The sequence below is a fragment of the Ornithodoros turicata genome, chromosome 2 (genome assembly GCF_037126465.1).
Source record: "Ornithodoros turicata isolate Travis chromosome 2, ASM3712646v1, whole genome shotgun sequence".
Taxonomy (NCBI): Eukaryota; Metazoa; Arthropoda; class Arachnida; order Ixodida; family Argasidae; genus Ornithodoros; species Ornithodoros turicata.
In genome coordinates this window covers 25,868,198-25,940,286 of record NC_088202.1, presented here as the reverse complement: position 1 = coordinate 25,940,286, position 72,089 = coordinate 25,868,198, and the positions used below count along the sequence as shown (strand labels likewise).

General features: G+C 45.0%; 1 long non-coding RNA gene across 1 annotated transcript; it reads right to left on the bottom strand.

Annotated features, from left to right (window-relative positions):
* Positions 1–39,137: 39,137 nt before the first annotated feature.
* Positions 39,138–60,176, bottom strand: LOC135383243 (uncharacterized). The gene is made up of 3 exons (XR_010419769.1): positions 60,085–60,176; positions 41,182–41,288; positions 39,138–39,326 (listed from the first exon to the last, which is right to left on the bottom strand). It is a non-coding gene; the product is annotated as an uncharacterized LOC135383243 (long non-coding RNA).
* Between the last annotated feature and the right edge of the window lie 11,913 nt (positions 60,177–72,089).

The following is a 72,089-nucleotide window of genomic DNA, read 5'->3' as shown; positions in this document are numbered from 1 at the left end:
TGAGTGCACGGTAGTCCCCACATGGGCGCCAGTCACCAGGTGTTGCTTTGGGCACCATGTGGAGAGCGGAAGACCACGGGCTGGAGGAAGGCCGAATGATCCCCAGTTCGAGCATGTGCTCGAATTCCCTCTTGGCAATGACGAGGCGCTCCGGAGCCAGCCGTCTGGGGCGAGCGAAGACAGGGGGGCCCCGTGTCACGATGTGGTGAGTGACGCTGTGGCGAGGTGGGCAAGAGGCGTGAGATTGGCGCAGGACAGCGGGGAACTCCGTGACAATGTCGGCGAAAGCAGTGGGCAACGGTAGCCGTATGGTGGGACTAATGGCGGCTATATGCGCTGGGGCTCCATAAACGTGCAAAGAAGTAGTGTTGTCGACGAGGCGCTGGCGTCTAATATCCACAAGAAGGTCGAAATGGTGGAGGAAGTCGGCGCCAAGGATTGCGAAGGGGAGGTCGGCGATGGTAAAAACCCAACGAAATACTCTGCGCAGGCCGAGGTCGAGGGTGACGGAGCGTTGACCGTAAGTTGAGATGGTGGACTTGTTGACGGCCTGCAAAGCCAAGTCTGGTTGTCGGTGTCGTTTTTCTGCGGGGGTTGGTGGAACGACGCTCACGTCAGCCCCGGTGTCCACCAGGAAGCGACAGCCGGACACGCGGTCCGTGATCCGGAAGAGCCGGCTGTTGTCGCCCCCAGCCACGCCAGCCGTTAATGGTTGGGGGGAGCGTTTCCCGGCCACGAGCAAGGGGCCTGGCAGTTCCTTGCGGCATCGCCGAATTTTCGATGATACCAGCAGAAGTGGTGCTGAGAGGGCGAAGGAGACCGTTGACGGGATGGCGAGCAGCGACGGCAAAACGGGCGGCGAGGGGAACGTGGTCGCTGCGGGGGAATGGCGTCCACCCGGTTCACAAGGGCCGCCACCGTAGTCTGGAGTTGCTGGAGCGACGTGCTGATGGCATTGATTGCAACGTCCACCGGTGGAGGGGAGGTGCGGGGGGCCAGGGCGGCAACGGTTTCTGGTGATGGAAGGCCAGCAAAATCCAGAATACGGTCCGCCATCTTCGCCAAGTCATCCAGGCGGGAATTTTCGCCGGCGGCCAGGATCATGCGGACATTGTGGGGCAAACGTTGTAGGAAGAGTTCGCGTAGTAGTGAGTCGTCCGTGGTAGGGTTGCCGGCGAGGTCGCGCATGCGGCGTAGGAGCTGGGTGGGCCGTCGATCGCCGAGCTCTTCCCTGTTCAGAAGCTGCTGCAATCGCCGCTCCTCCGAAGCAGATGTACGGCGAATTAACTCGTCCCGTAAGGTGTCGTAGGGCAACTCGGGGGGAGGGTGGATTATTAGGTCACGGTCTTCCGCCGCAGCTTCGGGAGGAAGGTTTGCGATGGCATAGCCAAACCTTGAGGCTTGAGAAGTGACGCGGCGTCCGTCGAAGAGAACCTCCGCCTGCGCAAACCACAGCTGAGGGTCGGAGATGGAGAAAGGCGGCAGGCGGAGCGGTGCCACAGAAGCCTCAAGCGGTGGAAGTGGCGGTGGCCGGCTGGGAGGCGAAGAGCTGGTGGAGTGCTGGTCGCCGTTCATGATGGTGGAACGTTGGATCACGTCCGGGTCACCAGTTGTAGAGCGAGAAATGAGGCGACCAGGCTGTACTGAGGTTGATGGGTTTAATGACGGTTAATGGCGATGAACCGAAAACGAAAGCTCGGGTCACGCGCAGTGCTGCGCGTAACCGATGGCGGTGCTGGTGATGATTATGACGCTGCTGCTACAGCAGTATACGATATTTTGTGCGTTGGCTGTTGGTGGGATATTTAGTATCCCGTTACATGGTTCTTTTCTTTTTCTTTTTTTTTGCACTCATCAGTGCACCAGTTAATAACTTATAGTGCACCACTTTATCCCCGGAGTGGGAATGGGAATGTCCGCTTCTTGGGTGGAGTGAGAAGGAGCCTCGCGTCTTCATTCCGAGGAATTAAAAGGAGTGGAATTTCAACTCGCGGCCACTCCTCGGAATGGAATTGGATTGAATGGATCGACCCATTCTGCAACACTGGTGCCCACCATGTGCACCGAATACTGCTAAAAGTCGATCTGTGTATGATAGTGAGGGATCATGACAACTTTTTCCGACAGAGCACTCGAAATCCGCGAAAATAATTTCGTGGTCATGGTTAAAACTGAATCGAAAAGCGTGTTTTACAATCGACCACGTGTCATACATAGTGTAACGTTGCAGTAGATGAGGCAATTAAACATACGAGGACAAGCACAACACAATCCTCACAACGCACAGTTGCATATTTCAATTGAGTGACGGCAGTTTAAGAAAAGGCACCAGCAATGGGATTCGAACCCACACTTTCCAATTGCTAGTGATCATTCAGCACATAGTGAGACTGGATGTCTTTACTATACGCGTTACTCTCGCGCTGTTGACTGTCATGCCCGCCGACACCCACTTACGCACGCACACCCTCGCTCCTATATAAAAAGCGCCAGCCGAATTCCCCCAACTCCACAACTATGCGTGGAAGCCACCATTCAGCACTACCTCTTGTCCTGCGACCGATACCTCACCGAACGACTCGTCCTCCACCGCCACTTACGTCAACTCTGTTATCCCAGCTTCTCTTTGGCCACTTTGTCCGACTCAGTCCTGTACAACCAGGGGGCGGTCAAGACCACCTCTTGCTCTTCCTTTATGCCTCCGGCCTCTCGATCATCCTCTGAGGCCACGTTTTTTTTTTTTTTTCAGCCTTTTGTTTTTTCAAAGGAAAGGAAATCGACCTATGCCTGGGTAATCTTTCCTCTCTTTCTTTTTTCAATAAACATATCCGCCCCCCCCCCACACACACACACCATCTCTCGGCTTCCTCGGACCAGTTGCTTTTGTTGCGCTCGATGTTCTCATTAAATATACTAGTGGCCATTGTTCTGAGAGAAGTACGAAAAATTCACATTAAATTTACGATGTCTTTTCTTGCAGCGTCATTCAAGGAAGCCGTCGTTTACCCGCAGTTCTTGGAAGGAAGGTCGGATAATGGTGCTAGGATGCTTAAAATACACGACGAGCTCACGTTGAATCTGGTACACAAACCAGCGTACAGTGGACCACTCTTACTCAGGACAGCCGAAGCAGATGGCACATACCTTCACCAGCAGGTAGATGAAATCACTTTTAGTACGATCAATGTGAATTTTAGAAAGGGCATGTCTGCTTTGTGAACAGGAGTTTATGTTCGATATAAAGTCCAGTCTTGGTTGAATTCATCAAGTTGTAATCGTAATAGAGTAGCCGTTCGCAATACACGATACAAGATTATAGATGAAACTACGTGAGCTTGATGAAACTACGTTGGTTTTACAAACGCAGTTTTCAGGTATGTTTTTGCTAGGACGTGGTGGACGTAAATGTGATACGTACTGCTCGACAGACAGGAAGAAAATTGAAGGACGATTGATGTAATTAATGTGGCGGAAATGCAGTTAGCCGATCCACCCCTGCCACTATCCACCCCTGTCCACCTCTATCCACCCCATGCTATCACTAACTGTTACAAACTAAACAATCACAACATCGGCGAAAGCCTTGATTCATTGATTGATTGATTGATTGATTCTCTTTGATTGATTGATTATTTAAAAGAAAACCAGGGATTGATTCTCTTTCTCAACTGGCTGATACCAAACCCTCCATTTTCTGTCTGTGTGGTAGCTGAATATACCTTTCAGGGTGCTTAGACAATTAGGCGATCGGATTATGCACACAGAATGAAAGCGATTGATGATAACACGGAGGCGCAGAAACCGCGATGCCACGTTGAAATTTGAAATGTTCAGCACAGACTGAGAGGTGCTTCAGTCGTGATTGCTTAAATACAGTTGAACTGTTTTATTCCTGGACAGGTTTCTGGATTTGACTACAACAAGAACTTGTACCAGGATAGAGAAAACTTGGCTTCTGTTGTGCTGAATAACAAAGATGGACTCCAAGTGGTAAGAGTCAATTGCACACTCAAATACGTAACAAGGGTCTTTGTTTTGCTTGAGAAGAGGGAAAACTGCGCACACTAGCTAGTGCATCATGAAAATGGGAAACACAAGAAACGCGGAACAGCGTAGACGACCCATCATATGTTGTCCCGCAGCTGCTGTGCTGAAATAAGTATGGAAATGTGGCGAGTACGTCTGCATTTTTCCGAACGGCCACGAAATATCACCTCCATACAGGAATCGTCGCGTGTAGTTGCACAACTGCATGACGCGTGTTGGAAGTCTATCATGAAGCTTAGAAACTGAGAAATTCCTATTAATTGTCAAGTCAAAGTTGAAATTGCTGTTCAGTACGATAGGCATGTCATGATATCTTCCCACGGCTAGGTTTGGATTAAACTGACCCATGTTCAGAGTCTGAACATAGGTCAGTATGTGTCAGAACATGGGTATGTAGTCTGAACTTTCAGACTACCTAGAGGTAGGTAGCAGTAGATAAAGGAGTGTATCTTTCTGAGCAGTATTCCTGTATTTATGGAACGCCGTGAGAAGGCACCTCGTGTCGCTAACGGCAACCTCAGTCGCAACCACATCTAAAAATTTCGGTTCTGGTGTCCGGAATCGTTGTGAATATGTCACAGGTGACCATAGTGTTCTTACATGCATTTCAATAATACCTATTCCGTCAGTTCTCACACCCTCTCCGTGAAACTGAGTTACCCATTTGCGGCGCCGTTATCCACCCTGCATTGATTCTTCAGTCAAGTTCCACTCCTGTCGTATACAGGAGGGTGTTTCACCAAATAGTATTAAAACCTTAATGAAAATTTTAACCTCTATCTCATACGTAATATTCCCGCTGCGGTAGTATGCTGCGGTTGTAGGTAGTAAAGATGGTATAGTGTAAGCGCTCTACTCTGTATGTTGCGTTTTGGGATCACTGCGTGACACGTGCTAGCACGCGACAACTGATAACAACGGCTGCCCCGCTTCAGGTTTGTACCGGGAAGGCGCAACGGTCGGTCATCCGTTTCCTTATGAGTGAGAGAGTGGAACCCATCGATATCAGTCATCGGATGAACGCGCAATATGGTTGTGCCTGCTTACAACAAGTGTATGAATTGACGTGCAAGTGGCCAGACAAACGGGATCCGCTTACAACGACCTGGCCACCCGCCCACTGCTGTAACGGTCAAAACTGTTGTATTGGCTGTGAATGTTGGGTCAGCCAATTTCATCATAAGAGGAACGGCTGCAGTATATGCAAATGTGCCCGCAAGATGGGTTCCTGATAGTCTTACACGTGAAATTAAGGAACACCGTGTCGACGCATATAGCATATCTCAGACGCTTTGATGAGGAAGGAGACAGATTTTTGAGTCGCATAGTCACTGGTTACGAAAGCTTTCCGAAAGTTTACGAAAGTTACGAAAGTTTTACTTTCAACCAGATACGAAACGAGAAAGCATAGAATGACGCCGTTTCGTTAGTCTTGCGAGTGCGGGCAAAGTCCTTTTGACGCTTTTTCTAAGTTACAAAGATGCTACTGTTCAGCATTCCACACCTAGAGGCAATATGATGCAAGTCTGTCGGTGTACCCAAGACCGAAGTCCTAAGCATAATGTTCGTCAAGGAGTTCGGCAAGGAAGCATCCTGAGTTGCATAAAATCGATATTTCATTGGAAAGTGGCGTTTGCTGTGTATATAGATGACGTTGCCCTTTGGACAGTACGGAAATCAGGGCATTCCCTTCAGCTCCGCTGCAGCTGGCTTTAAATAACATCCACACGTACCTCGCACTACTTGGGATCCAAGATATTTTCCACTTCTGCAGAAGTATACACGGATGACGCTTCCAGAAATGTGAAGTCTGCCTCGGCATTCGCCATACCATCCGAAGGCGTATTGCAAGGACGACGCCTTTCGCATCCAAATTCATCAACGGCTGCAGAACTCTCTGCCATTCTATTTATTCTCCAACACATAGTTGATTTTACCTCGCGAGAATGGACAGTGTTTGCTGACTGAAAATGTACACTGTAAGCCATTACAAAGACAGACATGTGAGGCGCGTCTGCACCCCTAGTGACGGATGTGTTCATGGTTTACCAGCTTTGTGTACGAAGCAGGGCATAGGCTGGTTCTCCAGTGGCTTCCTTCCCATTGTGGCGAACAGGCTGACATCGTGGGCATGAACAGGCTGGGCTGACAGTGCCGCAGAAGAGGCTGTCTCATATCGGAGACCTAAGGAGGATGGCACTGCAGAGAGGAGACTGTCGTTCAATTCTTCGACATCTAGTCGCACTCCTGGCTTCCCGCCAATGGACATTCTCCAGCCATCTATGCCTGGAAGAGTTGATCAAACGCTCGCTTTCTGGATGCTACAAAATAACTCTCGTTGAGACCGGATGCTACAAAATAACTCTCGTTGAGACTCTGTTGAGACTGTTACCGCTTGACACAAGATTGGCTTTCCCAGATACCGTCACTGCGGTCATCTGAAAGTTCTAGAGCGCATTCTTCTTTGTTTCCCACATTTCCCATCAAACTTCTCGAGCCACACTTTCCGGGTATCTCAGTCAGCTGGATTCTCGCTCCCTCTCTTTGTCAAAATTGCTTGGTCCATGGCCGTATCCCACCAACGCTCCGCCCTCAAAGCTCCTCTGACACTCTTGAACACCGTAGAACTTCGGTCCTTAGTGAGGCGACGCATTATTGCTGCAGACCACCACTTACAATGGGGTAGGGTATGCCCCTGGCGATAAAGCTCCTCAACCATCATCATCAAATAAAGCTGTTACTGTTGTTGTTATTGGGTTTTAAAGACTCGCAAACTCTCTGCAGCTACCACCATGATGGCGTGACCCAGGCACACAAATGGGAGCGCAGCGCAGGCGATTGTCTCCAATGTCGTCTGCTTGGCGTCCGCACGGCAATATATTAAGTGAAAAGACCTCGGTAAACACGCCGACTTTCGCTTAATACTGTGAGATATCTGACGCGACCATGTTGCGTGGAACACGGAGTGATGCTCCTGGCTGTACGACACGTCCGACGGGGTGTACCCTGTTACCCACTCTTAATAATAAAACTTTTGAAATCCACGCTAAGAAATCCACCCTTCAAATTCCAATCCTTTCAAATTCAAACTGTCAAAATAAATCACAATGGGTCTATGCAGTCCAGTGTTAAGCATGGTTTTACGTGAGAAAATCAGTGTTTAAGAGGGTCACACTCCAGAATAACGAGTCTTTATGCAATTCTGTGTGGTATTCAGCATGTATCTCTCAATTATTCATTAATTTAATTAAGTTAGAGGCGTAAATAACTACGCGTATGAATACTAGGAAAACAACGCTTCAGATGTTCGGCCGTTCGGCTACCATTGGGGACGAGGCTATTAGAGAAAATGGAGTAACGACTGAGCCGTATGGTGTTGCGTGATGTGCTGCATAAAAAGGATAATCACTGCAAGCTCTAATAAAGCATATGTTTCTTCTGCCGATTTCGTCAGGTATTTTTCAGACGTGTAACGACTTGGTGTGCTAACACGCGCGTGTAACTTATGAAGGAATTCATTGATGAAGTGGCATTGATGCAGTCGTAGCTGTTTTGGACAGGCAATATCTGGTAGCGAAAAATGTCCACGATAGGCAACATATAAAACGTACCGCAAAACTGCTGTGTCGACCATTTGTCACGACGGTAATCACGTACATCACGGTGAACATCATGGAAACGTCTCTTGCTTTCCTCGGCCTCGGCCTACGAAGAACCGCTAATGTTACGTTTGATAAGCGCCGCGAAAAGTGGTTTAGCAAGGTAAAACTGTGCCGGGAACGCCGTCACATGAGGGATGTGTTTAATTAAATCACAGTGAAAGATAGCAAAGGAATGTTACTGGTCATATAGAAAGCAGATCTCGTTCACTAACATATCAATGGATTGTTTAAATAGTGTTCCTGTCAATGGACAACTGACGTTTTCGTCCCGTCTATACTGAGCAATGTTGGCCCAGAGCTTGGTTTCTGGATGCCACAAAACACTTCTCGCCAATGTGGTGCACTGTGACTCAATGGGGCATTTACAGCTCAGTGTCACATGAGGCAAGTTGGCTCTCTCAGGTGCTATCACTGGAGTGCTGTAGAAGATCCAGAGTATATTCTTTGTCATTGCGCACACTACTGAGCTTTCCAAACTGCCATTTTGAGATCTCAATAATCTGAACTCCTGCCCATCTCTCTAAAATTTCTTGGCCTATGGCTAAATCGAGCCCACGAATGCCTGCTCTCGAAGCTCTTTTGGCAATTTTGGACTCCATGGGACATTATTTCCTTCTTCACACCACAAGCAGCTATGGGGTAGAGTACCGCCCCAGGCAATGAAACTCTCTGTCCATCTCAAAATAAAGTTGATGAACAGCATCTGCAACTTCTGTGAGGTGGTTTAAACCACTCTTGTAACCACATGATACAGACAAAATACAGAAACCGACGCTTCCTCAGGTAGGACCTAAGGAAGCGTGGACCTCCATGCGAAACCTTGTACAAATTAAACTTGAAGAAAAATCTTCAGTGTCGGTTTCTGTATTTTGTTTATGCGATCTACAGGACTTGACTCCCCTCTTCGTATATCAACCACATGGTATGTGTAACCTAGGAATGCTGGTATGTGGGTGGAGTGACTAGTTTGCCACAGTACCACAAATAGGAACACAAATGGCTGATAAATCTGCTACAGAATCTGGGCCAAGACGATGAGCACTTGGAATCATCACAGTTTTCAATACCATGCAGAGGAAGATCGAGTAGAGTACCCTCAAATTTTGTATTACTTTTTCTGAATTACTTGTAATTATACAGCAGCTACATAGGCAGCAGTTAAAATGCTACTCAGAATTGCCAAAACTTCATGCCAGCACTCAATTCTTTTTACAAACTTTGGTTTGTGATGTGACGAATGTTTCGGTGACTTCCATAGGCCCGGTTTTACCAACTCGGGTTAACTGAACCAATATCAAGGGTAGCCAATCCTCGAACAGACACTTAACAGACACTTCTTTTTTCCATCGGTGATGTGGTGAAGCAGATAGTTTAATGACCGTTCATCTTAGTTCAGATGCTGAAAAGGTTGGTGAAACTGGGTAGCCTTTGTGTTCTGGTGCTGTGCAATGGTTTTTCGAGGGCTTCAAACTACAAAAAAAGGTTAGTAATAAAAAAAATTCTTGGCATACCTACCTACCTACCTACCTACATATATGTCCTGGACAGCATGTAAGAAACTCAACAGAATATAAATGTCATCATGACATTGGTAGACAGACTGATACCGAAACAAATCGGAAGGGGAGGGCTGGGTTCCACGAATGGGCACTTGTTCACTGCCTCCTCTTGAAAGAAAAGTAGGACCGAAAGTCGCATGCTCTGTCAAAGACCACCATAATCCCCTCAAGACTGCCTTTTTGATGCGAACTCGTCCCCCTAGCTTTGAGCGTAGCTCAACTGTACCAAATTGGTGGCACTGTTGAACAGTATGACGTCATTTGTTTTTATGATGGACAGTATGATGTCATTTGTACCGTTTCTAAGGCACTTTGTACAAGGGTTTTGTATGCCAGCAGTGTACTGTCTGCGAAAGGTAGTTTCCGTGTCCACTTCAAGAAGACAATTTTTTTAAGAGGCTTAGAGGATGCGTAACTAATGTGTGATTCCCACTAAATATCAGAAGAGAGGTCCACACTTAAATACCTGAAACCCTCAACTCAATTAATTGTAGGATCAAAATTGCGTGGGAATATATTGAGGTTTGTCTCGTTCACAAAAGACATCATTGCACACTCTGCAAAGTGCATCAGTAGTTGCCATGGCCTACATCAATCATAGATGCTGCAAACCACTCATTGAGCATAGTCAGTCCGCGGTACGCAAAGTGAAAAGCGTCATTGCCCATTGTGAACATGGCCATGCAACAGTGCTTGCGGCTTCGCATTTCTCACTAGTTTCTTTCATCACTTTGTTATGAGATGACTAATACTTTGCCAATTCAACACTTGGAACTTTGGAACAGCTTTGCAAGGCATATGTACTCGTATGCACTTCCTTTAATCGCTTCAGGAGTATTTCTTCCGTAACATATCTCAGCAAAGCAGTATGTCGTGTAGGTAACACAATTTTGGCACAGTAGTTGCTTGATATGTCCAACAAGCAGAGATATCAAATCTTTGTGCCAAAATGGTGTGCCACGTGTCCGTATAAAGACGAGTCGCTTAGATGGAATAGGTACAGCATCTTGATGTTGAATGCAAGAAGTTAATGTTTGACAACATATATGTCATGGGTTAAATAGAGCAGTATATCATACACATCAGAAGAATGTCAACACTTCAGTGCTTTATCTTTACCTGTTATTCCAATGTTTACTCTCCCTTCTATTGGAATTATGTATTTCGGAATCATTTTTGTATTACTGAATTTTAATTTGGCAATCCTTTCACATGTCTTGTGATAGACAGGTTAGCAATGTAAGCAGTGTTTATGTGCCTCTCACAACCTGCATCTTTATGCAAAAGTACTCCAAAAGCCGGGAGACGACATAACTAGACAAAAAAAGTAGAGAACTCCAACTTAACATAACAAAATAACAAGGTTTACTCAGACGTTTCATCCGTCATGCGACGGACATCATCAGTGCCAAACTGAATGAGCGATTGCACAACCGGTCATTATTTAAGGAGATGGGAGTATTGTTCGGGGAAAGGCCACGGTTTTTCTTAAAAACCGAGGGGTCACTGCGTATGTTCCGAGACTCTAGAAGCTTCCTGTGTCCCCATCTTTGTTCTCTCTTGTTATGTTAAGTTGGAGTTCTCTACTTTTTTGTCTGCATTTTTATGTCTGAGGGTGTTTTTGTGACAAGAGGGCAAGGGTGCCGGCAACATGGCTCATGTTCACAAAATTCAGAACCAGACACACACACACAAAAAAAAAAGTATAGCATAACACAGTCCCAATCATTTTGTCGTGTCCTTTTTGATGTGTCGTCTGTTCTACAGCTTTTTTTTTTTTTTTTTTTGGTGTGTAGTTTCTGGATTTTAAGCCCAGGAGCAGTTGCTGTAGAGGATGCTGAGAACATGTGAAGCATACATTTTCTCATTCTCACATTATGCTGTAAGCAGTGTGAAATACAACCCAAAAGGAATTTAATGAGAGACAACTTGTCATCAAGATCAGTGTGGGAACATTGCAAAGGAAAAATAATTCTGAACCATAATGGATTCCTATCCTATTTAATGGTACAGTATCACATGAAAGTAATCCAAATAATATTAAAGAAGTAACCGTGCAAATTATCAGTCAAACATTGAAGCTGGCTGCAGTACACTACAATGTGTCACATGTAACAATATCAGTGTTTCCAAAACTGACACATAAACCTTAGGGAGGCCACAATAGTCAAAGCGGGGGTTACACCAGTTGGCGAAAAGAAAAAGCAGATGAAATGAACGTAATATGCGACAAAACCAAGGGAACTATCACGCTACAACTGCAATATATTCAAGTTGTTTTTAAAAAATAGAAGTTAGTTCAGCGCACAGATATCAGCTGTCGCACACACAGTCATCCCGAAAGCTATGCCCAGCTCCGTTGATGCACCCACGAATCCACAGGGAGACCGCAGAGGCTTTCCCACTCGGATTAAGTACCTGTACCTTGAACTGTGAACAGTTTGGTGTACACTCCAGAAAACGAGAACAGCTGAATGCCGATTTCATGGGCGCGGCCATGCGAGCCGACAAGGACAGTTCAACAGAGGAGCAATTTGAACGCGAATGTGGCGCTAGTGGTAGGCGCAACAATTTGCACTTCAACGAAGTAAATTGACCAAAAATTAAGCAGCGAGGATGCGTGCTTGGTCATTTGTGATTATTTGGGCCTGTAATCCACATCACGGTTCAGAAAAGCTGCTAAAAATGCCGATGACTCGCACAAGAAAAACGAGTTTGCAATGTTTTTTGACCCGTTGCGGTTCAAGCGAATATATCTTTTTTGTGCTTCCTTCCTCTTGTTTTCTTCCTTGTTTTTTTTTCTTTTTCTTTTATTGTTTTTTACTGTTGTCGGTTCGTTCCGAAGCCCTAGCTTGGAAAGCTGCTCCTGTTTAGTTTCGGTATAAATCGGAATGTGGGGGCAGGGGGAACAGTCCACCGCTCCTCGAGTTTTCACGGTGCTGGCTCTGCCCCCCCCCCCCCCCGTACTTCTCAATCTCTAACTCCATGTCCAGCAGTGCTCTCCTTCAGGTTAGGTTAGGTTAGGTTGGGTTAGGTTAGGTTAGGTTAGGGCTCGCTCCCCCTTGCCGACTTCCGAGTTAGTGCGAGCGAAGTATCTCGATAATGGAAAATCTGAAACGGTGCACTAAAAACAAATGTCACCTCTGTGGATAATAATTTGAAGCATATAGATGAAGGATTCATCTCATATCTAAACCGATTGCCAGCAATTCTGCTCTTTCTGTTTCTCGAAGAAAGAAAAAGAGCTTCACACATACACAAAAAAATACACCTTAGTGAATTATGCAAATTAGAATGCCAAAATACCTTGCAGATAAGGTTTTCCTCCACTCGCGTACGCGTACGTGCGAAACTAATGTACACATAGTCCTATAGTTGTTTTATTTTAAAAAATCTCCATTAAAATGGCTACGACCACGAAGTATGCGTTTGTGGCACCCCGTTTATTTTGTGTGTGTGTGTGTTTCAGCTTGGAGGGGGGGAACTTTTATAAAAAAGTCACGAGAGCACGTCATTTTCACAGTTGAGTTCTACGGGCGCGTATCTTTTCCAAGAGAGACTATAATGACTAATAAGGATGACTAATCAATTAAATTCATTAATTAACTCTAATAAGGACGTCTTGAACAAAAGCCAGATACCGATATGAGAGACTGTCCTAGTTAAAATCCACGTTTAAAAATTTTGAAACGCGTACGTGTATTAAAATATCAATCCCTGAATTTTGACATGCAAATGGCCAAAACCGAAACCGTGGCAACCACGTTTGGGGTGGTGGTCTTCACGGTACGGGATCTGTATGGGATACTTCTGTAAGTCAACTGCGCTCGCAACTATATTGTCTTGGCTCAGAAACCGTATGTTTCTGGAACGTAGAGAGGTAAAAAAGGAATCACACAACACGAATATACTTCAAGTACTCTTCTCCTTAGGGAAGCGAGGAAGCGAAAGATTTCTTGACTCTACGTTGCACTAGTGTCAGCGCGCTGAGCGGTTGAGCTGGAATTGGAATTAGAATTGGAAATGAATCAAAAAGAATGATAAATATTACTAGAAAGAAAAAGAATAAAAAGCGTTATCTGAGCTGATCGAACTCGCCACGCCACGTTCGAACTTACCTAAAATTGCTCCTCTGTTGAACGGTCCTTCTCGGCTCGCATGGCCGCGCCCATGAAAGCAGCAATCAGCTGTTCTCGTTTTGTGGAGTGTGCACTAAACTGTTTGTAGTTCAAGCTACAGGTACTTAATACGAGTGGGAGAGCTTCGGCAGTCTTCCTGTGGATTCGTGGGTGCATCAACAAAGATGGGCATAGCCTTCGGGATGTCTGTGTGTGTGACAGCCGGTGTCTTTCTCCGTCTGTTACGTCGCGAGACAACTGAGATCACCGCCTGTGCGCGCTCAGGAAGCTTGAAATCTGCCCTGATACGTATACAGTAATATACACCTTCAGTATACGCTGATACATATACGGTCAATAAATTGGGACTTGCTCCACGGCAATCTTTCCCGGAGTTCACAAGAGACACTCTTTGTGGATTTATGCCTTACATTTAATCTATCGCATGTCGTTCCACATCCTACCCGAATAACTCATGCCACGCAGTCAACCCTTGACTTGGTTTTAACCTCCCATCCTGAGCACATCACTTCTTTGCATGTCACTGATGGTCTCAGTGACCACAAGGCCATTTTCTAAGATATCTCTTCAAGTAGTCCAAATGTTCATAAATTCAACGATAAAACCATATACGACTATGCTCGAGCTAACTTCCAAGCCATCAACGAGGGTCTTGAAGCTCTGTATGAAAATTCATTTCATGGCACCTTGCCTCACTCCATTGAGGATAACTGGTCCCTCTTTCGTGACAACATAAACTACCTTACCGAGTACAGTGTTCCAAAGATAAGAGTGAAATCTTATGATCACAATCCTTGGTTCACGAAAAGTCTTAAAATCTTGCTAACCAAGAAAAAGCTCTTATTCAGGAAAGCAAAGCGTCTTGGCGACAACGTATCATGGGCTAAATTTCACTACTGTGAACGGGAATACAGGCGCTCGATCAAGGAAGTGAAACATAAGTTCTTTACCATCGACCTCCCGTCTCTCTTGACGAATAAACCAAAACAATTTTGGAAAATCTTATTTCCACCAAAATCCCACTGTATCAGTCGAACTGACACCCGCCGACAGCGACTGCGCCAACGCTTTCGCTTCCTTGTTTTCATCCGTTTTCAACACCGATAACGGGTACACCCAAACTCCATTATCAGTAATCGCATTGTCACCTATGGTCCCCATTCATATCAGCACTCATGGCATTTGTAAAATCATTGAGTCACGTAAGCTGTCGTCGAGTGCTGGTCCGGACTCTATTAACCCGAAGGTTCTATACAACACGAGATCTATTTCCAGCAAGATTCTATGTTGCATATTTACTCAGTCACTCCAAGATTCTGCCATACTGCGGGACTGGAAGATGGCGACGATTGTCCCTATTCACAAATCAGGCAGCTGCTACATCGTTAATAACTACCGACCCATTTCACTCACTTCTATAGTATGTAAAATTCTCGAACGCATACTCCAACGTAGTTAAGTACCTTGAAGAAAAATGCTTCTTCTATCACTTGCAGCACGGGTTTCGAAACCTCTTTTCATGTGAAACTCAAGTAGTCAGTTTTGTTCACGACATCTTTCTCCACGCGGACAATAATCATCAGACTGACGCCGCTTTCTTAGACTTTCGCAAGGCCTTCGATATGGTGCCGCACTCTAAGCTTCTATACAAACTCTATCTGCTTAACCTCGACCCGTATGTCGTCCATTGGATAGCTCAATTTCTGACTAATCGTACGTTATTTGTTACTTGCAACAACCACCTATCCCCAGATGTACCTGTGCTTTCTGGTGTCCCTCAGGGTTCAGTCCTCGGCCCTCTCCTTTTCCTTATCTATATAAATGACCTTCCTTCAGGCATATCTTCCACGATTCGTCTCTTTGCTGACGACTGTGTAGTGTACAGGCAAATCCTCTCTCCTTCTGACCAACTAACCTTACAAAGCAACCTTTAACTAATCCGGCGTTGGTGCAATGAGCGGCAAATGCCTCTGAACATTGCACAGTGTCGCATTTTGTCGTTTTCTCGAAGACGGGTCTCCTGTCTTCCTCCCTTCCCCTACACTCTAAGTGATATCACATTAACCCGAGCAGATTCTTACAAATATCTTCGAATTCACCTTTCCTCCAACCTAACTTGGAACGAGCACATCAACCACATAATAACTAACACTTCTCGCTCCCTAGGCTTTGTAGACGCACCTTCAGGTTGGCGGGCTCCATCTTAAGCTCCTAACCTTCACGGCTCTTGTAGGAAGCAAGCTGGAATATGTATTACCTATTTGGGACCCTCCCCAAAAGTATCTCTGCGACGCCCTAGAAGCCATCTAGAATCGGGCTGCCCGTTTCATTTCCAACGACTACAAATTCGATCCCTTGTAACCGCGTTAAAATCAAATCTTAATCTGGACTCACTCGAACATCGTCGCCGTCTTGCCAAGTTAGCCCTCTTCCATTGGTTCTTTTTCATCTTGCCACCGCACCAATCGCCCATCACCCGCCCGAGTGTCATTTTTCCTCGCATCCACCACACTAATAAGGTCACATGCTTTCGTTGTAATATCAATGCATTGTCCAGATCATTCTCTTGTTCAACTGCCATCGAATGGAACAACCTCCCATCACCTCTCGCAACTATTATCTACCATCCTTTGGTCCTGCGACGACAGACGAAGAAACGAGACAGCGACGACGCAACTTTCAACCATTTACTAACGATGAAAACAAGTGAAACATTCATTCTAACTGACACTCCCCCCACATGACGTTATGTCACAGATAACACTTGATGCCAAACACCGATATCACCCGAACCAACAACCTTTCTTTATCACTTCTTCTTGCTTCTTTGTAAGCACCGCGGTGGGGGCACTAACACAATCGCTACCTTGTTCTATGATGAGTTGCGTTTCCACGGTCTGCCTGAGATACACATCCTTTGACCTAAACTTTATCTCAGTGGCTTCGAAATCAGGCTCACAACCGCAACCCATTATGTGCTCCGCTATTATCTACCATACAGTATTTTGTAACACCCTCTCCCGTTCACTCCACCCACAAGACCACCACGCTTGTATGTCAGTTGCTATGAAATTTTTCAGCTCCCCCTTATCATATTTGTTAATTATCTGTACTTATGTGAACGAACTCCCTGTTTCACGCTTTAATACTTGTTTTCATATAAGATTGTACTGCCGTCGTTTCTTTATTTTCCTGTTTACTTACTGCTAATTGTGTTGTTCTTTTTTGCTTGCTTGTTTGTTTCTATCAAGTTGCTGTAAATGTATCTTACGCTCCAGTTCCCACCCCCCATGTAATGTCCTCCGGACCCTTGGGGTTCTCGAAATAAAGAAAGAAATATGAATGTTATACTAGTGCGTGCAAATAGCGTCTGATGTAGGTCCCCGATCTCGTCATGATACAGTGAGGAATACTGCGGCACACTTGATTCAAAGCATTGCTGTGAGTTAGCTTGTTTCCCGTCTGATTGTGTGCTGAACTGAACTTGCATTTTTGTAAAACAACTTCAATATAATGCAGTCGTAGGGAGATAGTTTCCTTGGTTTTGTGGCATATTGCCCTCACTTCATCTGCTTTCTCTTGGGCCCCGTTTGGGCTATCGCGGCCTCAATGGGGGTCCTGACACACGGTTTGGGAAACACTGAGGCATACTGTATATTGTTACATGTTGTAGTGTACTGAAGCCAGCTTCACTGTTGTATTGTTTCTTCGCATGGTTACTTCTTCAACGTTACTTGAATGAGGAATGCGGAGAATGAGGAAATGTATGCCTTGCATGTTCTGGATGTGCTCTAATTGCTGACCCCTGCAGTTGGGCTAAAATCCAGCAACTACACAAAAAGATTAACAAATGCAGAACAGGAGACAGAAACACGGACACAATGACATGATTGAGATCATGATATGCTGTCAATTTTTTTCGGTGACGAAAAACCCGAGACTGGCAAAAAGGACGAAAAACAGACGACACAACACAAAGTCTCAAACACAGCTAAAGTTTAATCGACAACCGCACACTTTTAGCAACATCAGGTGGGGGAGGAGGGACAGTGCAAAATGCTCGCCAAAGCAGGGCCGAAGGTCACAGACGCTTTGCTGACACAGTTCCCAGCCCCCAAAATTGACAACGTTTCTCTCAAAAGCCTCCGACTGAGACACTGTCCCTCCTCCCCCACCTGATGTTGTTAAAAGTGTGCGGTTGTCGATTAAACTTTAGCTGTGTTTGAGACTTTGTGTTGTGTCGTCTGTTTTTCGTCCTTTTTCCCAGTCTCGGGTTTTTCGTCATGGATCTTAGCCACCAGCTCATTTGCTTTTTAACCATTTTATCTGTATAATTTTTTTCTGTGTCTCTGGTTCTACATCTTATGAACATGTGCCACATTGCCAGCACCCTTTCCCTCTTGCTACGAAGAGAGCCTCTCAGCAATAAAAATGCAGGTTGTCAAATGCACGTAAACAGTGGTTACATTTTTGGGGGGTCTTCACTCATCTAATGTTTATGCCAGAAAATGCTCCCCTAGTTCACATGGCATACTGAATATGAGTGTGCTCAACAGCCACAAACTACATTGTAAATTAGCACTGCAGTATGTTTATCGGCACACATGAAATTACCCTTCATAAGTGCATCATGCAAGCTGATTGATTCTGATGCCAACTGCTCATGAAATAACGTGGGTGAGGTGAAAGACACTGGAATCACATGTTGCGTCACTAGCAGTGCCGTACTCACTCAGCAGTGACATCACAAGCAGTGATTTTTCACTGAAGCCTGCAACTCAACGATGTAATTTACATCTTGATTGCAGAAAAAGTAAGCACGTTTGTTATTACTTGGTATACAGTTGAAACTTGTTAATGTGATGACGGTCATTCTCGTTGATTTTGGCAATGAAACCATTTTAGGATAAAAAAACACCTGTCAAGGTGTAAGCTATGAAAAGTAGTAAGTTGAGTGAGGCATTTTAAATTGCCATTTTTCCTTTATATTTTCAGTGCTGACATACATCAGCTTGTGTAACTGTCAACCTGGGCTATTCCAGCCAAAACCAGCCAGAGATGTAGCTTGACTCTGTTAAATATCACTGAAAAAAATTGTGTGCATTTTTTAGACGATGCATATATCGAATATAACTCATCATTTTGTTTTCTTGAACAATGGGGGCACATTAAACTGTGCCGAAATATGAAGTTGTCCCTTACGAGCTTCCTTCTGACATCTACATATGCATCATTTGTGCGCTTTCCTTGCCTGGTGTTAGAGGGGAACCACGGCTCTGCCATCCCAAAGGGTATGTAGAACGAGAATAAATCTGGTGACGTGGTGAGAACTCGAGAAAGGAGCACATTTGGAGTCAAGTTTACAATAAATTTCTGACAAATTAGCATTCTTGAAGGAGCCCCAGATTATTTATGCTTGTAATTGATTGCTTGTGATTAGCTTCACATAAAAATATCAAGCTGATCTATATTCATTGTTTAACCATGTGTTTGAGAATAACAAGCACTTGCAAAAAATTACTTTTTTTTTCAGATAGTATATTCACATATAGGTCGTCTAAAAGAAATCTTCCCTTATTTGTATAACTAGTCCTCTCCTGCAACATATTGAAAATCTAGAGGTTTATTTTTCTTTAGAAAAAATTAAAAAAATTGTCACCATAATGTGCTGCAGCTTGTTCGTCAGTTGAGGCCATCTAGGAAGCAAAAAAAAAAAATATTTTGAGAACCTACAGGTGTATTTGCTCTTACACAAGAAAAATGTTTCGTCAGCTCATTCATATCCCATCTGTATGACGCTATAGCACACTTTGAACAAATTCTGCATTCAACCGTTCTGCCCAGTTCTACAGATTAATTGCAGTCGCTGCTTCATAACAGCTTTGTCAACATTTATGATTGTTTTCACATACCTGGAGTCATCTGGAAAGTGAACAAATCTCATCATTTCAAGGGCATACCCTCTCCTATAGCATGTTCAGAATCTGCTGGCATGTGTTTTCTGTAGGTCTTATAGCATCAGCTGACCATATTGGCTCAGATCATGTCAGAATGCGATGTAACAGGTTTTGGAAACAATTTATTATGATCTCGTGTGCCCTTCAACCACAACAGAAAAAAAAAACAGTCTTTCTTTTAGTGGAAATAGGTGTTTTTGCTGCATTAACAGAAGGTGGCTCAAATTAATTGTGTACCTCCTTGTGGCCTGGGTGGAGCATGTCTCACTGTGCTTTATGTCCAGTAATTTCTTCTCCAACCGTATCTCTTTGGCAGTGAGCCACAACGTATGCAGTCTTCAAGCTTTCTTTCACCCGGAAGAACAGCTTACAGCTCTGCAGGCATCAGAATATCTGCACACTATAGGGGGCTACAATCTAGCCCTATAGGTGCCAACGTCTTAAATGGTACTGCGAACACAGTCATAGTACCCCATATCACGGCACAAAGCAATTATGTCAAAGTTATGCTTGTGGAGGCAAAGTCACGCTTGTCAAAGCCAAAGAGGCAAAGTGATGCTTATGGAGGGTATTATTATGCCCTGCTGCTCAGTGTACGGCTTCTGTTTTTAGCTGGAACAAACCAATAAAAAAAAACCTGAGGAAAGAAATATGCCACCTTCAGTTGTCATCGACCAAGCAAACTAAGTCAATAATGGTGGTTGTTATTCACTCTGCTATGTGATTGTCTTCATGTAAATTCACCTGTTTGGTACTGTGGTATCAGGTAGCTTCCTTGTAGCGTAACATACATGTGACCACATAGAGGACAAAGAGGAGGAATTAGCTAGTCTGGCGTAGGAGCTCTCACACTGGCATAGCTGGTCAAAAAGAAAATGTGGGCCATACATCACATAAAACACAAATACCAGTATATTTTCAGCAAGCACTGGTTAATTTCTAGTAGGTGCGGTGCATATAGCATGTCCATGAACTGATTTTTTATTCTTAGAGAAATAATATTTTTGCAGTTATAAAGGATGACAACATGTTCTACATCCGAAGCGAATGTACTAATTAGGTCTCGTTTAATTATTAGAAACAGAAGGTCGGTGCAAATGCAATGTCGGTTTCCCTATGTGCCGCTATAGTTTTCCAAAGTATGCTCGTGACCATTTAGTGCGAGGACATGGCCCCGAAATAATGGCTGTGTGAGAGTAAGTCCCGGAACGTTCTTTTTGCCTTTTCACTTGAACGTGAGGAAGAAACAATGCTGCAGAACTGCAAGCAGCACATTTAATGTAATGTCGTACAGGATGCAAGTTTTACAGCGATTTCGTATTTCAGCACAATATTTATAAGCTGTAAAAGTGGGTGCAAGGGTACCATAGAGTGAAGTAGCTGGTACCGTAAATTTTAGACCTCTTCTTGGCATAAAGAGTGACTGCTAATAAACGTACTTGGGGATTTCTGAATGCGAAGATCATAGGAGAGAAACGAAGGCAAACAAATACAACGGAGGATGCCATTCCTTTCTCACACTTCTGATTGCAGTTACTTCATTGCTCTTAGTTTTCTTCAGTTCCGACATCTGATAACCAGAATTTACACTGTATGTCCACGCGAATAAAAAAGATGCAAAAATACCTTTGAGAAAATTTCATGGTTTTTAAGACCTTGAAAATGGCATTATTCGATTTCAGTGTATTCAAAGACCAGTGAAAACACAGTGCTTGAAGTATTATGTGTAGATACATCTTTTGCAGCTTTTGCATGGCAAATCGTTGTCTAGGGAGGTGCGCGAATCAATGTGGATGTTCCTGAAATTGAATCTTATTTCGTTACACTTTGAGATTACCGTATGCTGGTTACAAAAAAATTAGGACCTGTGCTGACTCAAGTTATTCATTCGAGAGAAAATAGTTTTTTCTTGCAAACAAACACACAATTTCTTCACATTCATATGCAGCTTATTTGCAGAAATGCATTTCGAGAGTCTGTCCAGTACCTGTTCCGTGCGTTAATCAGAACGTAGGCTCACAAGGAAAACCACAGGCAGGTTCCGATTTCACGATTCTACGGTTCTGAGGCTGGAACACACACAAACACATACAGACGGATAAACACAACACATCCACACGGTATCGGAATCAGGCTTTTTCGTCGATCGTCACTTTTCAACTTTACGACTTCACAACCAAGGCAGCTGCAGGAGAATGGCGATGTTCGCGACAATGTTCATAATATAGCAGGTGTCCACCATAGCTGGGACGGCTGGGACCAACACCGGGAACTCATTCGGTGACACCACACGAATTCAGAGTTCGACATACTCAAATTTGACAGGCGAGCAGCAGAGCAAATCATTAACAGCAGTGTCAACAGAATCCTGATAGCCGGCGGAGAATACAGTAAACGATTCGTCAAGACTCGGCACTCTCATTCCCAGCCCAGCGCAAAAAGCCTCACCCTGCGGGGAACTATTTTGAGACGCGGGAGCCAAAAGCCTTCGCTGCTCTGAGGCTGCCGTGCCTGTCGACCAATCAGAGACGATTTATTTGCACCTCGCTACATGCACCTCGCTAATAGCGAGTTTTAGTACATCGGAAGAACTCTACGAAAACGATACGATAAATAAATTCTCATATCCAAGCTTAGCAGTGTGATGCCACCCGCTTCAAAGAAACAGGGCGATTGGCTTATCATGCAATATGCTCGGAAGTTCCAGCCGCTCTTTGTACAGAGCTTAAAATAAACCTTTACATTGTATGATCACGATGCTGATAAACAGACCGCAGGCGTTGTACAGCAGGTGCTCACATAGCTTCCATTGCTTGATACCCGTGTGCTTTAACTGTGGTTCGATCAATCTGAAGATAAAAAGAGAAGATATTATGCGCTTTGGGTGTCTCAGAGGCAGCGTTGCCTCCCTCTTACATCTCTCTGAAGCACCGATAAGCGATAAATGTACGAGGGCGTTGTATGTTTTCTCATTGATATTTTACTGGTGAACCAAAGGTGACACGGTTCTATCGCAACACGTTGTATACGCTCTTGGAGTTTCTTGATCACATACAGCAGGGTGCTGTAAAAGCCCGTGATGTCACCTCTATGTAGATAAATGTTTCGACGAATTGCTAGAACTGTTTGGAATTGCTTGAACTGTGCGCTGCACTACGATGACCCCATACTCAACAAAGTGAATTGTGCTTCACTTTTACGGATTCTGATCCGGTGCTGGACAGCTGGTCTTCCGCTTGTGCCAATTCTGCTTCCGCATACTATGTCTGAAAAGCTTCGCTTCTTCTTCTGGCTTGTACAAAATTAGACGGGAGAATGTGCAATGGATGACAAATAACAGAAATAGATGTTACCATGACACATGTTACCAACCAAACAGAGGAAAAACGATCCGAAACGCGCGTGGCCAAGTAGCGCAAACATAAAGACATTCATACGCAAATATGGCTCCTTGAAGGACTAATCATAGAGAACATCAAAGGAGGCCAGGATGAGTGTGTACGTTAGGGACTTTGAAAACAGATATTCGTTGCGGGGGGGGGGGGATTTATTGGCAGAAAAAAAAAAGAAAAAGAAAGGGGATGTTAGCATGGCCCTCTGAATATCACCATCTTCTCACCTGATTTTCATTGTTCTTTTCACAGCCTATTCAGGACTTCGGGTTGTAGGAGCATTGGATCTGTTCCTTATTTCGAATCCATGCAAGCGGAAGGTTGAGCACGCGAAGTATATGCGGAAGTATGCAGAGAAAATCCCCCCCCCCCCCACACACACACATTGGGGCTCCCAAGTGAAGTTCCCTCAACAAACCGAGCGGAACAGTTTGGAACCTCAAAGGACAACACCAACAATAGATGATGACGATGAGATGGGGTGTTTCACCGCGGTGGTTTTGTACCCTAACCCATTGCACGTGGAACATTATATGAAGCTGATGAAGGAAGGATGAAAATACGAGAAAGAATGAGAGCGTCCATTCATTGGAAGACGGGAAGTCTATGACCAGGTGAAGAACCCGAGATGGATGGAGCACAGGATCTTCATGGGGACAATGAATGCAGCTAAATTGAGTGGTCTCTTGTTGATAGGGGCTACCTCATCACACAGTATGTTCTTTGCGGGCAGTAGAGTGCACATTCCATAAGAATGTGCTGAGAGTTCACAACGACACCACACGTTAAGCAGAGGCTTGTGTGCCAGCACTTGATCATGCACTTGAATTGTGGGGTGAAAGCCACATTGAGAAGGAGTCGACGCAGGAGAGACCCCAAAAGAACCTGACCATATTCACCCACAAATATGCATTTACAAGCATCACCATAACAAAAACAACACTTCACGCGCTCTTTGATTTTCAATACGCGCATCCCGCGGCGGTAGGTAGATGATGCCTGCTTATTACCATGCGAAAGGAATCAACTTGTTGTTGTTGGTTGGTTAAATAACAAGGGTAGGTTGAATTCGCGCAAGCGAATTCTGCTACCCCACAACAAAAGAAATGGTACGATCGCACCACAGAAGGTGCGAGCGCACCGCAAAAGTTGCTCTAATATCAGCCTCTGTGCTTGTTTACCACCGCTCATACCACGATATTCTTTGCCTGCGCGCGCCACTGGCCTAAGACCTCCTCACAAGCTCCGTGCATCGAAGCAAGAGCCTCGTGAGAGCAAGAGATTTTTTTTCTTCTTGTTTGCATGCGCAACAAATTATGCGAACTTATCTGTCTTGCAGAGTGTTTGAGATGCCGTACAGAGCATTCAATTGCTCACGCGTTTCTTGCAAAGTACATGGAGTATTTGCGCTAACTCACCAGGTAGAGGGCTTCAACCAGCGCTTCAGTGCATCTGGTGAAACCTACTTAAAAGGTCAGAAATTTGGAACCAAAATGGAACCTCGAAGACCCCAATATTCGTTCACGAAACTTGCACCATATGTTTCGCTATAACACAGAGAACGTCCCACTAGAGAACGAATGCAAAGCGGTAACAAAGGAACGTGCTACACGCGCTTTTCTATTCCTAATACATGGCTTCTATGGGAGCAGGATCAGGTGAAGCCTGCTTTACGTTTTGTCCCGAATTGCTGGGCGTGATTCACAAACTTCTCTCATCTCTCTCGGAAGAGAAAATAGTAAATGGGTGGGTTGAACAGCAAACTGAGAAATGTTTGTATACGGGGTGTCCCAGCTAATGTGAACCGCGGTTTTAAATCAGGGGAAGCTTCTACGCGAACTGCAGCTGCTGAACCTTGTTAACAGCGTGAAGTGCCTACCTGTCTTTTTCCCTCAATGCTGCTAATAACTAACTTAGGGATAACAACGCAAACTTTTTCACTTATTATATAGGGTCGATGTGTCAACTAGAAGGTTTAGACTGCGTTGAGAAACACGTACCCCCGTGTCTCAGTCAAAGTACAGCTTATCTGTTTTTTCACATACACTTGGACGCTATTCCGTCGAAAAGCACAAAGCTGGCTGAAACAGGTTAGCACTTCTGACATTATTTCGTATTGTGGTAATTACACGATCTTTTCGCTGCGAACATCGTCTACGCAAGGCACGTATTGCAGTAAACACATGGGATGTGTATTATTCGAGAAAGTACAAATTACTCACACTTAATTTGTCTCAAGGAAAAGATACAAGTGAACAAAGCATACGACTTTTCGAACATTCAACAACTGTTTTTGATATAGAACACTTATCGCCTTTTCTTGTTACATTCCTCGTTCCATCATATGTAGCTGAGACATACTGTACAATACAAAAGAATTAGATTTTTCCCTGGCATAATAGAGTTTCAAGGAACAACGTTTCAAGTCAGATCACAAGGAAATATTGTGTACAGTATTTCAATTGGATTAACTATGCTCCAGAAAATATCACAGTATAACTCCCCTTTGCACTTGGCAAGCAGATCTACTCGGCGGCGAGAAAGTATCGCATTGCGACTCGCGTGCATAAATGTTCTTTTCAATAGAGAGCTATAGCCAAGAAAAAAATCGTGCTCCAGTAGAAGTAGTACTCAAGAACAATAACTTTATTACCTGCAATTACTTTGCACTGTATTAATAACTACTTTATTATGACAAATTTATAATTACTGTAGTACTCAAGGAAGTATTACATACCACTGCGGATATTAAACCCCACGAGAGAAAACAGGATTACAGGAGGCAAATGGTCCGTCCACAAAATTATACACTGATGAACCTTCGAGCGGGCAACATTCTAGTCGTTTGAGCATGCATGAGAACATGACAAGACAGTTTCAAGACTGCAAATGGATGATTTGAGTCTTATAAGTACTTTAGTATGCAGAACAAAGCACATACGAATGACAATCTTGCCCCAGATTGAGGGCGCTGAAGTTCTTTTTTTTTTCCTTTACGACCCTTGTAATTGAAGTTCTGTGCCACATCATTTGACATCAGTTGACACAGGATCAGTCTAGTGGTGTCCCTTTCGTCACTGCCCCCGCATCTCAGAAGAACGTGCTCCCGCAACATTAAGAAAAGACATGAGCTACTCAACTGATGAAAACTTAACTTTACGCACAACCTTATCCCATGCGTGGGATTGTGCAGAACGTACCAATTATAGCCCTTGTGATGGTAAAGTGAGACATCGAATCGCAGAAGCTTTTGACAATATTAGAATGGCTTCCTCAAGATGTCATTTTCTGCAGGTCGTTCCGTTGGTGCCGTTGTTAACTTGGCCAATATGAGGTCAAGCCGCGCGGTGTGGTGCTCCTGAATAAGCTTCATGGTATGCACCATTCTGAGCACTTGAGCTGTAAAGGCTGAAGTAAATGATAGAAATTGCTTTGTGCCCTTTCGCTGGAAACAAAGAAGCAAAGTGGAGGTACTTACTTCCGATGTGGGGAGATCTCCTGAGACGGACCTCGAGAAGCACCTATTAACACCCTAAGACCTAGAAGAAGAAACAACGTACAAAAGTTGCAATCTGCCACAAAATCAAGAAAACGTTGAAAGCTACATACCTGTGACCGATGTGCCAAGCACCTGCTCCGCTGACTTGCGCAAGACGTTGGCATCTAAACAGGAGATGACATTTTTTACTGCAAACCCCATGACTGTTTCATGAGTATAGAGTGTTAGAAATGTGTTTACGGATCTGGAAATATGTGCAACATGAATGGAATGAAAAAGAAGAAAAATTGAGATAGGCACTCGTTAAGAGCACCAGCTACTCACGCACAATATCTGGAAGAAAGAAAAGGAAAGAAATTAATGACAGAGGGAATCGTATGCTTGGTATAGTACGTGTTCTTTTCTTCTTTTTTTTCTTCTTATGATGCTGACTATGAAATTATGATATGCAAATGCACTTCTAACCTACAGGAAACCGTTCCTACCACGGAGGCCGCTCTTCTTGTTGATTTCGGCTTGGGATAGGCACACCTGAAACAGTTTGCTTAGTTCACCATACAACGGTCAACGCATCACAATATCGTTTGGGAGCATCTGCATTGGCATACCATACTGTGAAGTTTGTGCGTCTAGTTGCCTTATTGGCTGGGACTGAGACAGCTCGTGTGACTGCCTCACTGGCTGGAGTAGACGCTCATCCATTTCCCTCGTTTGCCACTGCATCGTTGTATACTTGGCGGACTGTGTGGGACTCTGTGTGACAATGTCGAAAGCCATATGAAGCGCATAAAGTGTCAAAGTCATCCAGCGGTTCTGAAATGTGGTTTGGATTGTTTTGCCGACCATGCTGAGAGCATGTTCAAACGCGTTTTGTATGGCTGGAAATACATAATTCTGCGTACCGCGGTTGGAAATTTAGGGTCCGGATGCCCTGCCTAATTCACTGCATGATAATGCCTTAATTTTACCAGCGTTACAGTACAACACGTTCAATGTAAGGCCACTAAACAGTTGAATGAATCACACGGTGACAATAAGGTTGCCACATAGGTGGAGGCGTACTCAACATCCTGGATTGGTCTCGCTTTTCGATGCTGCACCAGAGATAGCGTGATAGCATTTCTCCTATTTTCAACAAGGAGTGATCGTGTTCTGTAACAGTGTCTCACTTGACATAGAAGGGCCAGGTCTTTCAGTACGGGGAAACAGTCATGCTGCCGAAGTTTGCGTGACAGAATTTCCTACAAAGAACAGTGTACTGACTCAACGCTTCCCAAATTGTGGTAATAAAGATTACATTACTTTACCTTGAACGTTGCTCAAGTCCATGTATGTCAGTGGGGAGCATCCTTGAGAATTGCACTCTGACTGAACATCTGTGCTTTAGTAGTCGGCACTTTGCGATCGGTAACGCCTGTTCCGTACAAGCGTTGCTCCAATGTGCTGAGCCGTGTCTGAACCTCGCTGGTGTAACACATGTATTTCTCCTTCTGTATATTCATCGGAAGCGTCTTGATAAATGTCCCTGACATGCGAACCACTTGTTTGAGGACTGAGGGATAGAAACGCGCCGTGTTCCAAGAGCATTGGACCGCTGTTACTCGTATTATCATGCCCTGACTGTGGGTACCAGCTACCCTCGTTGCGGTCATATTGTTAGTTTCGCTGCTGCAGCTTACGAAACGTATTGCTTGCAAGCACACTGACATTTCGTCGAAGTGTGCGTGATGGCATCCACATTTTTTGGCACCTACAATGTCACCACAATTTCTTAGTGCGTACAATCCCGTTCCAGAGTGGTGTCTTTTCTCCTAGCGACACTCATAGGCAGCCAAAGAAGTGATCATTTGCCGCTAGTTGCCGTCTTAGCTCCGCACAGTGGGAAATGATGGACTTCCGAAACTCGCTCACAATTGTAACATCACACCACAACACCTCCAGCCTGCAACCCGGACGGATTTGCTAACGGTTTGAACGTTTGAACCTCGCTCCCACTGGTCGCTTGAAGCAGCGCAAGTCGCGTAGCTTTATTAATACCACAAAGTACTGGATGCTGCTATGCGAAAATATGACGAATGAAATCGATAAATTTTACATTGTGTTCGGTAACGATCATATTGAGGGCTACGTAGTAAAGTTACGAAATGCAGCCGCAGTTGCGTACCGCGCAAGCGCAGTTGGAGGCACGGAGGGTTGGCGGCGTCTGCATCCTCGCAGGCAGCTCTCACAGGGATAAATATGGTACGATTTCCTATTGCTCGCTCCCGGAGATCTGGGGGACGACGCATGGATCAAGTCATCCCGATGAGGCCGTGAGATGAAAACGGGATGACCTGGGAATCATGTGTGTTTGCTGGGTCGGGGTTCATCGCAGGTATGGATTTTGGTTTGCTGGGTGTCTGTGTTGTGATAGCTAAGAAAAATGGGAACTGTTTATTTGTCACAATTTCCCACTGGATAGTGGCACTGGATTGCCATGTAAGCTAAAACACCTGCATTCTACAATACTTGTGTTGCACTTGGTGCATCACTGTGGGCAATGCCACATTCATCTATTTTTAGTGGGTGCTGTTCACTAGGAAAAAATACCTGAGCAGTGCTCTGTAGTCTTTTTATCCAAAGTCCATAATCTTACTGCGAAATCATAGTACGTAGAAGAGCAATGTGCAAGTATCCCTTCCGATCCATGGCGCCGGGCGGCAAGGAGGTGTGCGGGAAGTGCTCCCAGAACTTTCAAGATAGACAGCAGTTTATCTACTGTTCTGTTGTCTGTCAGCGAAGTTTTCACTGTAAATGTGTCAACGTTGGAGCGACGGAGTACGAGTACCTATTGCGTGAAGGTACTAGTACGTACAAATGTGATTCTTGCACACGACAGCACGCTGCAAGCAGCGTTAAGCCTAAAGCACCTGTGAACAACAGCAAAGAAAATGAATACGACAAGGAATTTTCCCCAGAGGTCACAGAAGGTAAGCTGCCTTCGGCTCAGAAGAATAGAATGGAAGGGCTTATCATGCTATTATTGAAGAAAGTCGACGAGTTAACGTGTGAAGTTGAAAACCTCAAGGTCGAATGCCATGCTCTCAGGGCGGAACTGCGGGCAGGACACGGAGTGATTCCGGTTAACAACGATAGCTTTGGTGCTGTTAAGCCGGAGCTGACGTACGCGAAGACAGCGGTCTCTGTCAACAAGCCAACTGCGTCATGCATGCAGCGAGAAATTTTGGGTCCCGCTGCTGCTACAAGCAGTACGACAAGTGGTCGTATGCCAAGCGATATGGAAGAATGTAATCGACCGCCATTGACAGAGGACGATGGATTTACATTGATCAAAAGGAAGCGCACGACGCAAATGAAATCGGGGGCAGCAAAGAACAGCAAGGTTGTCGCCGCAAAGCGGGTTAGCACTCGCAGCCTCTTCGTGTCCCGGCTTGTTCCTGAGACGACGGAAGCTGACGTAGTATCTTTAATTATGCCTGTGATAGGTGAAAACCCCGAAGTGCATGTTAACTGCACAAGGCTGAGGTCCAGGTATACTACATACTCCTCATTCTGCATTACTGTGGATGCTGATCTATTTGATAAGATCAACGACACGAATATCTGGCCGGAGGGATGTATATTCAGGCAATATTATGGAAGAATATATGGATCTGCTGAATCAAAGCAAAGCGATAAGCAGAACAGGAATGGAAGCACGGATTGAAGCATATTACCAGAATGTACGAGGCTTACGAACTAAGACAGCCCAGCTTCTTAGTGCTTTGTTGCTTACGAGATACGATCTTATCTGTTTAACGGAAACTTGGTTATGTGAAGGCATATCTACTTCTGAAATATTTCCGCCTGCGTACACAGTGTTTCGTAAGGATCGCAATTACGCTGCCTGTGGTTGTAGATACGGTGGCGGGGTGCTAATCGCTCGAAATAATACAGTGCAAGTGCATCGACGACATGATTTGGAGACTTACGATGAATGTCTCTGGCTTGAGGCAGACTTTGGAAAAGGAAGCCGTTATCTAATAGGCAACTATTATTTTCAGCCGGGGTCCGACGCGGACATTTTTATTCGACATTTTGAAGATCTCAGTCAGTACTTGGAAGCGTCTTCTAAGCGTATCTTAATCTTCGGAGATTTCAAATACCAGGAGTGAAATGGCATGGAAATGCTCAGCTCTCGACAGACTCTTCAACTCGTAAGAAGGCTTTTTGCCTGCTAGATTTCATGAACCTTCTAGGGCTCTCACAAGCAAATCGTCATTGCAATGTTGCTGGTAACGTTTTAGATCTTGTTGTTACAGATGAGGCCTTTATTGATGTCAATGTACCCTCTTCTTTGGTGCCACCTGATAAATATCATCCGCCGTTAGATATAGTGATATCTGTTCCAGTTGAGTTTACCCAACGTTTCATACCTGCAGTGTATCAGTTTAGTCGTGGCGACTACTTGTCATTGTATCGGTATTTTGAAAACTGTGATTGGACGTCTATAATGCAGGACACAAATCTTGATGCCTCCTTGGGTGCCTTTCTCAATATTGTAGTTGATGGTATGCGAAAATACATACCAATGAATAGTCGAAGAAGGTCACGTTATCTATAGTGGTTTTCTGTCGAACTAATTAAGTGTCTTAGAAAGAAACTGCGTTGCCACAGAATGTGGAAACGTTCTGGTTTAATGTACTGGCACGATAAATATAAGGCCTATCGCACGCTAGCTAAAAAGTTGTATAGTTATGATCACCTGAACTATGTTCAAGATACGGAACGTAGTCTGAGAACTCGTCCGAAGGAATTCTGGCGATATACCAAATCTTTGTTGTAGGGCTCGTATCAGGATGTTACCTTGCGTGATCGTGGATGCTACTACGATGACCCTATGATTGTGGCGGATATCTTTAGTAAGCATTTCTCTTCGATTCAGTGTCAGTATTTTACACCTGGCGTGAGTTTCGAGTTGTATACTGGACATATGGATGTTATGCAAATGAATGATGTCGGCCTAGATGAGGTCATTGTTGCCATATCTCGCCTTAAACCGAAGATTACGTCGGGTTATGACGGTGTCCCGAGTTTTATACTAAAGGGCTGTTGTGACTCAATTGCCCTAGTATTGAAGCACATCTTCCAACTATCGCTGAGTGCAGGTGTATTTCCTGAAGCTCTGAAAAACGCGGTAGCTGTTCCGATCTTTAAAGCTGGAGATGCTACTGACCGGAACAACTATAGACCAATATCGCTGCTAACAAGCGTGTCAAAAGTGTTTGAGTCAGTTATGTATACCCGTTTATATAGTTTTTTTAAGCATAAAATTAACAACTGTCAGCATGGTTTTATCAAGGGAAGGTCAGTAGAAACGAACCTGAGCGCATTTATGAATGAATGTGCGTCCATTGTAGAGAATCGCGGCCAGTTGGATGTAGTTTATTTCGATATGTCGAAGGCTTTCGACACGGTGAGTCACGAGCTGTTACTAATGAAACTGGCTGCGTACGGTCTTAGTGACCGTTTAGTGGCATGGTTCAGGAGTTATCTCACTTGTCGGGAAAATGTTGTGCGCGTTGGTGGCTCTCTATCTGAACCATATGAATCTTTTTCTGGGGTGCCGCAAGACTCAAATCTTGGACCTCTGCTCTTTGTTGTATTTGTGAATGATATCATTCAAAATATTAAGTATTCAAATTGTTTGCAATATGCTGATGATTTAAAAGTGTATAGACGAGTTAATGACGCAGGTGACGCCACAAAGTTGCAGCGTGATGTTGATGCCATAGAATGCTGGTGTCGGGTCAATGGTTTGCGCTTGAACACAGAGAAAACGAAAGTAATATCTTTGACACGAAAAAAGGATGATCTTTTGCATGTTTATAAGGTCGGTGGCGTAGATATGAAAAGAGTAAAGGTTGTACGTGACCTTGGCGTAATTTGGGATTCGTCTTTAAATATTGAGGAACACGTCACTAGTATAGTGACATCGGCAACACGCTCGCTAGGTGCAATTTTTCGTATAACTAGAGATTTTCGTAACAAGGAAAGCGTACTGGCGCTTTACAGGAGTCTAGTAAGGTCAAAATTAGAATTCGCGTCCTCTGCGTGGAATTCCCTAAACAGTAAATTATCAGCTAAGATTGAATCAGTACAGAAACGATTTATCAGAACGTTTTTTGATAGATTTTTCGACAGAAGACATTTTTATGATTATTACTGGATTCTGAAGAAACTTGACTTGTGTTCTTTACGTGTTCGCAGAGATATTCATGATGTGTTGTTTTTGCACAAAATTTTAAACAGTTCCATTGATTGTCCAGACTTACTCTCGTCTGTATCGTTTTGCGTACCTTCTCGCCAACGGAGAAATGCTAATTTGTTTTACGTTGCTCGTGTTTTATTGTCTTCACCTGTGATCAGGAGTGAATTAATGTTTAATACTCTAGAATCTAATGAGATTGATATGTTCATGAGTACGAATTTTTATCATACTGTTCGAAGTGTTTTTGCCTAACAGTGTTCTGCTTTTTTCCCTGTATGTGCTCCCTTTTCTTTTCCTTGATCCATTTTTCCATGTATGTGCACCATTCACAAGGCGCTTTAATGGGCTGTTAATGGGTACAATAAAACCAAATCAAATCAAGTCAAATCCCGTGATAGAGATGATTCACAACAGAAAACAGACAGTTGAAACATGTAAATTTTAACGAGACGAGACTTTCGTGCAGAATGCTGCACTTCTTCAGGTGTAACATGGAGTTACAAAATCCCAGAATATATAAGACACGTTGAAAGGTAGAGAGCGAGGTTTGGTACAAACATAAAAATAAATATACAAACATATATAATAAAATAAAAATGGGGTACAACTCCATCAGTTTTAAGCCAGCAAGGGAGAAGTTGACAAAACAGTACCACTGTTTCCCTGAATGTGTCTCCCGTGAATGCCTTTTGTGCCAAATACTGATCTGGCCACCGTGGTCATTCATGTATTATGCTACACAACTCATCCCTTGTCTGTTTTAAATTGATGGACTAGTACCCCCTTTTTTATTTTATTATATATGTTTGCATATTTATTTGTGTGTTCGTACCAACCCTAGGTCTTCTTGCTCACCACCCTACAACATGTGTTATATATTCTTTTTTTTTTTTTAACTTCTTGTAAGACCTGAAGAGGTGCAGCCTCCTGCGTGAAAGCCTCGTCTCGTTAAAATTTAGATGCCCTCAACCGTCTTCTCTCTGTGCAACATCATTATACAGTAAACATGACCAGCCATTTAAATTATTATTTTTTTCGCAGTGGTGAGCAACCCTAAGGACACATGCAATAAAGGGTGTCTCTTTGGGATGACGACCTCTCATCACCTCTGGAGGATTTGGTGGTGGATGAGTCGTTCATCTTCTCAGGCACATGGAAACTTCAACAAATAATTCATGAAAAAGACAGTCAGTGCTAGCACCAGGAATTGAACATGGACCCTCCTGATACCAGTCAGGAATGTTACATTTCAGCCACTCATTGACATTTTGTGAATTACTTGCTGATTCTGTCCCAAGGTGGAGCTCCCCACAGCTCATTTGCCTATCTGTTAATGTTGCGGCATGTGTTGTGTTTTTCTGTTTGTGTGTTCCAGACTCGGAACAGTTACTTTGGATCAAATCAGGTACATGTCATTTAGACACGGCAAACAGGAATCGGTGTTTCTAAGCACAACTTAGCAGTGGCCTTCCTGCACTGCTGCTGCGGCCATGAAGCATGAATGGAAAGCCACAAATTATATTCACTGTACTTTTATTCTGTGCTATGTAATCCTGTTCAAGTTCTGTCTATGGAGCATGTAATGGCATGCAAGGTAGTAATATAGTTAATTACTTCCTTAAAGTGGGAGGAATGGCAGCGTATAAATGCAGGAAGGAAACTATCATGTTATGACAAGTGTTTATGTATTGTACATTTAACTACTCATTTTATTTGTTAGCTTTCACCAGCGTGTCATGTCAAGCCATGTTTTATTAATTGGGAACATGCTCATTTTCGTAGCCCGAGCAGCTGTTACACAGTGAGAACATAGCCCGTGTGTGTTTCTATTTTCCACCATGGCCCTTGGTTTTCCACCCTGATACTACACATGTTAGGGATAGGTTTTAGAACCAGTAGTTCCAGCCAAGTGAGAATTGCTTTTCAGGGGATTACCACACTGGCAGATGAAACATATGGTTTAAATAATTTGGTGGACAGGAATTATGTAGCTTCACGCAAACAGTACTACAACGAAGTAAGAGTGGTTTCAAATCCAGCTGTCTTGTGTTACTGACGTTATCACACAAGATGTAGTATCCACTATGATCATTTATATGGGGGTACGCACAGTGCAATCAACAGATGCTCTTTACAAATCTGTGTTTCCTACTGTGTTGAAATGGGGTTGTTTGTATCTGAAAGCCAGAGTGAAACACAGGCAGCCAAGGACAGACTTTTGATGCCCTCGAGAAACTTGGGAACACATTGCAGGGACTCTGGATGCTCCCTATATTTCCAGAACACAGAGAACAAGGCTGCGTTTAAACAACAAGTGGTTAGAGAAATCCAAGACAGATGCATGTGTAAGCAGTCCGCTGTTGGATTTACTTCTGTCCGAGACACATTGTTTCAAAGGGGACGCACGGGCACACTCTGCGTGATACTACGGCTGCCTGTGAAATAGAATGAGCAGAAGGAGAAGATATATATCTTTTCTTGTCTGTGATTCTGTTGGTTAAATTGCCATTTGTTCAGCAGTATGTGTGTGTATATTCTAGAGTCTGCTAATAAATATATCAGTTGAGAGCAAGCAGTTGTGTTGTAGCTGTCTCATTCTGTCCTTGGCTTCTTGTGTCTCACTATGGCCATCTATCACTATGGCCAGATATATTTTCCTTGTTTTTCTTCCTTCTGGTACAATAAAGATGTCTCCTAAGATTTCGAGTTTTCCTAGAAGTTTGCTTGCTTCGCATATCCGTAAATTCGTTATGCGGACGAAAAGGCGGGCCCGCCTTCTCGTCCGCATAACGAATTTACGGATATCTCGGACATCTCGGATCTACGGATATCCGGACATCTCGGGCACCGGATTCGTCCGATGAATCCGGTGTCCGAGATGTCCGGATAAGCGAGACATATGGGGGACATAAAACGTAATTTATTACCAGTAACGCTTACTTACTCGTAGCGCGTTACCTACAGGACTGCACACAGTGCATGTGACGGGAATGTCGCCAACTTCCGATATGCGGCAGTAAAAGGGCTAACCTAGTAGGGCGAACAATAGTGTGCATAGTGCATACCCCACTGTCACGAAAAACGCCTTATTCACCCTTCTAATAAAAGATGCATGCCCAGATGTCATCATATCGGCCTTGTGCTTTCCTGTTCCCGTCGAGACGAGGCACTATTGAGATTGAGCTTGTGTTGCTCACTGCGTTCTGTGCCCTGTCCATCTCTTTGCTCTCGAACGCAACGAAATACAAATAAAAAGGCATGGTTGCGTATGATAGTGAGACGTGCTACCTTTATTGTAGAATGGAATAATCGGTGAAGATATCCGCATCAAGCCGTTGTTGGCAGCAGAACGATCGTCAGAAGGTCAAGTGGCCCATCTTCTCTACAGAGAGGAACCACTGACGGCAGATGCCAGAATCACGGACTATGGTGAGTGATGTCTGCCTTGTGTCTTATGTCTGCCGTCCGGAAATTATAACTTTCGAGAGTGCGTGAAACAGCACATCTTTACAATCGCAGAAATGAATTTTCGGAACTGTTTCATGCAACTCTTCAAACGCTTAAAGGTACCTAAACTCAGGGAACAGGCCGTTGTTTTTATGTGTTTTTCTTTGTCTGCCAACTGTAACAAGTTAAGGCGGGCTCACTTCTTCGGAAAGTTTATGGGGAATTTTTGTTCACAGGGTTCTCGTAAGCCTCGCTAAATGTCTACACGAAACTGGCACAGGTGTGTTCCTCTCGATAGGGAACGACACATTTCCGAAGGGCTGAAGCGATCCACTGAGTTTTGGCGAATTAAAGGTTGTCAAATTTTGAATGCATGGGAATCTGTACATCTGTTTCTGCGGGCTATGTCAGCGCCCCAAAATATGCAACGCACGGTAGTTGGCAGACGACGGTTGCACTTTCCAATGCAGGGTCTCGAATTGTTGGCCCTTGGCAAGATGCACCGCTTTTTCTGGGGATTTCGTACCGGTCTTGTAGCTTTCCTTGAAGCCATTCCGGTTGAAACCCCATGGAAAACCCGACTGAAACTCCCTACTGTTGGATTTGTGGCCGCTTGGGGCCGAAATGGCGCCGTGCAAACTTTGCTGCAACAGCCCTATGGTAGATGCAAAAAAAAATCGCTTCACTCGGCACGAACGGCTGCGATATTTGGGCCAATTTGATGTCATTATCTACAGCAGCAGCCTAGGAATTGATTGCAATCAACAAATTCGACAAACCTACTTCAGTTTTCCAGATCCTTGCGTATGAAAGTAATGGTTTTGTCACTTGCTAGAATGTTCTGCGAGTTGGCAGTGGTTACATCACTTCCTAAAGGCCTCCGCACAATAGGCGAACAACAGCACGCTACATTACGATACACATAGAACAGCAATATTGGTATGCTATGTGGCAGATGATTCCAGGGGCAACGTTTTAGCAGCACTTGCGGTTTATTACACTGCTGGACAAAGCAGAAAAAAAAGTCATAGAGCCGACGACGAAGATGGTGAGACAGGCCATTGTTGAAACGTCGTGCAGGGCAGGGATGGTACGAGGACATACGTTCGCGTCTAAAATAATACTATCACACCAGGCACCGGAGGCACCGGAATTAACACAACCTTTTCTGCATACGACACCTGCATTTTCCACATGATTCGCCGTGACTCTTGCCGATGAAACTGCCGTCAGCCGTGTTTTCCATCTCGAAAATCCAGCAATGTCCAAAACACAGCTTCTTGTTCAGCACACATGTTCTTGTGTGCATGTTTTCACTCACGATTTTAATCATACTGACAAAACACTTGCTGTCCTCCTATCTGTCTGCCTGCTTCTGCAGTGTGGGACGATGTTCGGCGAACGTGTTCGGGAGACATTGTTCACCAGCAGTTTCGCTTTCATCTTTTGCTCATGCTTTGCTGTTGCTTCGTGTTTTGTTGTCCTAGTGTGAGGAGGTCTTTAGAGCGCGGGAAAAAAAAAAAAAAAAAAGACACGCCATCCCTCGCCGGAGGCGAACGTATCTAGATCGCATTAGTGCGTCTTAAGCACGTGACAGAGTAATGTCAATATTTGTCATTTGCTACCAAAATTGCGATAAAGTGGCTCGGGGCGATATCTGGTGGAAAATAATCCCCAGTTCGTAATGCAACACTGATATTGCCCTAGAGTGATTTGCTGCTCCTGAGGACGTAGCCAGATTTTTCAGCCAGCAGTGTCAAAGTGGAAAAAGCTGTGTGTATGTTAGATGGTGAAGCCTCAACGGGGCAGAGGTATATGTGCGGATGTAAAGAGGAGATAAGAGGGTAAATGCAAATGAAGGTAAATGATACGAAATTGAAGTAGTTGAAGGTATAAGAGAAAGGGTAATTAAAGCAAGAAAGTTGAGTTTAAAGGTAATGAATGAAATATATATGTAATTAAGAGAAATATTAAATAAAGTTAAAGCTTGCCGAAGCTAACCGGAGGTAATTAAAGGTAATTAAATTCAATGAAAATTCAGAGTAATTCAATCAAGTTAACGTATCTAGAATGAATTAAATGAAATTCAAGATTACCACAGGTAACATGCGGTTACTTCCGGTGGTTTAATGGCCATTAAAGGGTAGCTGAATGCAATTGAGGCTAATTAAAGGCAAATGAAATGGACTTGCATATCGTAATTGAAACTGTCGAACTGAAAGTCAAGTATGCACCGGAGGTGGACAACTCGAAGTCATGTTGGACCGGAAGTGGACAACCGATAGTCGGGTTTATACCGGAAGTGAATTCCTGGAAGTCAAATATAGACCGGAAAAGGCGCTTAATGCTAACGCATTTCTCTCGCATTTACCCCTATATCGTCGCCACTGATTTTTTTCTACCAAGTGTTATCTGTATGCAACGTAGGTCTGTTTTTTTTTTTTCAAATTCAATTTGTTCGTTGATTGTAGCACAAGAATATTGCACATGCAAAAATATACAAGACGTATATTGACGCACTTGAAGTTCTAGACGAGCAGGTCCATGTTGGTGGCAACCTCGACAGTGTGTTGCCGGAAGGTTTCAATTGAAATTATTTCACAACTGTGTGAGGAATTTGGACGCAAATTCTAATGTTAGAGTACTGAGGGCTCATGTTATCGAATCGATAACTTTTCTGGGATTGCCTTTCTACCACTTTATAGTCCATTTAAAAATAAACGTAACGATAATATGGTGTGCGTTTCAGCCCTACGAACGTTATCGCGCTTCCATTTACAACACATTTCGCGCTGCCTAGGCAAGTAGCACAAGTGTTCTAGACAGTAACAGACACGACAAGCGTAGGCACGGGGAAGTCGCAAGGAAAAAGCGGCATGGGTTGAATTACTTGGCGGGCGTGTTCAATGTGGTTCTCAGTCCACTCTGGTAAAGCTATCCACATGTCGCGAGTAGTCGTCGCTCGTGCGAATTCAGAACACCAGATACGACGCCAGATGCGACCTAGGAGACTATGAAATATGCAAACGTACTAATATTAGTTGAAATATCAATAAATGAGTGTAGACAGCACGTAATGAAGCACACCAATATTATTATTGTCATCGTGTACAGTGCTTTGCATATTCTACAAGTCGTTCCATACGCACGTCACAGCGGTGTTTTATTGGGAAGACGAGGCGGCACCTACGCACATACATGGAACATGTGTTTTTCCGAATACGAGAAAAGTGAGAGTGAGAGTAATCAATTTTCTTGTTCAACAGTTGAAGCGCCTCTTCCTCCAGTGTCTTCACGTTCGAGCGACGTTCTCGGTAAGCGCCTTCTTGCAATAATTTGTGACTCGACCGTAATCACTCAAAGACAGCCTCTCCCTGCGTATCGACGAAATCTCGTTCTGTTACAGCATTGATACGACACAACCTTCTAAAGTGCCACTACGGATTAAATATCGTGTCTTAAGACCCTTACGGAATTGATGCCGTTCGAATCCACGTGTCTCACACGGTATTCTCCCAAACTATTGTTTCTGGATGTGACACGAGACTATCCTAAAGTTAGTTTCAAGTTTGGATAGGTATCGCGTCATGTGGTGCGCAAGCCGCAGGGGCGTTGTTTCTCGAAGTTCCATTTCCGTCTCACCCTCACAGTCCCTCGCACATTTCCAACGCTTTGCAAAGACGCTGTTACTATGAGAGAGACGCCGACTTTTGATGACGTCATCTGCTCCTGCTTCGGATCTATGAAGTTTTGAGGCTTCATTTCGAAAATGCTCATTGATAACGTCATCGATATTTCGCACACTGAGCTCAATTGATGGGAAACAACACAAATAATTTTCCGTACTAGAACTTTAGGGACATTTTTCATAACCTCGCCTGAATTCTGACTTGTCTATAGATGAACGAAATTATAATTAACGTACTAGATAAGTGAACCAAAAACACGCGGAAATTCGGTCGTCTCAGAATGCTCGCCGAAAAAAGCAATTTCATACCGTACTTCCTTGCCCCCCCCCCCCCCCCCCCCCGGCTTCTTCTGTCATGTTTCAAGCTAAAGGACACGCTATGCATCTTCTTGCAAAGCAGCACGGTGCAGTATCCCAAGGAAGCACGTGAACTCGGCTCTATATTGGCGGGGTAATGGTGTAATACAAGACCAGTAATATCAATATCAGTGTTGCGGATTTGAATCCACGGATTTGATTTAAATCCGGATTTAAATCCACAGGAGGGCTGTCGGATTTGATTTGCGCAAAAAAGTATGGGCAGGATTTGGATTTGGATTGAATCGCATTTTCCACTAATGATTTGGATTTGGATTCAATCGCATATTCCAGGTACGATTTGGATTTGGATTCAATCACATTTTCCACGAGTGATTTGGATTTGGATTGAATCGCCCCTTTTTCAGCGGATTTGCGCGTGGATTTCGCCAAGCTCCTTAAGATGCGCCGTTTCGCATTCTACGCGAATTGATGTGACCTTGTCTGAAATCTGCACACGCACTAGCGGCGTTCTCTCTCCAGAGCGACAGGAGTAGCCGTTTTGTTCCACTTCCCCTCACCGCACCGAGGGAACACCAGGTGCAGTTCTTCGAACGCAGTTAACTGTGTGTCGATTCTGTCGATTGGACGGCACCTTTCCCGTGGACCTCTAGCTGAATCTTCAAGCACGACTCTTTCAAGCTTGCCACATCATGTCGCGAAATTGTTGGTCTTCGCCATCATATTGAACGCATATAGGTACACGCATTCACGTGAAAACAAAGTGAAAACGAACAATAAATATATCACATCCTATCATTTCGTGATTTCAGGAAGGCAAGCATTTCCTACTCCCCCGGACAATCATGGCAAGATATGCCACTCTTCATCGCATACCCCCCTTTTTTTTTCTTGATTACGACAGTCTGAACTGCGCGAGGAAAACTCAGCATTAAACATCAGCATTCAAATAGACCCATGGGCTACATGTTTAGTATAAGTATTCGTAACATGTCCCACGATTTATTAACGATCCATTTAATTGTGACCTCCAGGGTATAGTAACCAACGACCTGTGGTCGTTTGAGTACTGATGGTAGAAATCGACGCAGGCGTGTGTTTTTGGGCGTAGCTGAGCCTAGGCCCGCGATAGAATTCCTTTACTCAGGCGTGTTCGCCCGGTGCTAAATGACGAGAAGGTTCCTGACCCAAAATCCGCTTTTGGGAAGGTGTACCATACCTACCAACTCCACACTGTTCATGCCCTGTGAAGCCCGAGTCAACACCAACACGATACGTGATGATGGAGATGGGGGGTTGTGCACCTCCCCTCCCAGTGTGAGCCAGCCATCTGCGATTCAATACACTCTTATCAGCATCACTTTTTCTATTTTGGTGTAACACAAAACTTTAAGGGTACTTAACGAATTACGTGTTGGCAATGCAACAGAAAGTGCGGCTGATTTTCGATCAAGTTTTACTATTTTCTTTCTGGATGCCTTCAACTCAACTCCCATCCATTCATTACATGTATTTTTGTTGGGCTTCCCTTTGCACCCCTCTTCCACTTGCATTGCGCAATTCCGCGCGGCGGAGTGGCCAGCTGTCGGCTACGCGCTGGCGAGGAGAGCCGTCTGAGCCAACGGGGAATTAAATGACACAGGACGAGTTTTTTTCGTGAGGAGGAATCTAATGCTATCACACTGCAGGCCGACACAGCTCTGGCCTCGGACAATGCTCGGGACTGCCTAGCTCTGGGGGAAGTACTCATGCCCTCCAAAACGCGGCCGGTGTTAGCTTCCACCTAATCGTACGGCGGCGGGTCGCGCGTGAAATACAACATCCACATTCAACGATCCCAACGATCCGAAATGGCTGAGCGTCTTCAACGTTTAAGAGGAAGCACGCTCGGCATGCCCGTTGCCCGCACGGGGCGTCCGAACGCTAGAGGTGACACAGTGAGGTCGCCTTCTGTCCACTCTTGGGTAGTTCCATTTTAAATCGACAAGGGTGGGAAATTGACAATTTTTAATTTCCATGAAAAATATATGTTAGATAGCATCTCGATTGATGACAAATGCAATAATTTCGAGCTCCATCCGATCAACCGTTTCCGATATGGAGAGGCGGAAGGTTGCGGTGGCGAATGTTGGTTCGAATTTTTTCCCAACTTTGACCTCATAGCAACGCGCTTCTTGTTTTACCACATCCTTCAGATTTGGCTGATAAAAACTATGGGTTCAAAACAGCACGCGGAAAAAGTCCCGTGACTCCTACTTTAAAGGGGCGCTTCTGAACACAGCGCTCTCTTAAAATTCTGAACACAGCACTTCCGGCAAAAAATGTACGATTTCGAACTTTTATTGTTCATGAGCGGGTACACGCATTCCCTTGAAGGAGATTCATTTGAACCGCTAACTCATTCTCTATCGAATGGTATAGATATCATTTATATAGCTCCTGTGGTAGAGCGAGCAGACGGCTGTAAGTAGAAGCAACTCGCAAAATTGCTCCCCCGAATCGCCCCCCAAAACGTCAGTTTATACATTGAATTTCCCTCTCCCCCACTACGCGCTCCGATAAAGTAACCGCCCCCCCCCCCCCCCCAAACCGAGCGTCCGGATCCACCCCTGACACAGGCTGATACGTGATGACTGATAGTCTGGTACACGCCGAGCAGGCGTAACCGAAAATGTCTTTCTAAACTAAAAAAATTGTCCTAAAATATGAATAAAATTTCGGCCAGCGAATTGATAGGCTGGCCCTTTATATCCTCGTCAATCAGACGAAATTTATTGCTCTTTGTGCCACGTCACGCTGTTATTTAAGCGTTGTTCAGTGAATACGTGCAGTATTAGTCATTTGTAGACACGGTTATAGGTCTAGTAATGCTACTGCACGAACTTTGGCTCGCGGATTTGTCAAAAGATTCGATAAATCCGGATTTAAAAGCGGATTTGATTTAGGTCCGGAAAAACAAATCCGGATTTAAAATGATTTGATTTAACGTGTCAAAATTAAATCCGGACTTGATTTGGATTTGATTTACTACCTTCAGAAAAAATGCGGATTTGATTTAAATCCGATTTGAGCGGCCAAATCCGCAACACTGACAGCCAAGATGATGTGCTCCTTGGGTTGTATCAGAGAAGATTCGAACTGTAAACCAAAATTGCCGGATTTTCGCAGCTATGTGCGAACAAGTCACAGCGAGAGCTTTATCGTGCACGCGCAATAAGGGCGAGAAGTGGCTCACGGTTGTGTTCAGCACGCACGCGTAAAAACTTTATTTTTCGCAAGAATTGCTTTATTCAAGGAGGGACAACACACCTTGATATGGTCAGCAAAGTACGCTGGGAAGGTGAGACACTGGAACGAGGTGGCAATGTTCTGCGTCACGTCGGTCCGAAACCACAGCCCATCACATCTCCAAACTCGTTATTCAGACACTTCGCCGCAGAATCCACGAAGGCCAGTGCAACCTCCGACGGATATACTATCGTTTGAAGTATACACGCCTAGGACTGTTTACGTCTCTTGGCCACGGCTTCGTGCTCGCGTACTCGTACCTTATCCCGCATTCGTCTCTTGGCTTCGGCTTTGCGTTCAATAACTTTCGTATCTTTTCGGTTTCGTAAACCTCGGGCGCGCCAACGCCTGAACCTCCTACCTGCGGACGGCGTACGCACTCTCCGTTTTCGCCCCATAGCGTCTTATACACTGCCGGTGCTCGCAACCCGCACGGCTTCTCCTTTTCTTTTCTTTTTTCATCAGGTGGTGGTGGTGGTGGTGATAGGGCTTGCCGTTGTCGGCCTCACGTATGTGGGCAACGTCACGACTCTTTTTTCATCAGCTCCCCTATTTGTTGTTGCACCAACCAATGGCGCGCTGAATAAAATGTTACGGACCACGACACCGTGACTTCCACAAAAGCTCCCCCATACAGCTGTCGCTGTAAAAGCAGATACCTTTCTATGTGTTCTTGTTCTATGTTCTTCTCTACCTTTCTTCTAAAAATCTTGAAATGACTCGTCTTCAATGAGGGCTTCAATGCGTTGTATCACTTCCAAAACTGGAATATGCTTTTATGTAGGACAGTAGAAAGTGGCGTAAGTATCACAGGTTTCGAAGGTAATGAAATATTTCTGACACCAGAGGAGAGAAGCGGCTCCGACATGAGGCCAGAAGTTCACGTCGTGCTGGATTCAACTTACTCAAACTTATTCAGCGTCGACAAAAACGCCATGATCGAGTACTTCGGGGCTGCCCTGAACGCTGTAAGTAAGGCTACATTTCTTGATGCTAGAGCAGGGCGCAACGCGTTTCCCTTAGAATTCGTATTGCTATCCGCATTGGCTGCGTAATTCCATCGGCACTCCTGAGATGTTCTGCTCGGACGAGAGGGAAACGTGCCGGGACCAGACACACTGCGCTAAAGAATGAATAGGTAGAAGGGGCACAGTTTGGTCAAATAAGCCGGTTAGAGTGGCACGCTTTCCGGAGCCACAGGCAAGAAAACTTGTCCGAAACATCCGACTATTTAACATTGGCCGCTATTCAGATTCCCTCCTAGAGAGTATTGTTTTAACACAACTGCGGTTAGTCAGTTTTTACGCCTTATGAGGCAGTCAAGATTTCCGATATAAACTTATCTGTTTTGGCTGCGGCATATCCTGGAATCAGTAACGTGCGTTCCTGTGCAAGAAAGATGGACATAGTAGATCTACAGATCGCGCTACTTGCAGGCTAAGTTCGCTCAGTGTCGAGATAGCTTGATGCGTCGAGAAAAATAATCGGAACGCGTCTAGTGGACAGCAGGGAGCACCGTGCGCAACGCTGTCCAGAAGGCGCGTTCCGATTACTACCTCCAGAGCCGTATATTAAAAGGAAGTCTGGCCATTGGGACGAGTCACAAAAAGAGGCTCGACCTGTCAATCACAGTCTCGCTCCTCTGATTGGTTTGCTTTTTACCAAGGGGGTCGCCATGACACCATACTGCCACCCAAAATGGCGTCGAAAGCAAACATAGTGAAGCGGGGATTTCGTCACAAATTTTTTTCACAGACTACTCTGATTTTACACTGCAAATGCACATTGTCATATACGTTTCTCGGAAATCAGTTTCAACTTACGCTCATCCGTCGATATCTAATCGAAAATAATACGTTTTGTCGCCGATGTTAGGGCTAGTGAACACGGCGATCGCGGCGATCACAACGAAATCATAAGAAAAACGGCACTGTGCTGTACAATCTTACATTTAATTGCTGGATTTCATGGATATAAACATTCTTGCCTTTTATATTCCAACTGTTCATGTAGATTTGTTTAAAAATCATTCCGACGACAGAATGTGTCCCAGCAGGTGGTTCTGCCGGCGGCGGCGCAACGACGGAAGCAGACAACAACTCCCGACGTGCCTTACGCTCCCTAGGTGGCGCTCATGAAATTTGCACCAAAAATCCACTAGTTCTGCGTGCTGCGAGAAGTATCCATTTCAATCCCATCTAATCCACTTGCCACCCAAAATGGCGCTGCCCATGTTGGATAGGGGGACAAATAGTGAGGATAGGTTGATTGATAGCGCCCCATATTTCAAGACTTCATTGGTCAGAAAGCTGAAAAAGTGGGTGGAGCTTCAAGTATAGGCATGACCCATTAATGGCCAGACTCCCTTTTAATATACGGCTCTGACTACCTCGAAGCATCAATGTATCTCTACACTGAACGAACTAGTCTCCATGATAGGCGAGCCTGAGCAGTGGGCAATAACACGAACACGAGGGCTCAAAGGTTTTGAGACCTGAGACAAGGTTTCAGCCCTCGCATTTGTGTTGTTTACATGTATTGCCCATTGCTCAGGGTTGCCTACCATGGAGTTTATCCACCAGTCAGCCTGCATTTACGCCATTCTATCCACAGCTTAACCTCCCAGGTCTTTGACCTGCATACCCTCCAGAAGCCATTACTCAGCTTCAGAGGACCTGCAAGGGAATAAGTGACGTCACTCGATGATGTCCATCGACACACTCCATCACACGCCATCTGCACGCCCTCGGCGTTCACCGTCGAGAGCAGCGCAGCGTTGCGTAGGCTACAGACGAATTTTCAGTGAGATGTCACAGCTCGCAGTTGCCCATCACTCTTATGCTGTATTACACCTCGCCACGCCAGGTGTAGGGCAAGGCCATCATGGCCACCGCTCATGGCTACTTTGTCATGACCTCGTACAATGTTAGTTCGGCAGAGATAAGACATATTTCATCAAAAATGTTATGCACGGTGGCTCCTGATACATCCCTTCAAAAATGAAGCAGGCTTTCAGGCAGTGCTAAATGTGTCTTGCTTAGTGTTTTAAATAACCTTTTTTTATGTCCAGATTAATCTGAGGTACGACACCGTTGAAGGTATCAACGTGCAGATCGTCATTACCGGATTCACCATCAACACTGACGTAAGTAATTTCTTTTCCAAAGGTACAGCGAAATGGCTCGCAATGCCCGATCACAGCCACATCCGTACAGAATCATGTCTTGCAGGGCGAAACGCAGATTATCGACTTGATCGTAAAAGCTCCGCCGTAATTTGCTTGCGTGAGAGATACTCTGGGCGTTCCCACTGACGTGGTTTTGTTGATGGCGGGCAGTTTTGTGGTGTCTACGTGCTTCGTCACATAGCGATATATGCTGTCGCTACCTGCAACGTGAGCAGCAAAGCAACGCTGGAAAAGAATTAAATGTTCGCTCGGCGGGGTGCTGCGCTTGTATCTGCTGCTTGAAAACCTCATCGAACATTGGAGCGCAACGGAAACACTTATTGTGTCGCTTGAACACTGCCCTGTGCCTTTATATACAGGGTGCTTTACCTGAAGTGATAAAAAATTCTAACTGGCGATGTGTGGACGTGTGACGTGACGGCCGGAGGATTGTGGGACTTTCGACAATTACCGTCTCGATACGTTTGCCACCATTGAGGACGGCTTTGGACAATTTTTAATTGCGGGAAATTTATTTTTGTCAACTGATCTTTGAAAATTGCCAAGCGAACCTCTCTTTTTTGCATCAATACGAAGTCCTCCACGGATAACCGCAGACCCAACAAAAACTACACACCGTATTGCAACAGAAATTGTCGAAAAAAAAAAGTGTAGATTAAGTTTTAGCCCCGCCCGTAGGCGCCGACTGCGGGGGGGGGGGGACCCTTGCCCTCCCCGCCGGAACATGAACTAGGGGTGGGGTGGGGGGGCGCCGCCTCCCCCGGGAAGTCCCGCTAAGAGACTGACACCAACCATTGGGGCTCGGCGCGCCCGGGTCAAAAGTGCGAAGAGGCACCAACCCCAAAAATGCATCTTGCAATTTGTAAAATATGTATCTGCCCACCATACTCATGATCACAGCAGAAGGTTAGGCGAAGAAACACAGAGGATGACACAACACATAGCCCGAATTTCGCCCAAAGCAATCAGATCAATGAAACGAAGCAGTCGAAACGGTACCAGCAGCTGCCAGTGAGGTGTAACGGTAGGATCTTCGGAACGCATATCCGTTGGGAGCTGGTTCAACTCCCGCTGCTCTAGGGAGCCCCCATGTGCGTCCTCTTTTCAGGGAGGCGACAACTCCGTCGTATGCTACGAGCGCCGGCATCTTCACTCCCACATCGCATTGGGCGTCAGCGGCGGGGTTGCGTTTTTCTCGATTTTTCGCGACAGGAAGCGGGTAAAAGCAGAATGAAGGATACTAGTGTAGCAAAACTGTCATATATGCTAGTAGAGCTGGTCATGGGCTGTAAAATATGTTGTTAATGCTTTGTAACGTTTGTCTAAACTCGTCACTGCACCTGCACACGCGGTCGCGTCTCGACCAGCGAATTACAATAGTAAATATGGGAATGTGTATAGACAACAAAAATATATTAATTGCAAACAGATTTTATTATAACATCTCATTCAAGTGCAACGCCAGCTGCCGTTGTGCTTGAAAACGATGGTTTTACCGACATGCTCGTGTCGCAACTGCACCCTTAATCGCAGTTGTACAAATTTGCCCACGATTACATGACATAGTTCTTTGTGTTGGTTACAAGTCGGAAGATTATTGTCCACGTTATTATGAATAAAAAAAGACGAATGCCTCTTCCCATTTGTACGAAGAAACGTGTAGCACATTTCTCACGCTGCCCGCACTATACCGAAGATCCATTGCACCACGTACGTGTTCACGAAAGCTTGTTGTGGCTTTGCGGAGATTTAACACAATTTAATTTACTTTAACGTAAATGACCACTGAGCTACCAGAATACACGGTGCACGCTGCAAAGGTGCTTGCTTACCTCGCACACGCACCAGCTCCTTGTTGGTTCCCATTCTGCTCTCTTTACTTGCACGAGCGAAACATCTTTCCGCTTTTTTAGATGCTGGGAAGCGATACAAACGCGCACCTTTCCGAGAGTGATTGGCACACTTGGGCACACAGCACAATGGCATTTCGCTGCACGACGTATCATACGAGCAACGCGCTCTGCAGATCTCCACGCACGCTTGTCTTCGTCCACCAACGAATGTATTTGCTCAATCAAGTAGGAACTACTCAAACAAGAGCGAACGCAGGTTCGCGACCTAGCTCTTTAGGCGACAGATCAACGACCCCATGCCAGCCATACGGAGATGAACTGAGCCCTAGAATATCTGGAACTCTGGTATTACCCGAGAAAATGACTCGTGGAACGACCGATTTCAGCAGTCATCGTAACAGAAGACAAAGAGAAGAAACGTAGATGGGTAGCATGCACCAACAGTATTAGACAGGTTGTTAAAATGGCATCTCGCTCCCGAGCTCATCCTTAATAAGTTTGACTCCAGGATCTGACAGTAAAAATTGGGACATTCTATATGTAGTACTTTGTTGGCCATAGTTAGTCCTACAAAACGGCACTTACCGAAACGCCGGTCTCCCCAAATTGTACCCACCTTTTATTTCTGTTCTACCTCTTTTTAGGTTAACTGTATCAATAAAACTGAAGTTATTCACCTTTAAGGCAGATATGTATGTCACTGGAAGAGTGTAAATAGTTAAAGTACAGCTAAATCATATAACCAGTTCATATTTTGAGCCACGGCGAAATTGAACCCGTGGTACGGTGGAATAGAAGAATTGTCGGAGTAATTTAGCAGTAACAGCTCCTTTCGTTCCTCAACCAGAGTTCATCCGAACCTTACGTTATAACCTTGCGGGGATCCTCAGAGCGCGCTCTGCTTGATAAGACACTGGATGCATTTCGGGATCACCAGAACAGAAACCCGACGCGGCAGCCCGTGGACGCCATGGTGTTGGTTTCAGGGTAAGTGTGACGACGGTATGATGAGGATAGATGACATGTTGTGTCTCATTTGACTGCCGTCTCACTGCGATCAACGGGAGGTTGTTGTTATTTTGACTTGGATGACAAGAACAGCAACTTTGAGGTTCAGAAAAGCTCAAAGTAATAATAACCCAGGTTTTTCCTGATGACAATTTTGCGTGCGTATCACACAAACAATTGCTGAGCTGTACCTCACGTAGACTTTATTTTGAATATCAGTGTGAATCATACAACAAACAACATGGTTGGTATCTCGTGATATCTCCGCGGCATCGTGGCTTATGTCTATAGCAATGGTGGGGGGATGTAAGCCTTGCTTGCAGCACCGTCTGTTGAGGACTTCCGCCGCACGTCGAAATAACTCCAGGTGGGTGAAATTATTCTACTCTGCCTACGAAAAAGTTCTACCGTGCGGCACGTGCAGCATGGCGCTACATTCGTCTGTCACACACGTGTAAATCTACTGCAGGTGCCTATACCTACCTCAGCTTCGCGCTTATACCTCCCTTGTCGCGCAGCAATCGTTCTCGAATGTTTTTATCAGGAATGCCGTAGACGATCTGGTCACGGATCATCCAGTCATGCACACTGTCAAAATTGCATGTTTCAGACTTGATTTGCAGATCCTTGAACTGCAGGTCCTGCAGGAAACTTTGGAAAGGTTCGCCTTCCGCTTTCACGCGACATCGAAACTCATAGTGTTCGTATGTCTCATTTCGCTTCGGTGTACAATATTCTTCAAACTTTTTTATCTGTGCGTCAAAGTCCTCTTTTTCCGCATCGCCAAGCTCGAACGTGTTGAACACGTCGATGGCTTCCTGGTCCGCCAAGTGAAGAAAAATTGCAGCTTCTTGCTTACTTGATCTGGACCCTCTTTTCATTGCCTGCAGATAAAGCAGGAGCCGTTGCTTGAATTTCTTCCAGTTTTCCGCTGCATTTTGTAGTAGAACCTACGGCTCCGGCGGCGGGAGAAATTCCATTCCGATGCACTTGGCTATCGCCTTTCAACGCGCCCTTTGCTTCACTCTCACGGACGGGCAGATCCCACTTCTGACACCATGAACCAGACACAGTTTGAGTTCACTGCTGAAGCCAGACTATCTGGCTCTTTTATTGAAGTGCTCTTTTACACGTGTACGCCAGGGTTGCTTGCTTTCCCGATTCCTGATACACACATGGCCACAACACCCCATTTCAGTCACAAATACAAGATCTTTCACGACCCTTCCACAAGAATTTTACACCCGAAAGCGAGCCAAACTGTCCGAAAAACCGTCGCCCGTCAAGGCGCTCGTTCGGCCGAATTGCCCCGCCAGGTATGGGGAGGAGGAACGGAAGGAAGGGATTAAAAAAAAAAAAAAAACCAGGAGGACAGCCGACTTCGATGATTATCAGTAACTCGTGGGTGGGAACACATAAGCTTGTGAAGGCAAAATACTTGATCGTATCCGGTCCCCGCCTTCCCTTTTTCTTGTATTTTCTCATGCGGTTTTCATGCGCAGTGGGAGTGTATTCCTGCCAAGACGATAGTCCCGGCGGCGCGAAATCCAAAAGCGCGCTTGCAGAGATGGCAAGTTTTCGGGTGTGGTGGAGAGATGGTGAAAGGTCCTCTACTTGTGATTGAAACGGGGTGTTGTGGCCATGAACTCTCAAGTTAGCGGGGGAAAAAAGAGACGTTACCTTTCCTTCGGAACTTTTTAGTTAAATTAAGCTAATTAGAAAAATTAATGAGGTACACAGATGGAACCCACCAGTCTGGGCGGCAAAATCCTTCACAAGTATGACGCAGGTTTCTCATTTTTATTTTGAAGTACTTTTATAATATCTAGGGTCACTCTTAAGTGAAACACGCTGTATATACAGGGTGTCTTTGTTTTTCGATATAGATTTTTTCCTAAAAACACTACTAGGGCTAGAGATATGCTCTTTTCACTTCTATCATCTCTGGGCCAACGGAAGTTCTTTGCCATATGTTGCTCAACCGTCAAATGACTAATTACCCAAAACTGTTCATTAACTTTTAAATTATAAAAGCTACGAAGTTGTCTCAATGGGAACATCTGTTCCTTTCGGTGACCTGACATCGTAGCCGTCCAGAACAAGAATTAGTTCGATAGATCGTCCACAAACAATTCGTGAAGGAACACCGTTTATGTATTGTATCTCCTGTATACGAAAAACACACCCTCAAGATTTTTTGATATGTTGTGGAGGAAGGCTCTTTCGATAAAACTGCGCTGGTTTCAGACGTCTCTTCCGACCTCTTCATTGTGTGTTTTACACTCGACTGTGGCAAATTTTGCAAAAAGCGCATACTGCCCCAATTTTCCCTGCAATGACTACGAAAGTTACGTGTCCCGCGATTTTCCGCGTTGAAGTATTCCATGAGGCCATAGAAGGGACAAATGTTCATTAAAATTTAATGGCTTGATTTTCCACACACAAAAAAGAAGAAATAATCGCGAAATAGGAGGAAAATTGCGAAACTTCCGTCATGTGTATTTATTTATTTATTTATTGACATACCTTCAGGGCCCGGAGGGCAAATAGAGGGCAGTGGGGTTACAATACAACAAGGGCAACAGCAGCAAAGGTAAAGTGAATACACAAATCGGTTAACAAAATGACAGCAATGAAACGATGACGTGTGTCACGGGTGTTTAAGCGTAACAGTAATGAAGATGGAAACATAATGTGGATGACCAAGGAAAATGATGAACGGGATTTACAAGTCAAAATGATGGAGCAAACCAATTTTAAATTGCTTGATGTCTAAAATAGAGGTTAGGGACCCAGGAAGGTGGTTCCACTCAAGTGATGTGCGTGGTATAAATGATGAATAGAATGACTTTGTGGAACATAATGGTACTCCTACTTTTTGAGTATGGTCTGTGCGGGGGGAGGTGTAGGAAGGTGTGCTCATGAGCGACTCTTGTAAGGATTTGTTATGATGAAATATTTTGTGAAACAGGCAGAGACGGCTGATTTTCCGGCGCACTGATAACCTTGGTAATCCTAAGGTCTGTTTCATTGGAGATACGCTAGCTGTACGACTGTAATTACCTAATATAAAGCGGGCGGCTTTGCTCTGTACGAATTCTATTGTCCTGGTGAGATTGTCGTGATCAGGGTCCCACACGGATGAGGCATACTCTAATTTGGGTAAGACAAGTGACATATACAAGGCAATCTTGACGTGAAGGTGGGCTGAAGAAAAATTACACCGGATGTAACCTAATGTGCGAATGACATTGTTAGCGATGTACTCAACGTGTGCTGTCCATGATAGATTATACGAAATGAAAACACCTAGATACTTGTAGACTGTTACAGACTCGAGAGGAGAGTTGTTGATGCAGTAGACATTGTTTTGATCGACCGGGATATTACCATGTGTTTACACTTAGATAAGTTTAGTTCCATTTGCCATGACTTGCACCACAATGAAAGATTCTCCAGATCGGAATGGAGGATGTCTACGTCGGAGTCTGCAGTGATTTCTCTGTAGATTGCGCAGTCGTCAGCGTAAAGACGGACGGAAGAGTTGAGGTGACTCGGTAGGTCGTTAATGCAAATTAAGAAGAGTAACGGACCGAGGACAGAACTTTGTGGGACACCGGAAAGAACAGGAGCTAAGTCGGACTCGCTGTTGGGTAGTTTCATTTTAAATCGAACAACGTGTGAAAGTCGTATTTTTTAATTCGCCCAGAAAAAATATATGTTAGAGGACAGTTCAAACGACGCAAATCACGCCACGTGCGGTGCTCGTGCGTGTAGTAGTTTCCGCGTAGGAGAGGGGGAAAGCCGGAGGCTGCTTGGGCGCGTTTTCTTCTGGACCGACTTTGACGGGATCTAGCACCGCTGACTTTATGCCTAGGAACTGGAGGATTTTTGTGATTATAGGCTGCACAATAGACACTGTCGACAGCCACCCACAGAACTCTGAGAGCCACAGATTTTCTGTTAAAAAATGCCAAACTTGGCGTAAACGTTCAAAAAGGCCAAACTTTGTTACCAATTTTCTTCATGACGGAACGTCTGAAAACATCGAGCTTAGTGCCATTCCATAGGACGTTGAAAGAGCTTTTGTGCTGTATAAAATTCATTTTTCTCAGCCCAGTTGTTTCTGCGTTATTAGCTTGAGAATCACACATGGTAGGCGAAAATTGCCAATGTTGCACCTCAGTTTTCTCAAAAATGCCATCTTCGATTTCCTTGATTATTTTTCAAAAGGTGGCGTCATGTCTCTACTTTAGACGCCAAGTGAGACAATCTTTTATTTTTGCCTGAGAGACGCGCAGCGATTTTTTTTGTCAGGCAAGGTGCATGAGGCTGCGGCCTTGCGCGCCCCACCCACGAGCACGAGACCTTCAACCTCTTCTTTGCTACAAGTGTCCCGCTGACGAAGAAATCAATGACCACACTGCCTGAGCTTGTTGTAGTGTCCCCAGAGCATCACTTTACGTTTACCCAATGGTCTCTCAGTTCCGTCAGGGTCATTCAAACCGTGGGAGAGTACATGAGTTGCCTGTGCCCCTTGACCAGAAGCCCCAGTTCGACGAACATACCGACAAAGCAGTGAGAAGAAACAAAGCGCCTCGTAGAGATCTTTATCCACTGGTAACATCTTAGCTTTTGTTTCAGGTTGCCGCCAGTCCCCCAGGCAGTGTTAAAGGGACATCCTTTTCATTGGTAAAAGAACGAAAACCGAAAAATTCGAAAAACGTAAAATGTGCCCATTGCGAGACCCCTGCAGGTGGTGGCTGCCACCATTGGATTAGCATCATCCGATAGCTTTAGACATGAACACGGTGAACGTTATGTTTAATTCGTGCATTAGGAAGCTCTGGTGTCGCGCATCTTATCGATAAGCCGTGTATTCATAATGATAGAAGGCATTGTGTAGTAGGGTTAAAACTTGGCACGGTTGTACGATATCTGCGCATGGCACAACCCATAGAGCAGAAACTTGCTTTGTGCTCCTTTCATGTACCTTATTACGAGATCAAAATCATCAAATCCCCTCCTAGAGAAGTCTATAAATGTAGGCTTCTTTCGTCCTAGCAGGTATTGATATCGTTGTTGTATATCAATACTATTTTGAAACGCCTTATGAATCGCCCATTGTGACAGCAAGGTCTGAATTAACCATACAGACAGGTCAAGAACTAAAAAGTATATATATTGAGTAGCAAGTAAGTTGAAGGTAACTTTTTACATTTCTAAAGTAGCTTAGGAACTACACGTCATTTTTCATTACGTTTTATTAGGTGTAACTGCGTTTGAAAGTTAGTTTCACGTCAGTTCAGGCAGGGAGGTCCCATCGACCTCCTGGGTTTTCAGTATTTTTGATATTTATAAGCTCATCGCATACTATGATCAACAGCTGTAAAATGAATAATTTTTACCGAGTAGCTTTCGTGCCAAAAAATCAGGAAATCCGGCCCTGAATTCGAATGTTTCAGTTTTGTCATGCATAATGTAAAACCCCGAGACCAGGGAACACGAGAGGACAGACACAAACACGAAGTCTCAAGATGATGCATAAGTTTTACATTATGCATTATCTTCACCAGCTCACTTGCTTCCTAGCCGTTTTTTCATTGTCATATCCTCATGCAAGCTTCGTCCCATATACCCCACATCTTGTTTTACATTATGCATCATCTTCACCAGCTCGCTTGCTTCCTAGCCGTTCTTTCATAGTTTTGTCATGTTTGCACGAGTGTATCTCCCGGGTGTTAAAAGATATTGTAGTGAAATTTTTTTTAATGCTTTAGTATGCCTACAGGCCAGGTGTCAGTGCGCAAATTTTGGCACGCAGGTGCAACGCTGTGTGCTATAAAAAATGGTGAACATGCTCTTTCGCGCAGTTTTGTCCCAATTTCGACGGGTGATTTCTCTGGCTGTAGATGTTCCTCATTGCCGTACTTGGTATCAGCTCACTCAGCTTTTAATGCTATTTCATCTGATATATGTGCCGTGCGTATATCTGTTACAGGCATGTGCTGAAACAGGCAAATGTTTAGGTATAGTTCGAAAAACAAGGATTTTGCGCGTCCGTTTCTCAAAACAGCCCCTTTCTATTTCATTTATATTTTGTCAGGACATGGCCGGATGTTTGGAACTTTCATCTGACATGAAAAAATTGTGCTTCAAATGGCGTACAGTGATTATTAGAGCGTTAAAATGCGGACGTACGGGCCTGAGCACGGCCTGCGATACAGCGGGATGGCGTGCCTCCTGTAGATATGCAAAAGTTCCGGAAGATTTGAATCGCCCGAAAAAAATCGGTTTCTTTCGGGTTTTTTCTCGAAAAATTGGAAAACAAATGGAAACAAACGCGGTTACTGCTGAGTCGAAGCATTGGCGGCCAAGCCACAGCATACAATGAGCTAGAAACTTTAGTAGTGTTCACTCTCTAGGCATAAATGCAGAGGAGAACATCCTATGAGACTGCTGTCTACTCAGCGATGGGTAATTGCATGGAGGAAGGAAACACAAGGAGCGGCCCCTCCGACAGTTTTCCATCGGGACGAGCGTAGCCGGCTTCGCAATGCATCCTGGGATGCTCCTGTCTACCACGTGACCGCTCACGTGACCCTCCAGATAGCCCGGCGCCACCAGAGCAGACGACGCAGCTGTAGTTGCGTCACAGTTCGGACGTAGTATTACGTTGAACTCGTGCTTGCACTTTATTTCTATGTGTTGGAATGTTTACTCTTCTATTAGAAGACAAGTCGCAGCGTGCAGAACGCAAAATGGGTTCCCGGGACCGAAAGACCACGTGTGGCAACGGTGACTTCCAACGTATGTACGTTTTTTGATTAAGTGTCAAAGAATGCCATGAACACTATTAGTTTTGTACAACAACAATGGATATGAATTGAATCTGCGGCGCAGTGTCAGGTCCCAAACGAACGATTCAAGATGACTCGAGCACACACAGGCGACTAAAACTACTGACCGTGTACTTACGAACAAAACGTGTTCCCGTGACAGCGCTGCTTTCAGTTCAATGAGAGCCGCAGCCGCGGCAGGAACACATTACCATACGTCGTTTCTACGATGGTGCTCACATTTTCACAATAAACTACTTGCGAAAAGCTAAATCACACGGAGAGCAGCGCGAGAAACGAAGCCTTGCAAAACCGGAACTTTAGAGGGGATCCCGTGGTGGACAGTTCACAGTGAATAAAGTAATGGCGATTTGGACTCGAGTGACCGCTAGGGGGTGGCTGCGCTAGTCTGGCGCGAAGAGCCGCTCCTTGTGTTTCCTTCCTCCATGGATAATTGGAACATCCCGTCCACTCCGACATTGTGTGAACGTGATGGCGATCGCTTGAACCAGCCAGACGGAGCACTAAGTTGGTGGTTGTTGGCGGATTAGAGGCACCTAAGGCATTCTTGGTGGGTTGGAACGCATCGAAGGCACGAAAATTTACATTTTTGAATTTTGTCGCCTGGAAATTTTGGACAATTTTTCCGGAGACGAGGAAAAAACCGGAAAGGAACTGTTTTTTTTTTTCGGGGCTCTGCGTCTCTAGCCTCCTGTCGTTGCGTCCTTTGTTTGGACAAAGCTGCCTGGCCTTAGCCTCACCTGAGCTATTCGTAGGCAAACTTTTGACGTCCTGCTCAAGAAAGAATCCGCAACTCGGAGTTCGTTATTTCCCACAACGCATCTGAATAAAATCCCACGTTGCCGAAAAGCCGTCTATCAACGATTAAATTGTCAGCAAAGGCAACCGTACCTGGCGGTACGCATACTGTACAAATAAATTTTGAGTTAGGAGTTTTCTTTCTTCAGGGATCCCAGAAGTTCCTGCGACGCTTGTCTTTACTTCATTTTTATGTCATGCAGAGGGCTTCCAGCACAAAATGCGTGGTCTGTGCTGAAGTTTCCTCTGGGAGCTAAGGACCTGAGCGGGTTCTCACACTTGTCATAATATTAGAGACGTTCAGAGAAAAGTCATACGGCAGAAAGATACTAATCCACCTTCCAATCCGCACACAATGCACTTCGATTTCGCCGAAAACTGGACAGTAGCTATGCCTAGCGAAATACAAGCGATAGAAAAAGACTCACTACAATATATTTTAAAACTCAGGAGGTATACACGTGCAAACTCGGCAAAACGGCTACACTCGAATTCAGGGCCGGATTTCTCGATTTTTTGAACGGAAACTATTTGGTAGAAATGATTAATTTTACTCATGTTGATCATCATGTACGATATGACCTTCTAAATATCATCATGTACGATATGTATGAGCTTCTAAGTATAAAAATAAAATAAAAAATAATGAAGGTCCAGGAGGTCCATGGGACGTCCATGTCTGAGCTGACGTGAAACCGGCATACAATTCTTGCACAGTATGATTTGAGACAATTGTGTTCTGGGTAACCTTTTCAGTGACTTCCATCTTTCAGCAGTCTAACTTAACTGGCAACGAGTTCAAACTTCTATATTTGTTCTATATAACCTCTGTTAAGTGAATATTTGTGAAGTAAATAGTGCATATGCGGGAGTGATGATTCTATACTTTCAATGTAACACTCAGTTTTTCATTGCTGGTGAAGTGATGCCATAAAGAACCCATGTAGCTGGTGACTATGATGCAATAAAGAGGTTTCTACAATGACATATTGATTTTGTTGCTAAAAATCGCGCAAATTAACTCTCGTGTGGGGATAGGAGGTACCCGTAAATGTGCATTGGCTGGACCTCGGGAAATCGTGTGGGTACGATACAGGCTGCCGACAACGGACCATTAACATCCCTGTGTTACAACCGTATGCCGGACCATGGTCGGGAGCCCCACCCGGTCGGGTCGCGTGGGCGCGCAGCGACGTTGGGTCGTAGCGCTGTGCTGGCTGGGTATCTGGGAAGAAACGTTTCGTGGTATGTCGATTTGCACTATTAGGGACTGCTAAACAAAAGGTTCGCTAAGATTCGCGACTCTTTTCTGAGGGCCAGTAGGCCCGCTGGATCGTTTCGCATAGAACCGCCCACCAATCTTCCTGGACCGCACCCTACTGGTCGCTTAGTCAGCTGGACTCTCAGCCCTTCTCCCTACCAAAATTGCTTGGTTCCTGGCCGAATCCAGCCCACTAACGCTCTGCGCTCGAAGCTTCTTTGACCCTTCTGGACACAATCGAACTTCGATCCTTATTGTGAAGAGGCCCATTATTTCATTCCCTACATCAACACCAGCAACAGGGTACAGTGTCGCCTCTGGCGATGGAACTACTCATTCATCATCTTAAAATAATTGTTGACAGGATGGCAGATAGCCTGAAAGTCTCAGCTCTTTCAAGAGAAGGTCTAATGTCCTTTGTCAGAATAGTGCCGTGATGAGTCTGGCCGCGCAGCGGGATGTCCCTATCTGCGGTTTCTTCTGCAATGCACCCAAACAAAGGAATTCGCCGACGTCTCCCATTGGGGACTGACGCTGTCACACACGCTCGAAGCCACGACTGCCGTTTCTTGTTTTGGAAAGCGAGGTGCTATACGTTTATTATACAAATATTTTATACAACTATTTTCAACAGCGTGCCTATTTTAATTTATTGCAATGTGACATTGTGATGCCATTACTCTGGTTAGCATCTCATGAGAACTTCATGGTATCGCGGCGACCATTTCTGTTGTGGATCATGTTTGAGGCCAATTTGTTTAATATTGGAAGAAGATGTCCTAAATGTGTTTTTAAATAAAGCAAAAAAAAATTCTGAGGAAGGTATCGCGGAGCACGCCTAAAAATTTTGCCGCTGTTTACTCCTGTCTATCATAATTGCCATCATTCCTTCAGCAGCACTTACTAAATCAGTTTTGCGCACATAGTGGAAGTGACATCTGCTTGGTTGGAGTGTGTTTCGCGAAAATGACACTAAATTAGCCCCCTGTGGCAGGGCTGTTATGTAATGTAAAGCCGAGGCAAGGAGACGAAGACGTTTGGATGAATAAGTCCGCGAGCACCAAACCGTGGCCACGAGATGTAAATGGCCCGAACGTGTGTACCTGATCACTCTGTAAAGCGCCAGGGGAACGAATCCGAAAGACACAGCATAACAGGCGCAACTTTCAATAAAGTGTTTCCCGCAGCCCAGGTGAATTTTGTATACAACCTGGGCGTCAGGAAAGCGAATTGTTTTTATGTTTGCTCGTCCTAAACGGGACGTTGCTTGTCTCGGTGGAAAAGCGGAATGAACACTTCATCATGAAATTCCCCACACAAAAGAAAGAAAAAAAACGAACTAAGAACTGGGCATTGTGCGTCTTCGTTCACCTAGCACTTTAGAGAATCGATTTATGCCAACAGGCACGGCCTAACGCGTTAACGTACGTACTTGAAACGAAGGCGCATCCATCCGAGCTTGCATTGGCCAACAAATTTGGGCATGTTTGTAACATTTCCGATACGCTGTGGCCACGTACCAACCTGGTAAATGCTACCGGAAATGATGATACCCGAAGGCCTGAGCACTACTCCAATTGACGTCACTCACGTGGCCTTATATACTGTGGCTGTTGTGGGATAACATATGACGTCAGCGAGAGAACGAAGAAGAGAAACGCTCCCTCATTTAAAATGATTGGCAGCTGGTTCAGGTGCGCGCCGTTATCGAAAGAGTACGCAAGCAGCACCTCCTAGATAGCAGCAGAAAGCTTGCGCCAACGTGATATAGCGTCACACAGAAAGCGTAGCTGTGGATGCTAATATGACGTCAATGAAATAGCGGATAAGAAGAAAGCCCGAAACAGCCCCGAAAGCTCACGCAAGCCTACCTGCCTGACGTACCGCGCATGACTTCGGCTATCTAGGTGTTGTTGGTTGAGGCCCTAGGTCGCACTGACGTGGCATCCGCATGTGCCCAACATCTCGAACTGCTGCGCGTGGACAGCTGATAGTGATACAGCTATCACTATCACTCCACACATGGATGCCAACGGGCGTGAATCTGTGCGTTGTATTTTTATTTTAGTAAATGGTTCGTGTGTACCGATATGTATGTAGGAGAGTAGGAGAGAGAAACTCTGTTCGTAAAGAAAGACCCCTCTGAAAATGTTTCGCTTTTTATTTTAATTTTTATTTCTTTGCTGAAATGGCTTGCGCGTGAAACAAGAAATATTATTGCGCAAACACAATGATTGTGACTGACGCCCCACGTGACAGAGGGGTCCTTATTTCAGAGGCCTCTCTTGAAATCCTCAATCAATCACGAAGCGAATGAGTGAGGTTGACCTCACTTCGTGACGTCAGGGTGACAGGATTCGATAGCAATGTCAATCGGGTTTCTCGTTCACAATAGGTCTCATTCGCCTATACTCCTTGCACCCGTTTAGTACAAGATGGCAGTACCTTTGCATTGGTTTCCAAGTCCCGCTTGCTCCATTTCCGCACCAGATCGTGAAACCGCTGAGCCGTCGATTGGACAGGTACAAGGGTGCAGGGCAAAACAAGCAAACGACAGACCCAGTGGCATGAGGGTCCAAAAATCATGCATGTTTAGGGCTTTGTGGAAAAGCAGAAAGCTGTTATCGGGAATGACGCAGATATATTACAACATGGATGCATCGAGCCTCAAAACAATGAAAGCCATGTAGCGACGAAAACCACAGTCGCTTTCGGCTGATGCGCATGAGCGCCGTCCATCAGTACAACTGAACAGTCAATCCACGGACCGGATGTGTCTCAATATTTAGAGATACTGCCTCCCCCGTGGCTGCTAGCAGATTTATGGGTCGGGGGAGTGCCTTAGCCGACTCGCTGAGGGTAAATGGAAGAGCGTTGACGGTCGCAGTAATAAACGACGTCCAATTACCACGTGGGAGGGAGGTGCGGGTTCCCTGTCCTCGTTGTAGACAAAAGATAGCGGTCCGATGCTGGTCACCCCTCGACCTCCGTATGCAGTGTTTGCAACTCGTTGAGGTGCGCTCTTCGAGACAGTCTTTACTGAGCTTAGTGATCTTTCATAGAATGCGCCCCATCATGGGGCGCTCTCTGCTATGGAATTCCTTTGAATTCCATTCTGTGGCGAGAACTCTCATGTTAACAGATCTCTGATCTCTAAGGGCTTTGCGCCGTGCTTGTAGACCCCTCATATGCACTTGAAAATTTTCGCTTTGTCTGTATGGTGTGGCATATACCTCATCGGGCTGTCGATCTGCGGTAAGCGTGAATAACTTTTGCGACACACATGTCGTCACAGAGCTCCAGATGTACTGCCCTGGTGACAGCGCACGTAAACGAGGCGATGTATCCTTTCTGATACGTCCTCCTTTTTCGTATGAGCGTTATTGGTCGTCCGAAAACAGTGTGAGTAGTAATGACTGGACTCTCCTAATGCACAACGCTCAACTGTCCTGAACAAGGTTTCATTAGCAATTAGAGCTAATTGGGCCCCCCACATTAATCAGCACCCTCCAGGGAGCCACCACACTAATTGGGGAGCGTCTATCTCGTGTCCAGACCAGCTGAGCGTTGTGCACTACGAGAGTCCATAAAAAAAAATAGGTAGAAAATAAAACAAATAGATAGAAATAGAGTGGAGCGAAACAATTTATTCGAAAATCAACGATGCCATCCCGAAGAAACCGCTCCGGAGGACCCGAGTGACCAGCGCCCGCCATGTTGGTAGTTGGCACCCAGCAGTTGCAGAGATCGACGACAGGTGGCCAAGTAGTTGCAAGCCATCACACCAGATGGCGCCACCATCATAGCTCGACTCGAGACTTCGTGCTGTACTGGAACGTCTCTCCGCTGCCAGCGTAACTCTCAATGCACAGAAATGCGTCTTTGCAGTGTCAACTATTAACTTCCTGGGCCATCGGATCTCTGGAGACGGGATACGGCCAGACGAGCACGTGCCTCATGCCATACAGCAACTTCCCGTCCCGTCATCTAAGAAGGATTTGCGACGACTGCTTGGCATGGCAACATACTTTTGCCCTTTTGTGCCTCACCTGGCCGAACTTTTGCGTCCCCTGACAGAGATGTTGAGCGACAAATGTGAGTTTACGTGGGGACCACCGCAACAAGACGCTTTTCTGCGATGGAAGCAGTTACTGTCAACACCTCGAGTCTTAGGGGTGTACGATGTCAACAAAGGGACTACTGTTTCTGCAGATGCCTCTGCTTACCGCCTTGGTGCCATACTTCTTCAGAAACAGACTGACGGTTCTTGCAGAGTAGTTGCGTACGCCTCAAGAACTCTTTCTGACCCGGAACATCAGTATGCGCAAATTGGAAGGGAAGGTCTCGCGCTGGTATGAGGCTGTGAAAAATTCCAGGATTACTTGATCGGCAAGCATTTCTGTTTAGAAACCGATCACAAGCCCTTGGTGACTTTGTTCAGCGCAAAATTCCTAGACCAGCTAACGCCACGGCTAGAGCGCATGCAGTTGCGATTGCTGAGGTACAGTTACAACATTGTCCATGTGCCCGGCAAAGGACTTGTCCTCGCAGACGCTCTGTTGCGCAGTCCTTTAGCGTCAGCTGCGTCAACGACACTAGAAAGGGAAGTGCAAGAGTTCGTGACACTCATCGTGGATTCTGTACCCTTCATATCATCGAGCCTGGCTGCTATCAAGGCTGAGCAGCAGAACGACAAAAGATATGCCAAACGCTACTTAAGTTCAGCAACGCCGGGTGGCCTTCCCGACGCGATCTTCGCCCAGATATCAAGGCTTATTGGGACCACCGTCATGCAATCGCGGCTCACAATAACCTTCTTGTGTACAAGAACATACAGGATCGTCGTACCAGTCTCCTATCAAGATTACATCCTGCAGCAGCGACATATGGGGCATCAGGGTGTAACGAAGTGCATATCATGTGCAGGTGACAGCGTCTGCTGGCCTGATGTCCGTACGGACGTTGCACCTTACGTCAAAGCTTGCTCACAGTGCATTCAGAATCGTAGGAACAGGCGAATGCCACTCCTACCTTCGGAACTTCCTCGTAGACCCTGGCATAGGACTGCTATGGATCTCTTCTCATTGGGAGGAAAGTGGTGGTTGGTGATCGCGGACTATTATTCTCGCTTTCCTGAGATTGCGCCGCTCGAAGACCTGTCTTCTAAAACAATCATCCAGCATTGCAAGTCTGTTTTTGCAAGGCATGGCATTCCCGACGAAGTCATGTCAAGTGTACGCGCAAGCATACAAGTGCACCCACATCACTTCTAGACCCTGCTACCCGCAAAGTAATGGGCTCGCGGAGGCCGCGGTGAAAATTATCAAGAACTCGTTAAAGAAGACTGGAGACCCATACGAAACCCTCCTTGTCTACCGATCCTCTCTCTTGCGTAACGGCTTCAGCCCGTCACAGCTTTTGATGGGCCGAAGGCTCGAGACAACTGTTCCGACTGCAGGTGAAAATCTCCTGCCGGAGACTGTCGACTACAGAGAACTAAAGAAAAGGGAGGAACAGATGCAGCACAAGAAGCAAGAATGGTACAATTCATGTCATGGATTCCGACTTCTCCCACCTATTGAGACCGGCGAGAAGGTCTGGATAGTGGACCTAAAACAAACTGGAATCGTCAGCTGCAAGGCCGATACTCCTCGCTCTTATTGGGTGAAGACGAACAGAGGGAACGTCCGTCGTACACGAACGCATCTCATACCGTATGACGGAAAAGCTCGCAGTGGCGACGACGATTCCTTCTCCTTGCCTGATGGAGCGGAGGTCAGCCAACAAGATGCAGAAATGTCCGACCGTGTACCTGACCCTACGTCACTTCGTGAAGCTGCCGAGCACCAGGAGGAACGGCCGGCAAGTGACATCACGACTTCGGACGATGCTCGGACAATACCCACCTACACACGCGGTCTGGTCGCTGTGTGAAGCCTCCTGAAAGACTGCAGGTGTAACATTTGTTGTTTGTTTGTTTCTTGAACTTATCTAGCGTTCTCAGTTCCGCAACGTCAGTTTTGTGGACAAGCTTCGTAAAGAAAAGGGGATGTGTGATATGCGTTCACTGTTCCAGATATGTAGCTTGCTTATCAATGTTTACGCTAGCCATCTTTTAACCCCGTATCACTTGTGATTACTTGTACACGCACAGCGGGGGCGGCAGGTTTAAAAGCGCAGGTTTCTAAAATAAAGAGTTCTTTTTGTCTAGTGCACGTCGCACTGCACGGGTGCCTCTTTATTGGCATGCCACGACAAAACACATGCCTAGTGTCGAACTTCATGCATACAGCGCAGTCTCATGTGCTTGATCTGATGATCGGTGCGGATGACCCAGAACCTCTTTCTTAGATGAACAGGGTTGCCACACACTGCAAAATGCGTTACCTGGCGATGAGATGCATCAACCATATGTATTCTGTACTGTGAGTTGGCCGGGATGAGGATGGGGTGATGCTCGGCGAAGGATTGTTGACTTGCACGCATGCTTCCACCAACTCTCACAACGTTGTCCTGGCCAAAAAATTGCCTCAAATCCCGTAGTTAAGAGGCTGTAGGTAGCGGTTAGAGCTCTATGTTAAACGTTTAAACGTCAAAACGTTGAAACGTTTCGTAACATGTTTCACAGATCAAAACGTTTTCTTAAAACACGTTTGAACGACGTATACGTGTATAAACGTTTTCCCAGGATACGTTTAAACGTTTTCGTTTGCATAAACCTACAGCGGCACGTATACGTATATTACACTTTCATAGGAGACGTTTGATCGTGTTCTTTTACATAATCGTTTTTAATCGTTTTCTTTCCTCATCGAAACACTACAGCTTACTTTCCTTGAAAGACGGTGCAGGGTATCGTTAAAGTGGCTTGTTACTTTGTCCTGCTTATTTGTGACCGTATTATGTTTAATAAAGAACAGTCACAAAGTCACACAGTCACAAAGAGCAGGTTTCATGCTTCAGGCTAAAGTAGTCGCTCAAGGTGACAATCTTCCGCGTTGGTCTTTTCACCAAAATACTACTCGCGTAAAGAAGATAAATACGGAATTTTTGGTATAAACTACCCAAAAGGTGCAAACGTCACCGCCATTACGAGCTTGACATGTTTAAAACTATAGTGAAAGACGTCGGTTCATAATGAAATGTACGACCAAAATGAACACAAATAGGGTTGCTTAAAAGCCAAATATGAACTGAAGTAATAAGCTACTTATAAGACAGTCAGAAACTGGCGTAGTTGTTAATTACTTATGGGAACCATGGACGCGCCAGGCATAATGGGGCTTCTGTCGCTGTCCCCGCAATGCCTGCGCCTATGTTTCCCATTAATAAAGATAAGAAGTTGCTTAAATAGCTATCCGTTGCGAAAGGCGTTGCGTGGAAAACGTTTCGCATTAAACAAAACGTTTAAACGTTTCATAAAGGAACGTTTTCCAGACTATATGTTAATCTAAACGGCGTATAAAACGTTTAAACGGAAACGTTTTCAACGAAAATCGGAAAAACGTGCTAGATCCTGAGCCCTAGTAGCGGTTATTTCGGTAGCCGTAGGTGTAGCTGGTAGTTCTACTGGTATGCGGTTATTTCGTGTATGCCACGGGTGCTGAACTCATTGATCTCCGCGGGGTGCACCATTGGGGCACTACGGGGGCCGCATGCCACGACATAGCCTGTTCCTGATATAGATGACACAACACAGAACTTAAAACGACATATAACGTACACATGTGGGCAATACTCCTGTCACACGGCAGAGAGAATGCCATTCCCAGCGAACGGCAATGTCTTACATGTCTTAATGTCGGCAATGCCGAATGTCTTACATCGAGCTACACAAGAAACATAATGTCGTTCGCAAATGATGTAAGTGTCGATAATTAAGATTTCAGGCCAGAACATATGCAGCATTATACTGGTACGTTAGTTATATTTTTATTACATTTGCTGGAAACTAGCGAAACTTTAGATTGTTTCACAAAATAGTGGACTTTTCGAAGACACTTAGTTGGCTAAATACCACAAGCAAAGACAACTGCGACGCATACCTGTACCGCACCTGGCAACGTGAAGACTGGGAAGGAGTGTAATTACCCTAAAAACAGTGCTTAACCTTCCTTCCTTCATGTCAAAAGTTATTAAATTCGGGACAAAATATTGAGCACAACTTTTCATTCGTCTTCCATTTCTTCAAACGGTTTATCGTTGCTGTTTTTTACTACCTCTCTACTGCGAGTGTCCGATGTCGGTGTGAGAGGGGAAAAAGAATGAGTTTTCCGAACTCATTTGCTCTGCGAATATGATTCGCATCTATTGCCATTTGATGTCACCGTGTGACATCAAACGAATGTCAGTCAGTGCGAATGTCATTGGCTGGGAATGACATTCAATTTGCCGTGTGACAGGGGTAGAACAGGGTTGCTCAATCGCAAGGTCAGGAATCCCTTTCATTTGCTGTGTCATCTGGAAACCTGGCACATCTAGCTTTTGACGATTGCGTCAACATCGTGTGAAAGTGACCGCGCGATTGCAGTCTTAAGGAATACTTTGTGGTTTTCGTTTGTTAGTTGTGAGCGTACGTTTGACAAATTCATGTTCATCATAGAAAACTCCTGTTCGCAGACGTAGGTTGACATGATTGTCTCAACACATAAAGCCACGAATTATCGTTATTAGTAGACGTTTGCTGTATCCACCATGGACAGGTTTGTCTGCGGCAACATACATGTCTTCAGATACTTTGGTGTAACGAAAGAATAAAACGAATCCGCACCAACTTCAGCGAGCTTGTTCTATATCGATGCATCGCACTGCAGGCCAATTTGTTCCATTTGTAATCACCAGGAACGTTGTCAACGGCTGCGAAAAACGGTGAGCCAAAAACTTCCGTTTCAAGTTTCGAGCATTCGAATAAACTTTGCTCGAAATCACCGAAAAACCGGTCCGTTTCTGGTAGCATTGCAGCGTATCAATATTACAAATCGGCCAATTATAGGATTTAATGTGGCTTTCACCCCACAATTCAAGTGCATGGTCAGATGATGTGACACAAGACTCTGTTGCACCTGAGGTGTCGTGGCGAACAACCAGCACATTCTTATGGAATGGGAACTGTACTACCCGCAAAGCCGGATACTGTGTGGTGAGCTTGCTCGTATCAGCAAAAGATTGTCCAATTTAGCTGCACTCGTTGGCCCCTACAAAGATAATGTGCTCCATCTTCGGGTGCCTCACCTGTTCACGGATTTCCTGTCGTCCAATGGGTCGCTCAAGACGCTTTAATACTTTCTCTTATTTTCATCCTCTCTTCATAATCTTCATATAATGTTCCACGTGCAATGAGGTAAAGTACCGCACCACCACGGTGAAACACTTCATCTCACCGTCATCATATATTGTTGTTGCTCAGAAATTTTGGCAGGAATGTACTAATATTATTAGTCATGTGAAGATCAGACTCTGGGACAGGTTTAAGGACTAATCAGCGAAGATGACCCAGGCACCGCATGCTGCGCTAGTATACGTCTAAAAGACCTCTAAATGTAGACTTTGGGAATGTCTATTAGACGTCTAACAAAGTAGCTCTATTGCTCCGTATCCGACCTCTAGCCTTCCCCTAGCCCAGCTAACGTTACGCTAAAATACAACTAATAGCAGGGTAATTGTAGCATCGACTTAGGCCTTTTTTAGACGAAACGTCTAAAATGGGACAGTACTTATCTATCCACTAAGCCGTCATATAGACATGTATTAGCCACGATATCTAAAATTATACATATTTTATACCAAAATTTTGGCACTAGTGGCCCACGTATTGGTTCGTCCAGGTATATGTCCCTCACACGCACATGCACGTATGTGTGGTTCATACACAGTATGTCTTAAAAAAGCAGCATGGATGTTGGTACGAGATTTATTTCCATGAACATACCGGGCAAACATTGACTTCCAAACATGTGGACAAGTTAGCAGACATCGTGAGCACTTCCCCTCATTGCACAATCACATACCAGCAAATCATGGTACTCTTCCAAAGTCGATAGTATTATAATGTACATGTACACAAAATGCAGCACTTGTATCACTGGTAGCTGCAAGCATTGCCTCTGTCTTTGGGTCCATGTTTGAGCACTCCAAAGGCACCCAGTACTTACACACGTTTGGGGTGGTAGACGGCTGTGGGTAGCAGGAAGGAACGTTTCCGAGGTGCACTGAAAATAGAAGAGACAATGTGTGATACCAATATAAATGCCTGTATGTAAAAATGTTGGATGCAGCTTGTTTACTGCAGAACGGAAATTTATGCATATTTTTTATTCAGGCACTATGCAACTGTCAAGTATTTCCCTATCCATACATGTCGGATCATAGTGGCTTGTGCAGAACCCATTTGATTCCCGACTGACACTTCGAAGACGAAAGACGAGATTACTAACTCGACCGTGAAGTGGCATATCCTACTGTGCAAATCAAAATGCGTACACGCTGAAACGGAGATTGTGTGACTGAATCTGAAAAATAATCATTGACAGCCTGCACTTACATGGCATCAATGACATGAAACCGATGCAGTTCAGACACTCCAAGTGTGACTGAAGCTCTTTGGCACAAAGTATTTACAAGAGACTCACACGAGCATCAGATCAGCGAGCACATAGAAATCCAGCAATATTGAACAACAGCACAGTCAGATTAGAAAAGGTAACGGTCTTTGTTTACCTGAAATAGGGATCGTAGCTGGGTAGTTTCATTTATAATCGAATGATGCCCGCCGGTCACATTTTTTATTTCTTTCGAAAGAAATATATGTTATCCCACCCACAAAGAGATGCAAAAGGTACGTGACCGCAGGTATCTGCGATATTTTCTTCTCCGTCCACGGCGCTTCGAAGCAACCGGCGCGATTTCGCGGCTTAATTTTTTTTTTTCCAAATTTGTGACCTTCTATCTCTTGAACGAGATGTCCCATTTGAACGATTTTTTTTGCTGACGGAGTGGATGGTGCACGCCCTACCATGGGCTATTAAATTTATATGGTCAAGAGAAAAGTATACGAAAAAAAAAATCCCGAAAATGCAACAGAGAGCCTTTTTACCACACATTTGGAAACCGAGGCCCTGGATCTCCAACTGTGATGTTCTTCACATGAGCAGAAAGATTATTCTTTGCTGTCTCGTTTGACCTGAAATACATCGCTTTATCTTCAGCCATTATCCCGTAACAATGCCGTGAACACGGAAGGGTAGAGGAAAATTATCATTTTCGCTGCAGCTTTTACCCCAAAAAAGGACATCTTCAAATTTTCCGATATTTTGTACTAACATAGCTGAGACATAGCTCTTTCAGGGTATGCCATAAAATGTTTGCTTATTTTGGTCCCACAGGGCGCGCAATTTTTTTTCTCACCCCTAGTGGGCAGCGCTCGCAGGGGTCAAACTCACGCACAAAGAGTGGACTTCTACCCACCCCCTCTCCCTCTCTTTTTTTGCTTTCAGTGAGGGTGCCGTTATGCAGAAGGCCGACTAAAGTAATATGTTCTTCTACTTCGTCTACTACGGGTGCCTCAGTGACCTCACACCAATATCTTGCTCCGATATGCTCCTGTTCACAGTCTGCACAATTTCGGTGGGATCACTGAAGTCAGTGTCGACAGGCCTTGAAGCCGGAGGATCTTGTTCACCTGGACGCCCTGCCTCAGCAACCTGCACTCGAAACGTTGTGTAGCCGTTCACACATACTTCGTCGGTGCCGTGGTCAAGGACTGCCTCCATGGTGCTCAAGATGGTATTCAAAAGCCCTGATCCTATTAACGATATCGGCCTGAGGTTCTTGTTCCAGGGTATTTTTTTTTCTTGTGTCGTTAAGTGGAGTCCGGGCAGTATAGTCGACTTCTGGTGTGCCTATGACTGGCCATGGGGAGCGCAGAAGCACACGCTACGCCGACGACAAAACGAAATCCATATGTAACATCGAGTGTAACTCCATCCATATGTAACTTGCTTTCCTCGCAAGGCGGAAAGCAAGGCCTCGTCTTAAAATGTGGACACCGGCGGGAACCCCGTAGACGCCTAAAGACCGTCTTTTCCCACGCAGCGCCCCGACTTTCTCACGCATTGGAAGGCTAACCCCTTCAAATAATATTTCTAAAAGAAATTCACCTTGAAGAAATAAGGGACTGGACATTTCCTATCATCCCCAGGAAGACCAGGCGATCAGTCCTTGGGCGATCTGTCGGCACCGTGGCACATCACCTGAGTGTTTCAAATTCCGTCTTTGTTCACAAGTAGAAGCCACCAGCAAATAACAAAACAAAATAACAAGAGAATAGACGTCTCGCGCTTCGGTTCGGCAAAACCGAAGTATTTACGAATGCCATGTTCCCACGTCCGATTTCCTGCAAGCACGTAACCTTGAAGGGATTAGCTGGGTGGGAAAGCCTAAGAAACGAACTTTTGGTTGTCTGCGGACATCACAGTGACCTGTGCATATTACTATAATCGGCCTTCGGCATGACGGCACCCGCACCGAGAGCAAAAAAAGAAAAGAAAGACAGGGGGTGGGGTAGAAGTCGACTCTTTGTACGTGAGTTTGACCCCTGCGAGCGCTGCCGAATAGGGGTGCAGAAAAAAAATTGCGCGCCCTGTGGGACCAAAATAAGCAATCATTTTATGCATATGCTGAAAGAGCTGTGTCTCAGCTATGTTAGTACAAAATATTAGAAAATTTGAAGATGTCCTGTTTGGGTAAAAACCGCCGCGAAAATGAGAAGTTTACCCTACCCACATCACAGTCGGAGATCCAGGGCATCGGCCATAACATTCCAAACGTGCGATAAAAACGCTCTCTGTTGCATTTTCGGGATTTTTTTTCGTATACTTTTCTTTTGACCTTATAAATTTAATAGCCCACGGTGGAACGTGCACAATCCACTCTCAGCAAAAAAAAAAAAAAATAAGAATAATAAATAATAATATCGTTCAAATGGAACATCTCGTTCAAGAGATGCGAGGTCACACAGTTGAAAAAAAATTAAGCCGCAAAATCGCGCCGTTTGCTTCGAAGCGCCGTTGACGGACAAGAAAATATCGCAGATACCTGCGGTCGTGCACCTTTTGCATCTCTTTGTAGGTGGGACAACATTTTTTTAGAGAGAAATAAAAAATGTGACCGGCGGGCATCATTCGATTATAAATGAAACTACCCAGCTGCAGCTAAGCTGAAGTACCAAACGGTGACTCACAGGACAGCCGTTGTATTCGTCACTTCCAATCTATGAGCCTGGAAGCACCTATATAATACATGAAACCATGAGCTACCCGCGCCAACATAATGTATGCAGTTTTCGACAGCCAGACGACAGCCAGACATCAAATGAAAGAACTGCTCAATGTACGCAGTGTTTTAAAAACAAATGCAACAATCCTAACTACGTTGCCCCTGGCAAAATGGTCACTGCACCCATATTTCACTCCAACACAGTTAGCACAGATTAGTGACAACAGCACAGAGTAGTGAGAGCAAACAGCGTCAGATTAGCGAGCACATAGAACACAAGGGGACAACAGATCTGAAAGGGTAACGTGATCGTAGCTGCAGCTGAGCTGAAGTGCCAACAAATGGCTCGCAGGCCAGGCGTAGTAATCGTGACCTTCACTCCATGACTCTGCAAGCACCTATAACAATAATAAAGACATGAATCCAAGAGGTACCCGAGCCAACAACGTATCCAAACAATTGAATTTTAACACACACATAGGTCAGTCCCACATCTCCATATTGTTCGTCACAACCACACTGAACAGACAGCATTGAACGTAACCAAACGACAATCTTGTTAACAGATTCAGGTCAGTCCCACATCTCCATTGTGTTCGTCACT